Consider the following 72,089-nt stretch of genomic DNA (forward strand, 5'->3'; position numbering starts at 1 on the left):
GCCAGGTCATCTAATGCAGCACTCCATCACTCTCCTTCTTGGTCAAATAGCCCTTACACAGCCTGGAGGTGTGTTGGGTCATTGTCCTGTTGAAAAACAAATGATAGTCCCACTAAGCGCAAACCAAATGGGATGGCGTATTGCTGCAGAATGCTGTGGTAGCCATGCTGGTTAAGTGTGCCTTGAATTCTAAATAAATCACAGACAGTGTCACCAGCAAAGCACCCCCACACCATCACACCACCTCCTCCATGCTTCACGGTGGGAACCACACATGCGGAGATCATCCGTTCATCTACTCTGCGTCTCACAAAGACATTGCGGTTGGAACCAAAAATCTAAAATTTGGACTCATCAGACCTAAGGGCGGATTTCCAACAGTCTAATGTCCATTGCTCATGTTTCTTGGCCCAAGCAGTTATCTTCTTCTTATTGGTGTCATTTAGTAGATGTTTCTATGAAGGCCTGATTCACACAGTCTCCTCTGAACAGTTGATGTTGAGATGTGTCTGTTACTTTAACTCTGTGAAGCATTTATTTGGGCTGCAATTTCTGAGGCTGGTAACTCTAATGAACTTATCCTCTGCAGCAGAGGTAACTCTGGGTGTTCCATTCCTGTAGCGGTCCTCATGAGAGCCAGTTTCATCATAGCGTTTGATGGTTTTTGCGACTGCACTTGAAGAAACTTGCAAAGTTCTTGAAATGTTCCGTATTGACTGACCTTCATGTCTTAAAGTAATGATGGACTGTCATTACTCTTTGCCTATTTGAGCTGTTCTTGCCATAATATGGACTTGGTCTTTTACCAAATAGGGCTATCTTCTGTATACCACCCCTACCTTGTCACAACACAACTGATTGGCACAAACACATTAAGAAGGAAAGAAATTCCACTAATTAACTTTGAACAAGGCACACCTGTTCATGAAATGCATTCCAGGTGACTACCTCATGAAGCTTGTTGAGAGAATGCCAAGCGTGTGCAAAGCTGTCATCAAGGCAAAGGGTGGCTACTTTGAAGAATCTCAAATATAAAATATATTTTGATTTGTTTAACACTTTTTTGGTTACTACATGATTCCATATGTGTTATATGATAGTTTTGATGTCTTCACTATTATTCTACAATGTAGAAAATAGTAAAAATAAAGGAAAACCCTGGAATGAGTAGGCGTGTCCAAACTTTTGACTGGTACTGTATATATTTATTAATTATTAAATTATTAAAAATATTAAAAACATTCCACCCATGAGGCCAAAGAGGGCGCTTTTGTTCATTGACTGCAGGAAATGGCTACGTCCCAAAGTCCATGCCAAATGGTGTGACCGACACGTTCTGTCGCCAAAGAGCCAACATGGCTCAAAGTATTCCAGGTCCATTTTTGGTGAATAACACAACCATCTACAGGGTATCTGACTACCATGTTTTGTTTTTTTGTAGTACAGCCCATTTGAGAAGCGCCTTCCATTTGTGTCCATTTGGCTTACACAAACCTGTATGTATGATATAATGCTTGATGATGTCATCATTTATATCAACAGGGAAATGTACCCTGTCAGTAGTGAACTCAGACTCGCTGTCGGTCTCATCACTCCTAGGCCTACCAGTGTACACAGAAGGGGGGTCGCTCTCATTAGCGCTGCTGGGTCTCTGGCAGTCATCAGCTTTGTTTTCTGGGAGAGGAGGAGGAGGAGGAGGAGGAGGAGGAGGAGAAGGAGGGCAGGCACTCTCACTATACTCGAGGGGAGGAAGAGGAGGATATTCAAGGCCACTGTCATTGCAGTGAAGTCTCTGTCGGGACTGGGAGGCTGATAGTGCTAGCTGCTGCAGAAGTACTAGCTTCCACCTGCGATATTGTTTCAACTAATGGTGTGATTAAAAAAATGCACCCCCCTCCCCAACGTTACGAATATTTTCACATTACCCTCCCTTTCTACTGTAAAATAAATTGCACACCATCCCTCCTCATAGAATTAACTCAAAATAATGTTTACGACCACAAATAGCAATAACTGTAGTGACCCTGTGTTTATTATTGTGAATATCAACTTTTGTGGCACAGTTGATGCCACGCAGGGCTATGGGCCAGAATGTTTGGGGTTTGTCGACCACCACAGACGAGCTCACTCTCCCTGCCTGTTTCATTACACTACGATCAGAGCCGGCTGCAGACAATGATCAGCTAGGGGGAAATCAGATTTTCAACATTTTGATGCCATATTTATAATTATATAAAATATATGCAACGAATTTTCCACCAACAGGTTTCTGTGCCAATGCACCACACAACCAATAAACAAAGTATACCGACTCCGGGCACTTCAATATCCCTCCCTACTTTGAAGGTTTGGCATGACAATCTCAGAATGTCATTAAACTTGTTGGTGTTTTGTAACAGATGTCTCTTTCCATTCATCAAATGGTCGCTACACAGTTAGGATTGATTGATTTTATTTGTCATTTGAAAAATGACAACTAATATTGAGTTTCACCCACCCCCTTCATTAAAACATCCTTCTCTAACCTGTGTCCTCCCCTTCATCTACACTGATTGAAGTGGATTTAACAGGTGACATCAATAAGGGATCATAGCTTTCACCTGGATTCACCTGGTCAGTCTATGTCATGGTGTTATTAATGTTTTGTATACTCAGTGCATATTGAAGTAGTTTAGTGCACCCAACAATGTGTTAAATGATAAATATTAAGGCTATATTGAAGGATTAGGTTCTAGGTGTGCAAGGAATACCCACTTTGAAGGTTTTACTGTATAATTTCTTCAATATAACAAAATATCCTCATAATGGCCTCCCCTTGGTACTTCCCTTATACGCTACACTTTTCTTCGCGCTTGCTATACAGTCAACTCTAACCTGCCCTCTAGCCATAGTAATAATAGTGGTAGGTGGATTGTTTGTCCAGATCAGCAATAGGTTAACTAGCAATCATGCCACATTAAATCATTAAAATATGCACCAATTTTCAATATGAATCCACAAGAACATAGAGGAATAGCTGATAGGCAGCAGAGAGGCCAGGTGCGTCATTGCGCACGAACGCCAAGACAGTTAAGACATGAGACACTCAGGTCAAAAAGCTCTCCTATCGATCTTGTTTAGGCCATACAAATGTAATTTACTGTATAACAAATTCCTCTTTTCACATTTCTCAAAATAGTAATGAATAAAATATAATAGCGATTCATTTAATTCAAATGAATTGTTTATTTTTTGACTATTCTTTTTGACTAATTGAATGATGTGCTTCACCATTGTAATAGATGGGGTTCGGTTAAATCGGAGTGAATAGAATCATGGGAATCAAAAGGATCATTTGTGAATCGCAAACAGTAAAATTATTTTTCTTTGCTGTGGCCTTCCTTTCGAATTGTGTCAATGCAAAACACATTTGATTTGGATATTACATTTATGGGACATTACAACTCAATAGATGCTAGTAGTCAGCCTGAAGTTTTATCACAGGAGACAGTTTTATTACTGATCACTGTATTCTTTACCAAAAGGATGGCTTGATCTCTTTGAATTCACATAGAACACATCATTATGCTCTTTTTGTTTACAAAGCCCTGCTCCACAAACCTCCGGCTTACCTAACATCACTGTTAAGATTTAAATAGACAAGTTATCAAACCCGTTCACAGGGTTGGTTAACTCTAGAGAGTTAGGTAGATCAGCCTTTAATTTCCTTGCACCTTATGTGTGGAATGATCTACAATACACTTTAACATTAGAAGAATTGGTGCCTGTAGGGCATTTCAGATGGTTGTTAAGGGACTTTTTTACTGAAGAAAGTATCTGTTTTTTATGATTGTATTTTGATGTTTATTCTGGTGGGCTCATCTGGAACGGAGACCTTGGTCTCAGCATTGACTCCCTGTCAAAATAAAAGGTAAATAAAAGTAAACACTTCTAAATTGAAGATATATTGCCTATCGGCTCTATAAAATCTGTGTGCATGCTGAGACATTCATTTTCAACGTTTTCCCCCCAAAACCTTCCCAATTAAATGATGACTGCAAAGCAGGCCTACCTGGCAAAATGATATCAAATCAAATCAAATGTTATTGGTCATATACACATATTTAGCCAATGTTATTGCGGGTGTAACGAAATTATTGTGTTCCTAGCTCCAACAGTGCAGTAGTATCTAACAATTCACAACAATACACAAATCTAAAAGTAAAATAATTTAGAAATATATAAATATTAGGACGAGCAATGTCGGGGGTGGCATTGACTAAAATACAGTAGAATAGAATACAGTATATACATATGAGATGAGTAAAGCATTATGTAAACATTATTAAAGTGACTAGTGTTCCATTATTAAAGTGGCCAGCGATTCCGTCTATGTATATAGGGCAGCAGCCTCTAAAGTGAAGGGTTGAGTAACCGGGTGGTAGCCAGCTAGTGATGGCTATTGAACAATCTGATGGCCTTGAGATAGAAGCTGTTTTTCAGTCTCTCGGTCCCAGCTTTGATGGACCTGTACTGACCTCGCCTTCTGGATGATAGTTGGGTGAACAGGCCGTAGCTCGAGTGGTTGATGTCCTTGATGATCTTTTTTGGCCTTCCTGTGACATCAGGTGCTGTAGGTGTCTTGGAGGGCAGGCAGTGTGCCCCTGGTGATGTGTTGGGCAAACCGCACCACCCTCTGGAGAGCCCTGCAGTTGCGGGTGGTGCAGTTGCCGTACCAGGCGGTGATACAGCCCGACAGGATGCTCTTAATTGTGCATCTGTAAAAGTTTGTGAGGGTCTTAGGGGCCAAGCCAAATTTCTTCACCATCCTGAGGTTGAAGAGGCGCTGTTGCGCCTTCTTCACCACACTGTCTGTGTGGGTGGACCATTGCAGATTGTCAGTGATGTCTACGCCGAGGAACTTGAAGCTTTCCACCTTCTCCACTGCGGTCCCGTCGATGTGGATAATGGCGTGCTCCCTCTGCTGTTACCTCAAATCAAATCAAATTTTATTGGTCACATGCGCCGAATACAACAAGTGCAGACATTACAGTGAAATGCTTACTTACAGCCCTTAACCAACAGTGCGTTTATTTTAAACAAAAAAGTAAGAATAAAACAACAACAAAAAAAAAAAAAAAGTGTTGAGAAAAACAAAGAGCAGAAGTAAAATAAAGTGACAGTAGGGAGGCTATATATACAGGGGGGTAACGGTGCAGAGTCAATGTGCGGGGGCACCGGCTAGTTGAGGTAGTTGAGGTAATATGTACATGTGGGTAGAGTTAAAGTGACTATGCATAAATACTTAACAGAGTAGCAGCAGCGTAAAAAGGATGGGGTGGGGGGGCAGTGCAAATAGTCCGGGTAGCCATGATTAGCTGTTCAGGAGTCTTATGGCTTGTGGGTAGAAGCTGTTGAGAAGTCTTTTGGACCTAGACTTGGCACTCCGGTACCGCTTGCCGTGCGGTAGCAGAGAGAACAGTCTATGACTAGGGTGGCTGGAGTCTTTGACAATTTTGAGGGCCTTCCTCTGACACCGCCTGGTATAGAGGTCTTGGATGGCAGGGAGCTTTGCCCCAGTGATGTACTGGGCCGTACGCACTACCCTCTGTAGTGCCTTGCGGTCAGAGGCCAAGCAGTTGCCATACCAGGCGGTGATGCAACCAGTCAGGATGCTCTCGATGGTGCAGCTGTAGAATTTTTTGAGGATCTGAGGACCCATGCCAAATCTTTTTAGTCTCCTGAGGGGCAATAGGCTTTGTCGTGCCCTCTTCGCGACTGTCTTGGTGTGCTTGGACCATGATAGTTCGTTGGTGATGTGGACACCAAGGAACTTGAAGCTCTCAACCTGTTCCACTACAGCCCCGTCGATGAGAATGGGGGCGTGCTCAGTCCTCTTTTTTTTTCCTGTAGTCCACAATCATCTCCTTTGTCTTGGTCACGTTGAGGGAGAGGTTGTTGTCCTGGCACCACACGGCCAGATCTCTGACCTCCTCCCTATAGGCTGTCTCATCGTTGTCGGTGATCAGGCCTACCACTGTTGTGTCGTCGGCAAACTGTGAAGTCCACGATCAGCTCCTTCGTTTTGTTGACGTTGAGGGAGAGGTTATTTTCCAGGGCACCACTCCGCCAGGGCCCTCACCTCCTCCCTGTAGGCTGTCTGGTCATATTTGGTAATCAGGCCTACTACTGTTGTGCCGTCTGCAAACTTGATGATTGAGTTGGAGGTGTGCGTGGCCACGCAGTCATGGGTGAACAGGGAGTACAGGAGGGGGCTGAGCACACACCCTTGTGTTGAGGATCAGCGCAGTAGAGGTGTTGTTTCCTACCTTCACCACCTGGGGGCGGCCCATCAGGAAGTCCAGGACCCAGTTGCACAGAGCGGGGTTCAGACCCAGTGCCCCGAGCTTAATGATGAGCTTGGAGGGTACTATGGTGTTGAATGCTGAGCTATAGTCAATAAACAGCATTCTGACGTAGGAATTCCTCTTGTCCAGATGGGATAGGGCAGTGTGCAGTGCGATGGCGATTGCATCGTCTGTGGTTCTATTGGGGCGGTAAGCAAATTGAATTGGGTCTAGGGTGTCAGGTAAGGTGATATATCTCACTGGTCAACCCCAAAGCCTACACCTCCTTTGGCCGCCATTCCTTCCAGTTCTCTGCTGCCAATGACTGGAACGAACTGCAAAAATCTCTGAAGCTGGAGACTCTTATCTCCCTCACTAACTTTAAGCATCAGTTGTCAGAGCACCTTACCGATCACTGCACCTGTACACAGCCCATCTGAAATTAGCCCACCCAACTACCTCATCCCCATATTGTTATTTATTTTGCTCATTTGCACCCCAGTATCTCTATTTGCACATCATCTCTTGCACATCTATCATTCCAGTGTTAATACTAATTGTAATTATTTTGCACTATGGCCTATTTATTGCCTTACCTCCATAACTTGCTACATTTGCACACACTGTATATATATTTTCTGTTGTATTTTTGACTTTATGTTTTGTTTTACTCCATATGTAACTCTGTGTTGTTGTTGTTTTTATCGCACTGCTTTGCTTTATCTTGGCCAGGTCGCATTTGTAAATGAGAACTTGTTCTCAACTGGCTTACCTGGTTAAATAAAGGTTAAATAAAAAATAACTATAAATTAACTAGCCTCTTAAAGCACTTCATGATGACAGAAGTGAGTGCTACGGGGCGATAGTCATTGAGTTCAGTTACCTTTGCTTTCTTAGGTATAGGAACAATGGTGGACATCTTGAAGCCAGTGGGGACAGCAGACTGGGATAGGGAGAGATTGAATATGTCCGTAAACACTCCAGCCAGCTGGTCTGCGCATGCTCTGAGGACGCAGCTAGGGATGCCGTCGGGGCCGGCAGCCTTGCGTGGGTTAACACGCTTAAATGTCTTATTCACGTTGGCCACAGAGAACGAGAGCCCATAGTCCTTGGTAGCGGGCCGCGTCAGTGCCACTGTATTATCCTCAAAGCGAGCAAAGAAGGTGTTTAGCTTGTCTGGGAGCAAGACATCGGTGTCCGCAACGTGGCTGGTTTTCCCTTTGTAATCCGTGATTGTCTGTAGACCCTGCCACATACGACTCGTTTCTGAGCTGTTCATTTGCGACTCCACTTTGTCTCTGTACTAACATTTAGCCTATTTGATTGCCTTACGGAGGGAATAACTGCAGTTTGTATTCAACCATATTCCCAGTCACCTTGCCATGGTTAAATGCGATGGTTTGAACTTTCAGTTTTCCACGAATGCTGCCATCTATCCATGGTTTCTGGTTTGGGTAAGTTTTAATAGTCACCGTGGAAACAACATCCCCTATACACTTCCTGATGAACTCAGTCACCGTGTCCGTGTATACTTCAATGTTATTCTCAGAGGCTACCTGGAATATATCCCAGTCCGCGTCATCAAAACAATCTTGAAGCTTGGATTCCGATTGGTCAGACCAGCGTTGAATAGACCTTAGCACCGGTACTTCCTGTTTGAGTTTCTGCCTATAGGAACGGACCTGTTGTATAGTAAAAGTTAGCGCGCGGAAAAGCGTAGTGCATAAGGGAAGTACCAAAACACCTTGATATAGGGGAGATGCATGCAAGCAGATGAGGAAATGTTGCTAGGATGGAAGAAATTACAGTATATAGTAGAAAAATGCAAAAGAGCGAATGTTAACCAGGGAAAGAAACATACTACCCTCCCCTGTGCCCAATAAAAAACCACACAACCCCCCCAAAGCAAAAAAAAAAAACGTTTTTCAACCCTCCTCTATTTTGGACCACACTCTCCATCCGAGTCCTACCTAATTCACCTAACTTTTTAAAACTTGATAGCCAATTAAGTGAGGAGGCCGGGGCGGGCTTCCACCTGCCGTTGAGAAATAGGCCAATTAGATGCATGAAAACGAGATTGTCTGTCTGACTCACCTACAACCCATGTAGATTGGACAACACAAACACTTAGCTTGCTACATGTGGAAATTAAAAAGGTTTATGAAGGACGTTTTGGAGGGTTACTGTCAAAATGGTATATATTCTTTTAGAGATAGGTGTGAAATGATGGGCATGGGCCAGCAGAGCTGGTGGGCCTCTCGCTCTGTGCCTCTCTTGTTTAAGAGTACTTTGTATCACACTACATTCTGTCTCTCTGCAGCAGCTGCAGGTCAATGTTCTTTTGATTCAATTTGCTTTGAACTTGACCTTGTAGTGTTTGTTCTGAGAGTGTGTTTGGTTGACTACAGTCTGGCCTCTCGTACATTTCCCCCAATAACAGCTAATCCATCTGCTTTCCCGTTAAAGCCTGCACGCATTTAGAGATCTGAGGCACCACTTTCCACCTCTTCAGATTAAAGTGGAACCGAGGAGAGAAGAGAGGGAGGCAGAGAGACTAACCCGAGGGAGCTCTCCATGGTAATGATGCTGGTCGTGAGGGTTTGGAGGTTTGGGGAGGTGGGTGAGAGAGGTTTACTGAAAGAGAACCCTCTGAGGAGTGAAGGAGAATGAACGGTAGGGTTGGGGGTTCTGAGAAGGTCTCCCATGGGAAGAGTAGTAGTCTGCTCTGGGGACAGTAGTCTGCTCTGGGGACAGCCTGTCCACTTTAAGTCCACTTGTTGACTGATTGTTGCTTTGAAAAAGTACTGCAAAAATGTCTTAAATGTTTGTGTATGCGTGCGTGTGTGTGTGCGAAGGCCTAAGTGTTTGTATGTGTGTGTACCTGCACATGTGTGTGTATTGGGGGGTGATAGCTAGCTACAATGATCACTCTAAATATTTCAAAGGACCACAAGTGAAAACAAAGGAAAGAAGGGATATGGGAATCTAGAGCACTACTCCTGGAAGAGCTAGAGAGAGGCCTATCTCCCCAAAACAACAGAAATAAAACCGTTTGATCTCCACCACTCTCCTCTTTCAACAGTTTCCTGCCTTTTTCCCTCCCTTTGTTTATCACTCATGCTGGGGCTGGGGAGCGTCGCAGCCAGGCAGCAGCTAGTACCACATGGAGGTAAACAGACTAGAGTAAACATATTTATTCAGCAAACCCGCAGAATGGTAGATATCTTCCAACAGGAGACCCATTCCAACAAACAACACTTTGTTTGTAGCTGTTTTCTCTCACACCTTCCCACTGTAATTAGCATCATCACAGCAGAAAACTGCTCCTTACAGCTGCTCATTTAAAACTTTTCTTAATCATCATTCAAATCAGACCAGACTACATTATGTTGTTACAATAGGGATCTAAAACCAAAGTCGCTCTGGATAAAATCGCCACTAAATGACTGACGTAGGTTTAAATGTACATTTATAAAGGGGAGAGTCTATATTTATTTATCTTATTATGTCAATGGGCCCCCATAATAGCTGGAAGGGCACCTCAATAGAGTCATTTGGACGCAGGGCATGAGAGAGCTGAATTGAAATCTACCTCTATCCAACAGAAGGCTGTTTTATTCCAATAATACTAGGGCATGGATGTTAACCAGATTGACTCAGTCTTTGAATATAATCCACACCCATCTGCCCATGGCTCCGTATTAATCGTCCCTGGGCTGGCGCAATGGAACAGTCCCACAAATGCAAACCTGCCCATCTGGGCACTTTTTTTATTATATATTTTTTAATTTAGCAGACACTCTTATCCAGAGCAACTTACAGGATCAATTAGGGTTAAGTGCCTTGCTCAAGGGCACATCGACAGATTTTTCACCTAGTCAGCTCAGGGATTAGAACCAGCGACCTTTCGGTTACTGGCACAACACTCTTAACCACTAAGCTACCTGCCGCCACACTTGCAAGTGTTTGAAAAAACTAAATATTACTCTATTAGAACCCAGGTCTGCTGCTTAGTGAGTGTGTTGGTACCACTCTCATAATAGCCAAGTCTTTAATTGTGACGAGGCCTTAATGGGCCTAGATAGCAGACACACTGGTGTTGCTCTGTCCCAGTGTCACGTTGTCCATTCTCTGTTCTCGCCTTACCAGTAACCACGCTGAAGTCCTCTCTCTCTCACATACTCACACACCCACACACCTGGCCACATGAACAGGCCGCATGAACAGTCCGACTCATTAGCATTTATTTATCTTTGAATAACCATCCCTCCTCTCTCTCACTGCGCTCTCTCTCTCTCTCTCTCTCTCTCTCTCTCTCTCTCTCTCTCTCTCTCTCTCAACTCTATCTCTCTTCTCTATATCTATTTTTCTCTTCCCCTGTCTCTGCCTCCTCTTTCTCCCCTCTCTTTCTCCTATATCTCCCCTTCTCTCTCCCTCTCCCTCTCCCTCCCCCTGCCCCCTCCCCTCCCTTTTCTGAAGTGATTTTTCATTCCGAGTGGTTGGTGTGTTGTTTTAATTGCTCACAGCAGTAGAGGTCTGCCTCCCAAATGGCACCCTACTATACAGTGCGTTACTTTTGACCAGGGCACATAGGGCTCTGTTCAAAAGTAGTGCAATACAGTGGGGGGAAAAAGTTATTTAGTCAGCCACTAATTGTGCAAGTTCTCCCACTTAAAAAGATGAGAGAGGCCTGTAATTGTCATCATAGGTACACGTCAACTATGACAGACAAATTGAGAAAAAAAATCCAGAAAATCACATTGTAGGATTTTTAATGAATTTATTTGCAAATTATGGTGGGAAATAAGTATTTGGTCACCTACAAACAAGCAAGATTTCTGGCTCTCACAGACCTGTAACTTCTTCTTTAAGATGCTCCTCTGCCCTCCACTCATTACCTGTATTAATGGCACCTGTTTGAACTTGTTATCAGTATAAAAGACACCTGTCCACAAACTCAAACAGTCACACTCCAAACTCCACTATGGCCAAGACCAAAGAGCTGTCAAAGGACACCAGAAACAAAATTGTAGACCTGCACCAGGCTGGGAAGACTGAATCTGCAATAGTTAAGCAGCTTGGTTTGAAGAAATCAACTGTGGGAGCAATTATTAGGAAATGGAAGACATATAAGACCACTGATAATCTCCCTCGATCTGGGGCTCCACGCAAGATCTCACCCCGTGGGGTCAAAATGATCACAAGAACGGTGAGCAAAAATCCCAGAACCACACGGGGGGACCTAGTGAATGACCTGCAGAGAGCTGGGACCAAAGTAACAAAGCCTACCATCAGTAACACACTACGCCGCCAGGGACTCAAATCCTGCAGTGCCAGATGTGTCCCCCTGCTTAAGCCAGTACATGTCCAGGGACGTCTGAAGTTTGCTAGAGTGCATTTGGATGATCCAGAAGAGGATTGGGAGAATGTCATATGGTCAGATGAAACCAAAATATAACTTTTTACTAAAAACTCAACTCGTCGTGTTTGGAGGACAAAGAACACCATACCTACTGTGAAGCATGGGGGTGGAAACATCATGCTTTGGGGCTGTTTTTCTGCAAAGGGACCAGGACGACTGATCCGTGTAAAGGAAAGAATGAATGGGGCCATGTATCGTGAGATTTTGAGTGAAAACCTCCTTCCATCAGCAAGGGCATTGAAGATGAAACGTGGCTGGGTCTTTCAGCATGACAATGATCCCAAACACACCGCCCGGGCAACGAAGGGGTGGCTTCGTAAGAAGCATTTCAAGGTCCTGGAGTGGCCTAGCCAGTCTCCAGTTCTCAACCCCATAGAAAATCTTTGGAGGGAGTTGAACGTCCGTGTTGCCCAGCGACAGCCCCAAAACATCACTGCTCTAGAGGAGATCTGCATAGAGGAATGGGCCAAAATACCAGCAACAGTGTGTGAAACCTTGTGAAGACTTACAGAAAACGTTTGACCTGTGTCATTGCCAACAAAGGGTATATAACAAAGTATTGAGAAACCTTTGTTATAGACCAAATACTTATTTTCCACCATAATTTGCAAATCAATTCATAAAACATCCTACAATGTGATTTTCTGGAGAAAAAAATTCTCATTTTGTCTGTCATAGTTGACGTGTACCTATGATGAAAATTACAGGCCTCTCTCATCTTTTTAAGTGGGAGAACTTGCACAATTGTTGGCTGACTAAATACTTTTTTTCCCCACTGTATATATATAGGGAATAGGGTGCCATTTTGAACACAGCACTAGAGGTTATCAGTTCCCTGGCAGGGAGAGGCTGCATAAAAAACCAACATCACAGGGGCCACTTAGGGGACAGGGCACTTGTTTGTTTGGGAATGGGGGGGAGGGGTGAGGGAGAGGGGAAGAGGGGTGAGGGAGAGGGGAAGAGGGGTGAGGGAGAGGGGAAGAGGGGTGAGGGAGAGGGGAAGAGGTGTGATGGAGATAAGAGGTGTTGGTCGCTATGTGTTTAGGTGAATATGGTGACATGTGGGGTGATGAAAGGCAATAGGTAATAGGTTGTTGTTCACGTAGATAGGGTTTGTTCCCCGGTAAGCCTGAGGCCCCTGGCTTTAATGGTACTCATTTACATCACGTCACTCTCTGACACATCCAGGGGATGCACACGTGCTCGTACACACACACGCATACACACACACACATAAATGTAACCGGTGTGAAATGACTAGCTAGTTAGCGGTGCACGCTAGTAGTGTTTCAATTGGTGGCGTCACTCGATCTGAGACTTTGAAGTAGTTGTTTCCCTTGCTCTGCATTGACTGTGGCTTTTATGGAGCAATAGGAACCCTTGTGGCTCAGTTGGTAGAGCATGGTGCTTGCAATGCCAGGGTTGTGGGTGCGATTTCCACGGGGGACCAGTACAAAGATGTATGCACACACTACTGTAAGTTGCTCTGGATACGAGTGTCTGCTAAATGACTAAAATGTAAATGTAACGATACTTTGTGGGAGGCAGTTGTTTATGTGTTCAGAGAGTCCCTGGTTCGAACCCAGGTTGGGGCAAGGAGAAGGAAGGAAGCAACACTGTGTTACATTGATGCTGTTGACCCGGATCACTCAGTTAGGCTCTACCCGTTTGCTGCGGAGAAAGAGGAGGTCAAAGGGGCTGAGTGTAACCGGTGTGAAATGGCTAGCTAGTTAGCGGTGTGTGCAAGTAGTGTTTCAATTGGTGACAAGACTTGCTCAGTATTTTGTTCCCTTGCTCTGAAAGGGCCATGGCTAATGATGCTTTGTGGGAGGCAGTTGTTGATGTGTTCAGCGGGTCCCTGGTTCAAGTCAAGGTTGGGGCGAGGAGAGGGATGGAAGCAAGACTGTTACACAAACACGCACACACACACCCACATATAGAAACAGTAATGTCCAATATGTTAAAAGATGATCTTGCTGATAGGTGTTTTTGCACTCTGTGAAGGTCTTAGACATGTTTTTTTTGCGTTTTCACATGTTGAGCTTAAATTTCACATGTGAAACCATATTTTCACGTGTCTTACATTTAGAGTTCACATGTTAACACCATCTTTTCCCATGTGAGGAGAATAACATGTTTTCACCTCACATTTGAATTGCAGTTTCACATGTGAAAAACAATCACATGACAAATCTATTTTGCAGTTTCACATGTAAGAAAATTCCATGTGAAAATCTAACTCTCACGTGGAATTGCATTTTCACATATGAAAATCATTCACGTGAAATTTTCACTTTTAATTGTGAGAAATTGTGGAATTGCAAGTTCACATGTGGGGGTGAAATAGTGTTATTCTCCTCACAATCTTCCACAAATTATGTAATGCCATCTGTATAAAATTTACTTAGCCTACCAGAACATAATAAAAATAATTATTTCTAATTTCTGAGCCTTCCACCCCATTATGTAGTCCTCCATGGTGTTGCATTGATATGCATGTTACTTAGTGCTACCACTCGGGAGATTGTTACTGCTGCAGGCGCTTCTCTTCTTCGTACGTTGGTCAGTGACCGTTGGAAGAAGCTCAATGAAAAGAACCGAGAAGTTAGCTCTCTGTGTCTCCTTATTTAATATCCTGTTTTTTTTTTCTCCCATTAAATAAATGTAGCCAAGCTAAGTAGCTAGCTAGCTCACTTTTGAATGCAAGTCATTGAGCATTACAAAAAAAATTACAAACCAGGGCTCATATTGAGTGTATGTACATGTGTACATATGAATCACACTAATTATATGTATTTTAGATGGTTATTTTTTATGAAATGTTTATCTAATGGTTCCATGCTAATGGCTAACCAATAGCTATGTTTGTGATGATAATAATAATAACAATAGTAATAATAATAATATATTTATTTTATATAGCAGTTTTCAAACAAAAACAAATTCAGGGAGCTAGGCGATAGCTAGCCTTTCATTTTTTCCTAGCTAGATATTTTTAGCTTCTGTTTTGTTAGCTGTCCATTGTTTTTTGTTACATTTAATACACAGGCCTAAAATGGATCCTAATGTATTTGAAAAGTGTGAATGTGTTTGCTATTGGATTGAATGTAAACAGATACTTTTCTACAAAGAGATGATGTTGAATTAGGGCTGTCAGAGTAATAAATCAGTTAAATCAAGTTAACTTTGTGTAATTTTAGTGCACCAAATTTTTATATTCTGATTAATCGCATGGTCTGAAGGCATTAAAAATACACTGAAAACATCCTAAACACATAATCTATGGAGCTACACTGAACAAAAATATGAACGCAACATGCAACAATTTCAAAGATTTTACTGAGTTACAATTCATATAAGGAAATCAGTCAATTTAAATAAATAAATTAGGCCCTAATCTATGGATTTCACATGATTGGGAAAACAGATATGCATCTGTTGGTCACATATACCTTAAAAAAAAAAAATTAGGGGCGTGGATCAGAAAACCAGTCAGTATCTGGTGTGACCATCATTTGCCTCATGCAGTGCGACACATTTCCTTCGCATAGAGTTGATCAGGCTGTTGATTGTGGCCTGTGGAATGTTGTCCCACTCCTCTTCAATTGCTCTGCAAAGTTGCTGGATATTGGCGGGAAATGGAACACGCTGTCGTACACGTCGATCCAGAGCATCCAAAACATGCTCAATGGGTGAATCTTCTGGTGAGTATGCAGGCCATGGAAGAACTGGGACAGCTTGCAGGAATTGTGTACAGATCCTTGCGACATGGGGCCATGCATTATCATGCTGAAACATGAGATGATGGCTGCGGATGAATGATACGACAATGGGCCTCAGGATCTTGTCACGGTATCTCTGTGCATTCAAATTGCCATCGATAAAATGCAATTGTGTTCGTTGTCCGTAGCTTATGCCTGCCCATACCATAACCCCACTGCCACCATGGGGAACTCTGTTCACAACGTTGACATCAGCAAACTGCTCGCCAACACGACGCCATACATGCCTGCCATCTGCCCGGTACAGCTGAAACTGGGATTCATCCGTGAAAAGCACACTTCTCCAGCGTTTGCCCACTGGAGTCGGTTACGACCCCGAACTGCAGTCAGGACAAGACCCTGGTGAGGACGACGAGCATGCAGATGAGTTCCCCTGAGACGGTTTCTGACAGTTTGTGCAGAAATTCTTTGGTTGTGCAAACCCAGTTTCATCAGCTGTCTGGGTGGCAGGCTTCAGACGATCCCGCAGGTGAAGAAGCCGAATGTGAAGGTTTTGGGCTGGCGTGGTTACATGTGATCTGCAGTTTTGAGGCCGGTTAGACATACTGCCAAATTATCTAAACCGACATTGGAGGCAGCTTATGGTAGAGAAACAACAGCTCTGGTGGACATTCCTTCAGTCAGCATGGTAATTGCACACTCCCTCAAAACTTGAGACATCTGTGGCATTGTGTTTTATGACAAAACTGCTCATTTTAGAGTGGCCTTTTATTGTCCCCAGCACAAGGTGCACCTGTGTAATGATCAGCTTCTTGATTTGTCCCACCTGTCAGGGGGATGGATTATCTTGGCAAATGCAAAATGCTCACTAACAGGGATGTAAACAAATTTGTTCCCAACATTTTTGAGAAATAAGCTTTTTGTGCTTATGGAAAATTTCTGGGATCTTTTATTTCAGCTCATGAAACATGGGATCAACACTTACGTTACGTTTTATGTTTTTGTTCAGTGTAAACACAGCAATGCGATGTCGCAATAAATTGACATTGAGGTTAAAGAAAGTGTGCTTTATCAATTTATCAGATTTTTCTAAACGTTACTTTGGACAATGTTCTTGTGAGGTTTCTTCTACAAAAATCTTAAATTACAGCTCAATTTGAGCAAATTCAGAATTTGCGATTCACTGTGATTAATCACAGCAAATCCTGCGATTAACTCGATTACATATTTTTACATTTGACAGCCCTATTTTGAATTGAACAGTCAATTGTTGGAGATTGAGATAAATTGATAATAAATATAAATTGGAAGAGAAACCCAGTGTTGGCCCTCTTGGTCTAATGGTCAAATCATTGGCTTCTCCTGTGGTGAGAGCTGGGCACTAATCCTGCTGATTATAAAGCATACATGAAACTGCTTGCCGTGTATGCGCCATCCCGTTTCTGTTGGTTTTGTCCAGATGTGATAATGACACGCAGGTTACAATATCAAAACCAGCTGTGAACCAACTATATTAATTTGTGGGCATGTCGAAACACTTGAAACATTCATGGACATTTACCTCTGTCTGTAGCGTCCGAAGAGTTTGGGCTATTACAAGACTCGTCTGAAGGTCCCCTGGTACCAGTAAAAAAAAAAAATGGAAATACCAAAAACATAAAGGGTTAAATACATGTCAAAATGTGAAAATCTATGTGAAACTTCACACGTGTCCGAAAACCACAACAACAACAAATGTGTACGTGACATTATTTATATGTGATTTTTTTCAAATGTGTGTTCATAAATCTATTGTTTTCACGTGATTTTTTAAAATGTTTGTGTGTGTGTGCATGTGTGCATACGCATGTTTTGTGTTTAAGATTGTGTTGATAAGTGATTTTGAGGTGTCAGTCATTCTGTGGTGGAGCTGTCCCATTTTAGCAGTTACAGGGAATGAAGATGCTTATTCTCTCTCTCTCTCTCTCTCTATCTCTCTCTCTCTCTCTCTCTCTCTCTCTCTCTCTCTCTCTCTCTCTGTCTCTCCTCTCTCTCCCTTTCTCTCTCTCTCCCTTTCTCCCTCTCTCTCTGCCTCTCCCTCTCGCTCGCTCGCTCCCTCCATCTCTCTCTCTCTCTCTCTCTGCTTTGCCTTTACTCTGTCGCCTGAAGGCACAGTACACTGCACTGCAAATGATCAATAAACCAACACACTCAAACTTTCAATCCCAGGTAAATATCATCCCCCTCCCACCCCTCCTGTGTACATTTGGCGAAGGCTGCTTACATTGTGAGTGGAGCTGTGATCATTGCATAGCCATCAGAGGGGGGAATGAGTGAGGCAGTGACATGGTCTGGAAGTGTAATGAGAGGGTATGGATTTTTCCTCCATGGCGGTATGTAGGGGCTGGCTCTAAGCCCTGGTTCCTGTCCTCGTCTGTTGCTGATCATGTGTGACATGATTTAAGCCCTAAGCTCGCGGCAGCAGGCAGACTCCACAAGTAAAACCAAAGATTTAAAAAATAATGTTTGACCTTTTTTGTGCCTCTGCTGAGCTGTCTGTCTTAACTCAAAACCACTCAACCAAAACGTTCCTGTATCTCTTTTTCTCTCTTTTCCTCTCCCCTTCACTCTCTGTCACTCATCTGTACTTTTTTCCACTGAAAAGCAATTATTTATCTTTGGCAAGGATAGCTGGAAGGGTGTTTTTTTTAAGGAGGGTGGTGATTCTGTCAAGCTGTGGTTATGATCACCAAATCACAGCTAGAATATGTGGTCAGAAAACATAACTGCACAAATGTACTTCACTATAATATGAAGAAATGGTCTACCAAATGTATGCAGGGTTGGGGAGGAATATCATTGAATATCCTGGTGGTCATTGTCCCAGCCAGATACATTTACATCATTTAGCAGACACTCTTATCCAGAGCAATTTACAGTTAGTGAGTGCATACATTATTATTATTTGTATATATTTTTTCATACTGGCCCCCCGTGGGAATCAAACACACAACCCTGGCGTTGCAAACGCCATGCTCTACCAACTGAGCTACACAGAGAGAACAGAGAGAACAGTGGCATTATTGTTACAGTTATTGTCACAGTCAGTCAGTCAGTGGTTGTGGCTGTGGTTGAGTCATCATTCAGGGACTGCAGTACAGGTAGCAAAGCAGCAACCAACCCCAGGAATCACATGATGGATGGCTTACTCACTCTGTCCAAGTATGACTCTGTAATTAACCTCTATGGCCTCCTCTTCCTTTAGCTCTAATCACTACCGGGGAAAACCCCTCGTTAGGCCTCACCTGACCCCCTACCTACCACTCCACCCTTCCACCCCAATCCTTCCCTTCTTCAACCTACACACAAATAGAGAGAGGGAGGAGAGAGACAGTTTTGAAGGTCACTATTCACCCTGTCTCCTCTGACGGTTCTGCTTGTCTTTTCATGATTCCTTTCCTTTCATCTTTCTCTTCATTATTTATTACTCTCTTTTGTCAGCCCTCATTTGACGCCCTCTGCCTCTTGACTCCTTACACTCTTTCTTTAGACTTCTCTTTCTTCACCTTCTCTATTGGCTCATCTCCTTTGTCACTCCTCTCCATTTCCCCACTCATCCCTCTTTCCCTATTCTCTCTTTAACTTCTTCCACAGTTCTTTTTTTTCACAAACTTGTGGCCTCATTATTTAAACTTGTGGCCTCATTATTTAAACTTGTGGCCTCATTATTTACCTCTATACATCCAACTTTAAATTCCAAGGCACCACAAACGCTGTCTACTGAACTCCTAGGGAACCACCCCACCCCACTGAGTGATGCCCCAGAACGAGCAGATCAAACGCCTCTCTCCCTAACTCCCTTTTTTCCATTTCTCTCTTTTTTTCTCCACCCATCCCTCTATTTCGGTTGTCCTCTTTCATGTTAGGGAATAGTGGCTTAAGTGGCTCTATCGGTTTCTGACGGGCCTCTCAATGAAGCCTGTGTGAGTCGACTGAGAGGGGAAATAAATTGGTTGGTTCTGGGGGATGTGGCCCTGGTTGCGACCAATGCTGTGAACTCTTTGATCTGCACCGTTGCAGGATGAGACAGCTAGACAGCTAGACAACCACACACACACACACACATAGATACACACAAACACACACACACACACACACACAAAGCGGAGGGGTCATGGGTGGGGAGGGAGATTGAACTGGTCGGATGAGTCACACTATTTTCATTCTTGGACCAAGCCTGTTTTGTTACAGTATATTCTGGTTATTGCCTATTTTGACATGTGGATTGAGCGAGTGCCCTGAATTTTTTGTTTTCACATTGGAGGGAAGATCATGAAGGAGAAGATATGTGAAGCTACACCGCCATCGTGCGGCGACTATGCATTATGGCACCACAGGTTTGACAGGCTTTAATTGAGAGGGGTGTGGGTCTGGTTCATCCTCCTGATACTGAAGCAGATGTCAATTGACTGTCTACTACCAACTACAACTCAACCATGGGGCAATCATGGAGCTGTTTATCCTTTTATGTATCATCTTCTCTGCTCTTTCCTTTTTTTAATCACCAGACCACCTCAATCATAACAGGGATGTCCTTCTGATTCGGTGCCTTTAACAAAGTGTAACTTGGTAAAACAACTAAACGTTTGATTTCATCTCATTTTAACATTCTGTCATAAAGAGCACATTTTCAACTTAATAAAACGTTTTCCCATCTCAAGAGGTTAAATAAATGAAAAATTACTATAGTAAGTGCCTATTAATTGCCAAATAAAGTAACAGGGTTGACCGTGACAGGGTTGACAATTTCATCTTAAATCAGCCATAAATCCCCTTGTGAGAGGGGAAATGGAACCTTGTTGTGTGCAACAGGAAGTGGCAATTGAATGCAAGCTTCACCCACATTTTTTTATTGCTGCAACATTTCTAGGCTGTCTATCTATGGGTAACAGCTCGACCAGCTCAGTTTTCCACCACAAAACACCAAAATGGCCAAAAAGAGTAAAACCAGCTCACCTGGTTTTACACTATGATTTGACGATCAGATGTTCAATGTTTCTTTAGAGAGAAAAAAAATGTAGGGACTAGTTTCACCATATTAAATGAAAGTTCAGTTTACATAACAAGGTTAATCATAGAATGAGGGACAGTAGTAAATGAATTACTAATCACATTAAATGAATAATAATCTTCAGAAATGACTTTGTCAAAGCAACAAAATAATTAGGGCTTTACAATGATGGTGAAACTTGCATACATTTTTGGATTAAGTGGGTTGAAATCTTCCTAGAAGTGACACAGGGTTGATGGAGGGACATGTCTAAATACAGAATTTTGGCACTTTAGCAAGCATTTATTCATATATAAAAAACGGATTTATTGAATGTTCCATGTGGTCTATATTAAAGGGCACTCCATTTAATATAACAGGCTTTTAAAATGCAATATTGGTGCACGAATTCTACTTAAAATATCAAAGGGATGCAAAAGGCACACATTTCGTGGAAAGAACCAACAGCTACATAATATGGTCATAGCTATGATAAATGCCATAAACAGTCATATAATTGTTGGTGTCAGCTTATGACAACTGACTGTATACTTTTATGACCTCTTCTCTACCAGCAGGATCTTACAGTTACAGTAGCTTATCTTATCTGTACATTATCTTCCTGTCTGGTTTTGCGCCCCCTTGGGCTCGTGCGATGGAGGAGATCTTCGTGGGCTATACTCAGCCTTGTCTCAGGGTAGTAAGTTGGTGGTCTGTTGATATCCCTCTAGTGGTGTGGGGGCTGTGCTTTGGCAAAGTGGGTGGGGTTGTATCCTGCCTGGTTGGCCCTGTCCGGGGGAATCCTCGGAAGGGGCCACAGTGTCCCCCGACCCCCCCGTCCCCCGTCCCCGTCTCAGCTTCCAGTATCTATGCTGCAATAGTCTGTTGTGTCGTGCTGGGGGGTTAGGGTCAGTCTGTTATATCTGGTGTAATTCTCCTGTCTTATTTGGTGTCCTGTGTGAATTTAAGTATGCTCCTTCTAATTCTCACTCTCTCTCTCTCCCTCTTTCCCTCCCTTCCCGGAGGACCTGAGCCCTAGGACCATGCCTCAGGACTACCTTGCCTGATGACTCATGACTGTCCCCAGTCCACCTGGTCATGTTGCTGCTCCAGTTTCAACTGTTCTGCCTGCGGCTATGGAACCCTGACCTGTTCACTGGATGTGCTACCTTGTCCCAGACCTGCTGTTTTCACCTGGCCACATGAACAGGCCGCATGAACAGTCCGACTCATTAGCATTTATTTATCTTTGAATAACCATCCCTCCTCTCTCTCACTGCGCTCTCTCTCTCTCTCTCTCTCTCTCTCTCTCTCTCTCTCTCTCTCTCTCTCTCTCTCTCGCTACTGCACCTGCTGTCTTGACCTCTGAATGCTTGGCTATGAAAAGCCAACTGACATTTACTCCTGAGGTGGTGACCTATTGCACCCTCTACAACCACTGTAATTATTATTTGACCCTGCTGGTCATCTATGAACGTTTGAACATCTTGAAGAACAATCTGTCCTTAATGGCCATGTACTCTTATAATCTCCACCCGGCACAGCCAGAAGAGGACTGGACACCCCTCAGAGCCTGGTTCTTCGCTAGGTTTCTTCCTAGGTTTCTGCCTTTCTAGGGAGTATTTCCTACTCACCGTGTTTCTCCATCTGCATTGCTTGCTGTTTGGGGTTTTAGGCTGGGTTTCTGTATAGCACTTTGTGACATCTACTGATGTAAAAAGGCCTTTATAAATACATTTTATTTTATTTAAAGGGTGTGCCCTGTCAAAGACCTCCACCATGCCCTCTGTGGATGTGCCCTTATTGGAAGTCAGTGGCTATATTCCAATTCTCTACCCTTCTCCCTAACTGGGTGAAGCCAGGGTAGAGAATCTGAAAGCAGCCAGTGTCTTGAATAATGGAAGAAGATGTCTGATGCCAATGATAAAGAAAACCAAGTTCCTCAAATTATCTATTTATTCACAGTGAGCGATTAGCTGTGTTAAAACGATTAAAGAAGTGGTGGCAATACTTTTAGGGCATGTCATTATGTCATTGTTTTTATCATAACATATTAATGTATTTTACAATTACGAATTGCCTGTTCAATAAACTCAACCATTATTGTGTTGTTGATGCCTTGGCCCTGATGTTGGTTTGCAGGTCAACGGAGCTGTTTTATCGTGCATATTTTTGGCAGATCTACTAAATTGTTCCTGTCAAACAAGCGGGCCTACAGTATAGCCCACAAAAATTAAACCGTTTATATTCCTAATCTGCAAACAACATACCTCCCTCTCTCTATTCTCTATCACGAATCCAGCGAAAAGCACTTGTTTATTACAGAGCAAAAGCTGCTTATGCCAGGAGTTCGGGTAGCGACCTGGGCAAAACCGGTGTTTGATTGGACGCTGGTGTATCAGAAAGTGTCAAACATCCAATGACAAGCGGATTCTTGTTGCCTTTGACCGTCCTATCCTACCTACCTGTCACTGCGCTGATCCACAGAAATGTGGCTTCACCAGCAGAAAAGTGAGTAAAGTTTACTTTTGCAGATTTTGCACATTAAAAATAGACTATTATTCACAAGAAATGACTCGCAGACTATGAAGTGAGAACTTTATTGGTGAGGGTAAGCACATAGCTGCCTAGAAGTTAGCTGCCTACTCTCCCCTTCTCCAGGACAAGGTGCCTCTGTTCTCGACCTCACTCTCTCCCGGACCTGACAGTTTGAATAACTCGGTCAGAATGACATTTGTTGCTGGCAGTAAAATGGACTGGCTGTACCCAAGATGTCACAGGGAGTTCCTAGCTCAAACTCTCTGTCGTTTGGGATTGTTCGTGATCTGTATGGTAAGTTAATTATTTTGTTGAATAAAATTATATAATGTATCCAGCAGGTGGCAAATTATTAACGCGTTGGAATGCAGTTTTGTTGCAATAATTAACAAATTAGCTATATAAGATCAGTTAAATTATATAGGGCAACCCTCACCAAATTGGCCTAGTCACATATGTATTTAATTGGCCTACGTGAAATGTGTCTATTTTATAATAAACAATATTGACGGATGTTTTGGACGGGGAAGTGGGGTCACTTTAATATGGAGTGAAACGCTAATCATTCCATCTCATGCCATGCCGCTTGCAATGAAGCAGAGATAGAGGCTGCAGAGACAGAGAGCGGATTATAAATTGGCCACTGTCTGTTCCAACTAACCATTCAGCTGTGGCAGTGCAATAATACGAGGATAGAGGACAGAGAGAGTCACCAAGCTGTATCCCATACACAGCATTCCAGCATTCTGAGAGGACAGTTATAGGGATAATACCTGGCTTTGTTCACTGACCAATGAATGACCACCAGGGTCGGGACTCCTTTCCATCAGGGTGCTGACTCCTTTCACAACATGTCCTGAAGTGACCTCAACTCAGAGACGTGATGTAGGCATATAGTGGGAAGATGTCCCTATAAACACTGATGCAGGTTCAGATATTTGTTCAGCTCACTAATGGTTAAGGTTAGGATTTGTGGTAGGGTACTGTATCTAATACTATATCTGTGATTAAGGGCAACATGTTTCTCCCTTGGGGAAACAGGTATTCTGAGTAAATAAAGGTTAAATAAAAATATATGTAAAAGCATTACTTTGTTATGGCATCATCATTACTACCATCTCAAGGTGCACTGTAAAACATTTCCTGTAATTTTTAAAGGAAATTACAGGCAGCACAGTAGCCAGAAGGTTACTGTAAATTTATAGTATTTTACTGACAGCACAGAAGCCAGTAAATTACTGTAGATTTACAGGACTTTTACTGTAACACAAATGTACAGCCTATTACTGGAACATCTGACTACAGTAACATGCTGTATTTCTAGAATTTATAGTGCAATCCTGGAAGCAGAGTGGTTAGTAAACTGTTGCAGATTTACAGTGCAGGTAGTGCCAACGACGGGCAGTATTTCTGTTACATGTATTTGATATAGGTATTTCAATACTTCCAATACCTATTTTGTAATTTGTATTTAACTGGCTGAACTACATTTTGGTCATTTAGCAGACGCTCTTGTCCAGAGCGACTTCCAGTCAGTGCATTCATCTAAGGTTGATTTAAAAAAAACACATATCACAGTCATAGCAAGTAAAACATTTCTATATCCTTTACTGGGAATGTTGTTTTAGTTAAGGATACATTGGTCTTCAAAATATCCTGTATTTGTAACAAGATACCTTTTGGATGTATCTTTGCCCATCTCTGGCTAATGCAAAGTACATTACTGTAATATTCACAGTAACTTGCCACCAGCTTCCTGTAAGTTACTGTAAAATGCAGAGCAATGACATAGTACAAAACTGTGAAATTAGCATACTATACTGTAAGAAAATAAATGCTACTGTAATCATGTTGGTATTTTACGGTAATTACATGGGATTAGTACAAGCATGTTGGCTGCTAGGTATTTGTATATTACAGTATATTTATGAATATTTTATGTTTAATAACTTCTAGAGGCCTAAACAAAGGCTTCCAAACTGGCTGTGATTACAGGGCAAAACAAATCAAAAGGACACTGCTAAATATTCAACAATTAGCGGTTTACGACACACTGTCATTCTGATCTGTACCCTATATACTGTACTTTAAATCAGTTCAATTGGTACAGCATTCTCACTAACGGGTGCAACAAAAATAGCCACTTAAAATATGTTAATGAGCCAATGCACCATAATTCACAGTATGCTGCTGTAATTCTAAAGCAGGGTAGCGGAACAGTACGGTACTGTAATTTAGAATTACATTAGCTAACTGTGAAAGTTTTGCTGTACATTTACAGCAATTTGTTACCGTGAGGGTGACACCTATGATTGTATTAAAGTGACTTGTGTTGCTGTTCTTCTTTCCGTCCTCTTCTCCAGGGAATGGTGTTGACCATGTCCATGTATCCCATGCTGAGAGCCCTCGGTGTCCAGCTCCATTCTGCCTTCATGGGGAGCTACGTACCTGGACACCACTCTGTCCTCCTCATCAACTGCCCCAACGAACAGGCAGCCAAGGACATAGGCAGGTAAGCTACAGGACAGCCAGCCTGGTCTCATAGACTAGACATAATATAGTAACTGTAAAACCAGTGTACTCAAATTAGTATGATATGTTATGTTTGGTATGGTTACATAAGCCTAAATAACGTTATCAAGCTAGCTAACGTTAGCCACCTAGCTAGAATTCGTAACACATCCTACATTTTGCAAATTCGTTACATATTGTACGTTTTCTAATTCGTAACATATAATACGAATTGTAATTTGTAACATATCATACGAAATGGGTGATGGATAACCACAAATTAATGCATACCATACGAAACCTAAGTTATCATACTAAACTGAGTTTCTCAGATTTACATACAGAATAATACAAAATGCTCTGAGACCAGGTTGGGACAGCAAACCATTATTACACTGTAACAACACAATACTACACTGCGGTGTTGTAGTACTCGAGACCGGTCTCGGTATAGAGGCCAGAGATTTTACCTGGTGAGGTCACTTGGTCAGGAAAAACTCCTGGCCCTATTAATATCACCCATGTGATATGTCTAACCGCTAACTAGAATATATGCTAGGTAATTAGTATTTCAACAATGCGTCAGCTCGCTCCCATATGTAGATGACTCACAAAAAAATAGAATAAAGAATAAATGAATAAATAAATGCTTATTTAGAGCATTCCGGAATACTGAGTGATGTTACATTCACTTCAGACATAAGCTCTTATTATTTCTTTCTCTTTCAGGATTTATAGGAAATAAGTGAGTAAGATGTGAAAGCCATAAGCCAGTGGAGTACTACTGTGAGTGCAGCTTCCTCTCTCCCTGTGTCTGTGGTGCATGTAAATGAGCTGTTCTCTGTTTACTGTGTGCCTGCCTGGAGAGAACACTGAGTAGCTTTCAAACAAGCCAAAATGTAAATGTCCATCCTCCCTCCTGTCTTCACAGGTTAGAGCAGTCAAATCAAGTAAAAAAATCAAATGTTATTGGTCACATGCTTCGTAAATAACAGGTATAGACTAACAGTGAAATGCTTACTTACAAGTGCTTCTAACAATGCAGAGAGAAAAAAAGGGAAATAATAGAAAAATAATAACACAAGGAATAAATACACAATGAGTAACGATAACTTGGCTATATACACGGGTACCAGTACCGAGTCGATTTACAGGGGTATGAGGTAATTGAGGTAGATACAGTGGGGAGAACAAGTATTTGATACACTGCCGATTTTGCAGGTTTTCCTACTTACAAAGCATGTAGAGGTCTGTCATTTTTATCATAGGTACACTTCAACTGTGAGAGACGGAATCTAAAACAAAAATACAGAAAATCACATTGTATGATTTTTAAGTAATTAATTTGCATTTTATTGCATGACATAAGTATTTGATCACCTACCAACCAGTAAGAATTCCGTCTCTCACAGACCTGTTAGTTTTTCTTTAAGAAGCCCTCCTGTTCTCCACTCATTACCTGTATTAACTTCACCTGTTTGAACTCGTTACCTGTATAAAAGACACCTGTCCACACACTCAATCAAACAGACTCCAACCTCTCCACAATGGCCAAGACCAAAGAGCTGTGTAAGGACATCAGGGATAAAATTGTAGACCTGCACAAGGCTGGGATGGGCTACAGGACAATAGGCAAGCAGCTTGGTAAGAAGGCAACAACTGTTGGCGCAATTATTAGAAAATGGAAGAAGTTTAAGATGACGGTCAATCAGCCTCGGTCTGGGGCTCCATGCAAGATCTCACCTCGTGGGGCATCAATGATCATGAGGAAGGTTAGGGATCAGCCCAGAACTACACGACAGGACCTGGTCAATGACCTGAAGAGAGCTGGGACCACAGTCTCAAAGAAAACCATTAGTAACACACTACGCCATCATGGATTAAAATCCTGCAGTGCAAGCAAGGTCCCCCTGCTCAAGCCAGCGCATGTCCAGGCCCGTCTGAAGTTTGCCAATGACCATCTGGATGATCCAGAGGAGGAATGGGAGAAGGTCATGTGGTCTGATGAGACAAAAATATAGCTTTTTGGTCTAAACTCCACTCGCCGTGTTTGGAGGAAGAAGAAGGATGAGTACAACCCCAAGAACACCATCCCAACCGTGAAGCATGGAAGTGGAAACATCATTCTTTGGGGATGCTTTTCTGCAAAGGGGACAGGACGACTGCACCATATTGAGGGGAGGATGGATGGGGCCATGTATCGCGAGATCTTGGCCAACAACCTCCTTCCCTCAGTAAGAGCATTGAAGATGGGTCGTGGCTGGGTCTTCCAGCATGAAAACGACCCGAAACACACAGCCAGGGCAACTAAGGAGTGGCTCCATAAGAAGCATCTCAAGGTCCTGGAGTGGCCTAGCCAGTCTCCAGACCTGAACCCAATAGAAAATCTTTGGAGGGAGCTGAAAGTCCGTATTGCCCAGCGACAGCCCCGAAACCTGAAGAATCTGGAGGTCTGTATGGAGGAGTGGGCCAAAATCCCTGCTACAGTGTGTGCAAACCTGGTCAAGACCTACAGGAAACGTATGATCTCTGTAATTGCAAACAAAGGTTTCTGTACCAAATATTAAGTTCAGCTTTTCTGATGTATCAAATACTTACGTCATGCAATAAAATGCAAATTACTTACTTTAATTTTCAGGATTTTTTTTTTTGATTCCATCTCTCACAGTTGAAGTGTACCTATGATACAAATTACAGACCTCTACATGCTTTGTAAGTAGGAAAACCTGCAAAATCTGCAGTATCAAATACTTGTTCTCCCCACTGTATGTACATACACTACCGGTCAAAAGTTTTAGAACACCTACTCATTCAATGTTTTTTCTTTATTTTTACTATTTTTACATTGTAGAATAATAGTGAAGACATCAAAACTATGAAATAACACATATGGAATCATGTAGTAACCCCAAAAGTGTTAAACAAATAAAAATATATTTTATATTTGAGATTCTTCAAATAGCCACCCTTCTACAATGTAGAAAATAGTAAAAATAAAGAAAAACCCTTGAATGATTAGGTGTTCTAAAACTTTTGACCGGTAGTGTAGAGGTAGGGATAAAGTGACTAGGCAACATCATACATACAGTGAGGGGAAAAAAGTATTTGATCCCCTGCTGATTTTGTACGTTTGCCCACTGACAAAGATATTTGATCAGTCTATAACTTTAATGGTAGGTTTATTTGAACAGTGAGAGACAGAATAAAAACAACAAAATCCAGAACAACGCATATCAAACATTTTATAAATTGATTTGCATTTTAATGAGGGAAATAAGTATTTGACCCCCTCTCAATCAGAAAGATTTCTGGCTCCCAGGTGTCTTTTATACAGGTAACGAGCTGAGATTAGGAGCACACTCTTAAAGGAAGTGCTCCTAATCTCAGCTTGTTACCTGTATAAAAGACACCTGTCCACAGAAGCAATCAATCAATCAGATTCCAAACTTTCCACCATGGCCAAGACCAAAGACCTCTCCAAGGATGTCAGGGACAAGATTGTAGACCTACACAAGGCTGGAATGGGCTACAAGACCATCACCAAGCAGCTTGGTGAGAAGGTGACAACAGTTGGTGCGATTATTCGCAAATAGAAGAAACACAAAAGACCTGTCAATCTCTCTCGGCCTGGGGCTCCATGCAAGATCTCACCTCGTGGAGTTGCAATGATCATGAGAACGGTGAGGAATCAGCCCAGAACTACACGGGAGGATCTTGTCAATGATCTCAAGGCAGCTGGGACCATAGTCACCAAGAAAACAATTGGTAACACACTACGCCGTGAAGGACTGAAATCCTGCAGCGCCCGCAAGGTTCCCCTGCTCAAGAAAGCACATATACAGGGCCGTCTGAAGTTTGCCAATGAACATCTGAATGATTCAGAGGAGAACTGGGTGAAAGTGTTGTGGTCAGATGAGACCAAAATCGAGCTCTTTGGCATCAACTCAACTCGCCGTGTTTGGAGGAGGAGTAATGCTGCCTATGACCCCAAGAACACCATCCCCACCGTCAAACGTGGAGGTGGAAACATTATGCTTTAGGGGTGTTTTTCTGCTAAGGGGACAGGACAACTTCACCGCATCAAAGGGACGATGGACGGGGCCATGTACTGTCAAATCTAGGGTGAGAACCTCCTTCCCTCAGCCAGGGCATTGAAAATGGGTCGTGGATGGGTATTCCAGCATGACAATGACCCAAAACACACAGCCAAGGCAACAAAGGAGTGGCTCAAGAAGAAGCACATTAAGGTCCTGGAGTGGCCTAGCCTGTCTCCAGACCTTAATCACATAGAAAATCTGTGTAGGGAGCTGAAGGTTCGAGTTGCCAAACGTCAGACTCGAAACCTTAATGACTTGGAGAAGATATGCAAAGAGGAGTGGAACAAAATCCCTCCTGAGATGTGTGCAAACCTGGTGGCCAACTACAAGAAACGTCTGACCTCTGTGATTGCCAACCAGGGTTTTGCCACCAAGTACTATGTCATGTTTTGCAGAGGGGTCAAATACTTATTTCCCTAATTAAAATGCAAATCAATTCATAACATTTTTGACATGCGTTTTTCTGGATTTTTTTGTTGTTAATCTGTCTCTCACTGTTCAAATAAACCTACCATTAAAATTATAGACTGATCATGTCTTCGTCAGTGGGCAAACGTACGAAATCAGCAGGGGATCAAATACCTTTTTCCCTCACTGTAATAAACAGTAGCAGCAGCGTATGTGATGAGTCAAAAGTGTTAGTGCAAAAAGGGTTTATGCAGATAGTCCGGGTAGCTATTTGGTGAACTATGTAACTAACTATTTAGCAGTCTTATGACTTGGGGGTAGAAGCTGTTCAGGGTCCTGTTGGTTCCAGACTTGGTGCAACAGTACTGCCTGCCGTGCGGTAGAGAGAATAGTTTATGACTTGGGTGGCTGGAGTCTTTGACCATTTTTAAGGCCTTCCTCTGACACCGCCTGGTATAGAGGTTCTGGATGGCAGGGAGCTTGGCCCCAGTGATGTACTGGGCCGTACGCACAACCCTTTGTAGCGCATTGCGGTCGGATGCCAAGCAGTTGCCATACCAAGTGCTGATGCAACCAGTCAAGATGCTCTCAATGGTGCATCTGTATAACTTTTTGAGAATCTGAGAGCCCATGCTGAACCTTTTCAGCCTCCTGAGGGGGATGAGGTGTTGTCGTGCCTTCTTCATGACTGTGTTGGTGTTTGTGGTCCATGATAATTCCATAGTGGATGCCGAGGAACTTGAAGCTCTCGACCTGCTCCACTACAGCCCTGTCGATGTGGATGGAGGTGTGCTCAGCCCTCCGTTTCCTGTAGTCCAAGATCAGCTCCTTTGTATTACTGACATTGAGGGAGAGGTTATTGTCCTGGCACCACACTGCCAGGTCACTGACCTCCGCCCTATAGGCTGTCTCTTTGTAGTCGGTGATCAGGCCAACCACTGTCTTGTCGTCAGCAAACGTAATGATGGAGTTTGGCGTGGCCACGCAGTCATGGGTGAACAGGGAGTACAGAATGGGACTAAACACACACACCTGACGGTCCCCGTGTTGAGGGTCAGTGTGGCGGATGAGTTGTTGCCTACCCTCACCACCTGGGGGTGGCCCGTCAGGAAGTCCAGGATCCAGTTGCAGAGGGAAGTGTTCAGTCCCAGGGTCCTGAGTTTAGTGATGAGCTTTGAGGGAACTATGGAGTTGAACGCTGAGCTATGGTCAATGAACAGCCTTCTCACATCGGTGTTCCGCTTGTCCAGGTGGGAGAGGGCAGTGTGGAGCAGACCTGGGATAACTATAGTTTTAAATATGCTTTGTGTAAAGTAACATTTATTTTGGCAGAACAAATAGTTACGTTGGAGGTGACTACAACTATTTAAATACAGGTCTGAAAAATGTAAATCTTTTTAAATTATTTAAATACAGATCTTAGAAAGTGACTACTTTTCAGAAACTATTGGATTTGCCGCCTTCAACTAATGGCAGAGCTGCATCTGAAATGGCATGTTTCACACACAATGTCCTATACTGTAATATTTCAATCTGTTGGACAGTAGTTCATCTTTTATCTAAACCAAATCAAGCTTTATTTATAGAGCATATTTCAGACATGGAATGCAACGCAATGTACTTTACAGGAAAATAAAGCTGAAATATTTACTACACAGCATACACTATACATACAACGGTATGTGGACACCCCTTTAAATTAGTCGATTTGGCTATTTCAGCCACACCCGTTGCTGACAGGTGTATGAAATCGAGCGCACAGTCATGCAATATCCATAGACAAACATTGGCAGTAGAATGGCCTTACTGAAGAGCTCAGTGACTTTCAACGTGGCACCGTCATAGGATGCCACCTTTCCAACAAGTCAGTTCATCAAATTTCTGCCCTTCTAGAGCTGCCCCGGTCAACTGTAAGTGCTGTTATTGTGAAGTGGAAACATTTAGGGGCAACAACGGCTTAGCCGCGAAGTGGTAGGCCACACAAGCTCACAGAACGGGACCGCCAAGTGCTGAAGAACTGTTAGTCGGGAGCTTCATGAAATGGGTTTCCATGGATGAGCAGCCGCACACAAGCCTAAGATCACCATGCGTAATGCCAAGCGTCAGCTGGACTCTGGAGCAGTGGAAACGCATTCTCTGGAGTGATGAATCACGCTTCACCATCTGGCAGTCCGACGGACTAATCTGGGTTTGGCAGATTTTCTTTTACGTTTTTATTTCACCTTTATTTAACCAGGTAAGCCAGTTGAGAACAAGTTCACATTTACAACTGCGACCTGGCCAAGATAAAGCAAAGCAGTGCGATAAAAAAACAACAACACAGAGTTACATATGGGGTAAACAAAACATAAAGTCAAAAATACAACAGAAAATATATATACAGTGTGTGCGAATGTAGTAAGTTATGGAGGTTAGGCAATAAATAGGCCATAGTGCAAAATAGTTACAATTTCGTATAACACTGGAATGATAGATGTGCAAAAGATGATGTGCAAAAAGAGATTCTGGGGTGCAAATTAGCAAAATAAATAACAATATGGGGATGAGGTAGTTGGGTGTGCTAATTTCAGAAAGGCTGTGTACAGGTGCGGTGATCGGTAAGCTGCTCTGACAACTGACGCTTAAAGTTAGTGAGGGAGATAAGAGTCTCCAGCTTCAGAGATTTTTGCAGTTTGTTCCAGTCATTGGCAGCAGAGAACTGGAAGGAATGGCGGCCAAAGGAGGTGTTGGCTTTGGGGATGACCAGTGAGACATACCTGCTGGAGCGCAGACTACGGGTGGGTGTTGCTATGGTGACCAGTGAGCTAAGATAAGACGGGGATTTGCCAAGCATTGATTTATAGATGACCTGGAGCCAGTGGGTTTGGCGTCAAATATGTTGTGAGGGCCAGCCAACAAGAGCGTACAGGTCACAATGGTGGGTAGTATATGGGGCTTTGGTGACAAAACGGATGGCAATGTGATAGACTACATCCAATTTGCTGAGTAGAGTGTTGGAGGCTATTTTGTAAATGACATCGCCGAAATCAAGGATCAGTAGGATAGTCAGTTTTACGAGGGCATGTTTGGCAGCATGAGTGAAGGAGGCTTTGTTGCGAAATAGGAAGCCGATTCTAGATCTAACTTTTGATTGGAGATGCTTAATGTGAGTCTGGAAGGAGAGTTTACAGTCTAACCAGACACCTATGTATTTGTAGTTGTCCACATACTCTAGGTCAGACCCGCCGAGAGTAGTGATTCTAGTTGGGTGGGCGGGTGCCAGCAGCGTTCGATTGAAGAGCATGCATTTAGTTTTACTAGTGTTTAAGAGCAGTTGGAGGCTACGGAAGGAGTGTTGTATGGCGTTGAAGCTCGTTTGGAGGTTTGTTAACACAGTGTCCAATGAAGGGCCAGATGTATACAAAATGGTGTCGTCCGCATAGAGGTGGATCCGAGCGTCACCAGCAGCAAGAGCGACATCATTGATATACACAGAGAATAGAGTCGGCCCGAGAATTGAACCCTGTGGCACCCCCATAGAGACGGCCAGAGGTCCAGACAACAGGCCCTCCGATGTGACACATTGAACTCTATCTGAGAAGTAGTTGGTGAACCAGGCGAGGCAGTCATTAGAGAAACCAAGGCTATTTAGTCTGCCAATAAGAATGCGATGGTTGACAGAGTCAAAAGCCTTGGCCACGTCGATGAAGACGGCTGCGCAGTACTGTCTTTTATCGATCGCATTTATAATATCGTTTAGGACCTTGAGCGTGGCTGAGGTGCACCCATGACCAGCTCGGAAACCGGATTGCATAGCGGAGAAGGTACGGTGGGATTCGAAATGGTCGGTGATCTGTTTGTTAACTTGGCTTTCAAAAACTTTCTAAAGGCAGGGCAGGATGGATATCGGTCTATAACAGTTTGGATCTAGAGTGTCACCCCCTTTGAAGAGGGGAATGACCGCGGCAGCTTTCCAATCTCTGGGGATCTCAGACATTACGAAAGAGATGTTGAACAGGCTAGTAATAGGGGTTGCGACAATTTCGGCTGCGAATTTTAGAAAGGGTCCAGATTGTCTAGCCCAGCTGATTTGTAGGGGTCCAGATTTTTCAGAACATCAGCTGTCTGAATTTGTGTGAAGGAGAAGCGGGGGGGGCATGGGCAAGTTGCAGCGGAGGTTGCAGAGCTGGTGGCCGGGTTAGTGGTAGTTAGGTGGAAAGCTTGGCCAGCCATAGCAAAATGATTGTTGAAATTCTCGATTATTGTAGATTTATCGGTGGTGACAGTGTTTCCTAGCCTCGGTGCAGTGGACAGTTGGGAGGAGGTGCTCTTATTTTCCATGGACTTGTCCAAAAACTTTTTGGAGTTAGTGCTACAGGATACACATTTCTGTTTGAAAGCCTTTGCTTTCCTAACTGATTGTGTATATTGGTTCCTGACTTCCCTAAAAAGTTGCATATCGCGGGGGCTGTTCGATGCTAATGCAGTACGCCACAGGATGTTTTTGTGCTGTTCAAGGGCAGTCAAGTCTGAGGAGAACCAGGGGCTATATCTGTTCTTAGTTCTGAATCTTTTGAATGGTGCATGCTTATTTAAGATTGAGAGGAAATCACTTTTAAAGAATAACCAGGCATCCTCTACTGACGGAATGAGGTCAATAACCATCCAGGATACCCGGGCCAGGTCAATTAGAAAGGCCTGCTCGCTAAAGTGTTTTAGGGAGCGTTAGACAGTGATGAGGGGTGGTCGTTTGATCGCGGACCCATTACGGACGCAGGCAATAAGGCAGTGATCGCTGAGATCCTGGTTGAAGACAGTGGAGGTGTATTTAGAGGGTACATTTGTCAGGATGATATCTATGAGGGTGCCCATGTTTACAGATTTAGGGTTGTACCTAGTAGGTTCGTTGATAATTTTTTTGAGATTGAGGGCATTTAGTTTAGATTGTAGGTTGGCCGGGGTGTTAAGCATATCCCAGTTTAGGTCACCAAGCAGTACGAACTCTGAGGATAGATGGGGGGCAATCAGTTCACATATGGTGTCCAGGGCACAGCTCGGGGCTGAGGGGTGTCTGTAGCAAGCGGCAACAGTGAGAGACTTATTTCTGGAAAGGTGGATTTTTAGAAGTAGAAGCTCAAACTGTTTGGGCACAGACCTGGATAGTACGATAGAGCTCTGCAGGCTATCTCTACAGTAGATTGCAACCCCACCCCCTTCGGCAGTTCTATCGAGACGGAAAATGTTCTAGTTGGGGATGGAAATTTCTGAATTTTTGGTGGCCTTCCTAAGCCAGGATTCAGACACTGCTAGAACATCAGGGTTGGTGGAGTGTGCTAACGCAGTGAATAACTCAAACTTATGGAGGAGGCTTCGGATATTAACGTGCAAGAAACCAAGGCTTTTACGATTTCAGAAGTCAACAAATGATAACGCCTGGGGAGTAGGAGTGATACTGGGGGCTACAGGGCCTGGGTTAACCTCTACATTACCAGAGGAACAGAGGAGGAGTAGAATAAGGATATGGCTAAAGGCTTTAAGTACTGGTCTTCTAGTGCGTTGGGTACAGAGAAAAAAAGGGGCAGGTTTCCGGGCGTTGTAGAATAGATTCAGGGCATTATGTACAGAAAAGAATATGGAAGGATATGAGTACAGTGGAGGTAAACCTAAGCGTTGGGTAACGATGAAGGAGATAGCATCACTGGAGGAACCGATTGAGTCGCTCTCTGCGTGTATGGGGGGTGGGACAAAGGAGCTATCTAAGGCAGGTTTAGCTGGGCTGGCGGGTCTACAGTGAAATAGTACAATAAGAAATAACCGAAACAGCAATAAGCAAGGCATATTGACATGGGAGAGAGGCATAAAGCAATCACAGGTGTAATTCGAGAAAGCTAAGACAACAGCTGGTAATGGCGACAAAGTTTGGGCTGAGGCTAAACATAAACAGGATGCTGTACCGTAAAAAAGGAACAGTCCAGCAGGCATCAGCTGTATAGCTGAGTTATCATTAGGTCCGGTGAACAGCAATAGGATAGTTCGGAGGTAGTTCGGGGGCTGCTATAGCACTAACGAGCAAGAGGCCACGGCTAGCGTGTGCTAGCGGGCCGGGGCTAGCAGATGGATCTTCGTGGTCGACGTCGTAACGGGAAGCCTGTTGTAACCACATCAGACCATTTCGTCGGCAGACCAGTCGTGTTGGATCGGCGGGGCTCCGTGTCAACACTAGGAGGTCCCGTCCGGTTGACAGAGAGGTAGATAGCCGGGAGATGGGCCTGGCTCAAGGCTAACTCAGGGCTGATTAGACAACCACAAAACGTCCATTTGGTTGCAGCTAGCTAGTAGCGATTAATCCGGTGTTAAAGGTTCAGGGTCGATAACGCGCTGTGCAGACAGTGCAGACTGGCCAAATAATAGTCCAGGCTAGAGCTGGCTGGCTGGTAGATAGTGCAGGCCACGGCCACGGACAATGGTGAAGACCGCTAATGGTGGCTAATAGCAAGTAGCTAGTTAGCTGGCTAGCGATGATCCAGTGTTAAGGTCCAGTGGTTCCGGCAGAAAATCCGATATGCTCTGGCTCGATAGCGCGATGTGCAGACTGGCCGACAATTGTCCAGGCTAGAGCTGGCTGGTAGGAAGTGCAGGCCACGGCCACGGACAATGGTGAAGACCGCTAACGGTGGCTAATAGCAAGTAGCTAGTTAGCTGGCTAGCTGGCTAGTTTCAGCCAGAGGTTCTGGATAAAAATGTATGAAGAAACAACAGAATCCGTTCCACATTGGGTGAGGCGGGTTGCAGGAAAGTATATTTAGTTAAAGGATGGAAAGTGAGATTGAGAAATATATACGAAAAATATTTTAAAAAACAAAAAACAGGCTATTTACATAAAGGACACTACAGAAAACACGACCGCACTGCTATGCCATCTTGGATTTTATGCCAGGAAACTGCTACCAGCACCAATGCATAGTGCCAACTGTAAAGTTTGCTTGAGGAGGAATAATGGGCTGGGGCTGTTTTTCATGGTTTGGGCAAGGCCCCTTAGTTCCAGTGAAGGGAAATCTTAACGCCACAGCATACAATGACATTCAACACGATTCTGTGCTTCCAACTTTGGGGCAACAGTTTGGGGAAGGCCCTTTCCTGTTTCATCATCACAATGCCCCCGTACACAAAGCGAGGTCCATACAGAAATGGTTTGTTGAGATCGGTGTGGAAGAATTTGACTGGCCTGCACAGATCCCTGAACTCAATCCCATCGAACACCTTTGGGATGAATTGGAACGCAGACTGCGAGCCAGGCCTAATCACCCAACATCAGTTCCCGACTTCACAAATGCTCTTGTGGCTGAATGGAAGCAAGTCCCTGCAGCAATGTTCAAACATCTAGTGGAAAGCCTTCCCAGAAGAGTGGAGGCTGTTATAGCAGCAAAGGGGGGGGACCAACTCCATTTTAATGCTAATAATTTTAGAATGAGATGTCCGAAGAGCAGGTGTCCACATACTTTTGGTCCTGTAGTGTACATACAGTGCATTCGGAAAGTATTCAGACCCTTTGACTTTTTCCACATTATGTTACGTTACAGCCTTATTGTAAAATTGATTCAACTGTTATATTTCCTCATCAAATGTATACACAATAACCCATAATGACAAAGCAATAAACAGGATTTTAGAAAAGTTTGCAAATTTATATTTAAAAAAAACGCTGGATATATCACAAGTATTCAGACCCATTGGCAGCGATTACATTGCTGCACAGCTATTTTCAGGTCTCTCCAGAGATGTTCGATCGGGTTCAAATCCGTGCTCTTGCTGGGCCACTCAAGGACATTCAGAGACTTGTCCCGAAACCACTCCTGCATTGTCTTGACTGTGTACTTAGTGTCATTGTCCTGTTGGAAGGTGAACCTTTGCCCCAGTCTAAGTTCCTGAGCTCTCTGGAGCAGGTTTTCATCAAGGATCTCTCTGTACTTTGCTCCGTTCATCTTTCCCTCAATCCTGACTAGTCTCCCAGTCCCTGCCGCTGAAAAACATCCCCACAGCATGTTGCTGCCACCACCATGCTTCACAGTAGGGATGGTGCCAGGTTTCCTCCAGACGTGACGCTTGGCATTCAGGCCAAAGAGTACAATCTTGGTTTCATCAGACCAGAGAATCTTGTTTCTCATGGTCTGAGAGTCCATTAGGTGCCTTTTGGCAAACTCCAAGCAGGCTGTCATGTGCTTTCTACTGAGGAGTGGCTTCTGTCTGGCCACTCTACCTTAAAGGCCTGATTGGGGGAGTGCTGCAGAGATGGTTGTCCTTCTGGAAGTTTCTCCCATCTCCACAGAAGGACTCTGGAGTTCTGTCAGAGTAGCCATCGGGTTCTTGGTCAACTCCCTGACCAAAGTCCTTCTCCCCCGGTTGCTCAGTTTGGCCTGGCGGCCAGCTCTAGGAAGAGTCTTGGTGGTTCCAAACTTCTTCCATTTAAGAATGATGGAGGCCACTGTGTTCTTGGGGACCTTCAATGCTGCAGACATTTTTTGGTATCCTTCCCCAGATCTGTGCCTCGACACAATCCTGTCTCGAAGCTCTACGGACAATTCTTTCGACCTCATGGCTTGGTTTTTGCTCTGACATGCACTGTCAACTGTGGGACCTTGTATAGACAGATGTGTGCCTTTCCAAATCATGTCCAATCAATTGAATTTACCACAGGTAGACTCCAATCAAGTTGTAGAAACATCTCAAGGATGATCAATGGAAAACAGGAAGCACCTGAGCTAAATTGCGAGTCTCATAGCAAAGGGTCTGAATACTTATGTAAATAAGGTATTTCTGTTTTTTATATTTAATACATTTGCAAAAAATTCTAAAAACCTGTTTTCACTTTCTCATTATGGGGTATTGTGTGTTGATCGATGAGGAACATGTTTTATTTAATCAATTTTTGAATAAAGCTGTAACGTAACTAAATGTTGAAAGAGAGAAGGGGTCTGAATACTTTCCGAATGCACCGTAAGAAAAGAAAAAAAGAATGACAGAAACTGAACAACTAAAAGCACCCAAAGTAAATGCAGAGCTAAAAAGATGTCTTTTAAAATATATTTTCATACATGTATGTCCAGAGTTTCGGCCCCCCTCCGGTTATCTGGCAGGCTATTCCAGAGGCTAGAGGCATAATAACTTTAGGATAGTTAAAAGGCCAGTGCCAAAGGACCTAGGGACCTACTGGGTACATAACTTAAAAAGCATGTCTGACATGTATTGGGGTGCACAATTGTAGATTGATTTAAAAACCAATAGAATAATCTTAAAATTAGTTCTAAAACTCACAGGCAGGCAGTGCAGAGATCTTAAAACCAGTGTAATGTGTGCTCTTTGTCTGGTCTTGGTCAGTACCCGTGCTGCAGCATTCTGTAAGTTTTGCAGTTGACCAATGGCTTTCTTGGGTAGACCAGACAGGAGAGCATTACAGTAGTCAAGCCTGCTTGTAATAAAAGCATGGATGAGTCTCTCTGTATCAGCCTGAGAGAGAAACATCCGCACCTTGGCAATGTTCCTCAGCTGGTAAAAAGCTATTTTGTTCACATTCCAAAATCTTCTAAATTTAGTTCAGAATCTAAAATAACACCTAGGTTTTTTACCTGGTATTTTATTTGTATTGCCCGTGAATCAAAATGTGCGGCTAGATTCTCTCTCTGTGCTTTGGTTCAAACAATAAGTACCTCGTTCTTGTCTTAATTTAGCTGGAAGAAGTTGTGAGCCATCCAAGTATTTAAATCGCCAATACAGTCTAATAATTTATCCGTGGAGCTACAATCCTCTGGTGACACAGAAATGTAAAGTTGTGTATCGTCAGTGTAGCAGTGAAAATCAATGCTGTGCTTTCATAATAACGCTGCCAAAATGAGCCCATCTGGCATTTCTAATTGCCTTGTTATATATGCTAAGTTGCTCTCTCAGAATATCACAATGGACCTGCAACTTTTACTTTCTCCTCTTCCGCTCTGCCTTTCTGCAATTTCTCTTTAATTGATTAGTTTCCTCACTCAAGCAAGGGGCTCTCCACTTAGATGTGGCCTTTTTCAACTTTACTGGAGCTATGGCATCAATGGTTGCCCTTAATTTGCTATTAAAGTTATCAACTAAATCATCACAAGAGGAAGGCAGAATACATGGTGGAGTTTTTTCATACACAATAACATCTGTAGCAATTTCAGAGGTAAGATAGTGTTTCTTAATAATGCGTTCAGTATTACCCTGTGCTATGGGCCACAAGGTAGTAAAAAATACACAGTGGTGATCAGATAAAGTAACATCAACAATAGAGGATATGTCAATAGAAAGCCCCTTGGTAGTAACCAGGTCCAGAGTATGGCCGCGATTATGGGTGGGCCCAGTAACATGTTGGATAAAGTCAATAGAGCAAAAAATAATCATAAATTCAATGGTCTTGGATTCAGTCTCTTTGTCAACATGAGTATTAAAATCACCCAACACAATGATTTTTATCATAGTTCTCAAGGACAATAGACAATAGTTCAGATAAATCAGTAAAGACACAGTGATTTGGTGGCCTACACAGGGTTATGACCAGCACTGTTGGCTGACATTTAAACAGTATAGCATGACGCTCAAAAGACCCAAAGTCGCCAAACAAAATGTCCTTGCAGCTGAGAACATTAGTAAAAATAGAGGCTGTCCCCCCAGCCTTTTTCCCTTTTCTGATAGAGTATGAAAAGCTGTAGTCCAGGGGGGAGGCTTTAATAAGAGCGGCACTACAGTCTGATGACAGCCATGTTTCAGTGAGAAACATGCAATCAACTTTGCGCTCAGTAATGAGGTCATTCATGAGAAAGGTTTTACTTGTGATTGCCCAAACATTTAAAAGTGCCATATTCATTGAGTGTGGGCCACTCTGCCCCTGGGGCATCTGCCTCGAGGTAACCAATGGAATAACAACCAAAATATTATTGTTACAACCGTGTTTTCTGACAGTCTCCAATCTATCAAAATGGGAGATAACAGTTTGTATAAACTCACTAGAAGGCAGAGTTAAAGGAACATACCAGGTTACTCACAATAACCATAGTGCCATTTCTATTGGAGTTGAAATGCTTTCCAAGTCCTCTGTTGCTTATTCTGACAGGGAGAACTGGAACACTACCAGACCCTGTCTGTCAGTCTCTAAAACAGTTTGTGATGTTGCTGTGTTAGGTTCTGAACAAACAGAGTAAAAACTCAAACGGACGACTAGGAAAAGCTCAAACAAGTTTATTCAACCCACTGGGTGCTTCAGCTGCAAACACAAGGTATGATTACACAAGCACATATATTTCGAACCTCCTACTAGGCGGGGTCAACTCCATACATATCTAGACAGCCAATACATCTCTGTTGCTAGTCAGGAACTTAATTGTTTCCTCTCACCGGTGTAGTCATGGCCCTGCCTGATGCTAGAACCTTTGTGGCCATGGAACTGTATGCGGGTGAGATAGGACTGTAGTAGGAAGGTCATTGGGGTGGCCCCACTCCCAAAGGATTCTTCTAACTTCATCTGTTGACTTGACCTTGAGCCGAATTCCTCGCTCCTTCCTAGTTCCGCAGCTGGCCTGCCTTATCAGGAACTGAAACTAGACCTCCTGTAACGATCCCGGCAGTCTGAGTCGGGTCCTGTCTGGTGACTAGTTTTTCCTGTTCGTGATCTCCAGTTTCCCGAGGGTTCGGGAACGCTCCGGGAGCTCTCTTGTTTTCCGCACCTGCATCCCATCAGCAATCTGCACACCTGGTCCTGATCATCACCCTTCTTAGGCTCTGGCCAAACATCCAGTTCCTGCCGGATCGTTAGCCATGAACAGTAGGTTTATCAGAGTATCAGTCCTAGAGCTTCTAGCGTTAGTTTTGTTGTTTTGTACCTTGTTGGTTTATTGTTGACTTACCTCCGTTTTTGTTCCATCTCCAGTCACTCGTCCGGAACCCTCACCCTACCTCTGCCTGATGGTCGGCGGCTGCCGAGCCATCATTGGACCAACAACTGCACCCTCAACAACTCATCCACGCCGCCCGCTCTGTTCCCTGGATTGTCCTGCACCTTTGTTGAATCTGTAATAAACCCTCACCTTCGTTCAACTCTCCTTGTCCTGGTCTGCTTCTGGGTTCTGTCTGAGGGAACCGTGACACCTCCTTAGAAACATTGATATTCAACAATAACATATTTGAACAGAATATGAACTTTCTGCACTTCCCCCTTGTTTCACTCAGTAACTTTCCATACACCAAGTTCCTATCCACCCTTTATTGATCCCATGTCACGACTTCCGCCAAGGCAGCCTCCCCTCCTTGTTCGGGCAGGTTTTGGCGTTCGTCGTCACCAGCTTACTAGCTACTGCCGATCCCATTCTCATCACTCCACTTGTCATGTCTTGTCTTGTCAATCACACACACCTGGTGCTCATTCCCCTAATTAGTATGTGTATAAGTGTTCCCTCTGTTCCCCTTGTCTTTGTGAGTGATTGGTTCATTGTGAGAGCGAGTAGCTCGGTTGAGCTACTCTTCTTGTTGTTATTGCCAAGGTGGAATATTTCCCTTGTGATAGTTTTGTTTTGACGCTGGGTGCATTTCATTTATGTAAACGGAATAAACTCTGGACTTCGGTGTTTTACCTCCTGCGCCTGACTCCTTCATTCACACCTCGTCACACCCCATCATATACAGTACCAGTCAAGAGTTTGGACACACCTACTCATTCAAGAGTTTTTCTTAATTTTTTACTATTTTCTACATTGTAGAATAATAGTGAATACATCAAAACTATGAAATAACACATATGGAATCATGTAGTAACCAAAAAAGTGTTAAACATATCAAAATATGTTTTATATTTGAGATTCTTCAAAAAGCCACCCTTTCCCTTAATGACAGCTTTGCACACTATTGGCATTCTCTCAACCAGCTTCACCTGGAATGCTTTTCCAACAGTATTGAAGGAGTTCCAACATATGCTGAGAACTTGTTGGCTGCTTTTCCTTAATTATGCCGTCCAACTCATCCCAAACCATCTCAATTTGGTTGAGGTTGGAGAATTGTGGAGGCCAGGTCTTCTGATGTAGCACTCCATCACTCTCCTTCTTGGTAAAATTGCCCTTACACAGCCTGGAGGTGTGTTGGGTCATTGTCCTGTTGAAAAACAAATGATAGTCCCGCTAAGCCCAAACCAAATGGGATGGCGTATCGCTGCAGAATGCTGTGGTAGCCATGCTGGTTAAGTGTGCCTTGAATTCTAAATAAATCACAGACAGTGTCACCAGCAAAGCACCCCCACACCATAACACCTCCTCCTCCATGCTTTACGGTGGGAACTACACATGCGGAGATCATCCGCTCATCCACACAAAGTCTCACAAAGACATGGCGGTTGGAACCAAAAACCTAAAATTTTGACTCCAGACCAAAGGACAAATTTCCACCGGTCTAATGTCCATTGCTCATGTTTCTTGGCCCAAGCAGGTCTCTTCTTATTATTGGTGTCCTTTAGTAGTGGTTTATTTGCAGCAATTCGACCATCCAAGGCCTGATTCACACAGTCCCCTCTGAACAGTTGATGTTGAGATGTGTCTGTGACTTGAACTCTGTGAAGCATTTATTTGGGTTTCAATTTCCAAAGCTGGTAACTCTAATGAACTTATCCTCTGCAGCAGAGGTAACTCTGGGTCTTCCATTCCTGTGGTGGTCCACATGAGAGCCAGTTTCATCATAGCGCTTGATGGTTTTTGCGACTGCACTTGAAGAAACTTTCAAAGTTCTTGAAATGTTCCGTATTGACTGACCTTCATGTCTTAAAGTATTGATGGACTGTCGTTTCTCTTTGCTTATTTAAGCTGTTCTTGCCATAATATGGACTTGGTCTTTTACCAAATAGGGCTATCTTCTGTATACCCCCCTTCCTTGTCACAACACAACTGATTGGCTCAAACGCATTAAGAAGGAAAGAAATTCCATAAATTAACTTTTAAAAAGGCACACCTGTTAATGAAATGCATTCCAGGTGACTACCTCATGAAGCTGGTTGAGAGAATGCCAAGAGTGTGCAAAGCTGTCATTAAGGCAAGGTGTGGCTACTTTGAAGAATCTAAAATCTAAAATATAGTTTGATTTGTTTGACACTGTTTTGGTTACTACATGATTCCATATGTGTTATTTCATAGTTTTGATGTCTTCACTATTATTCTACAATGTAGAACATAGTACAAATAAAGAAAAACCCTTGAATGAGTAGGTGTGTCCAAACTTTTGACTGGTAGTGTACATTCCTTAGACATGTAAAGTAATCAATAAGTTATATTATGGTAACATGAATAAGTATATTTCAAGCTAGAATACAACAGCTGGAAATAATCCTGGAACCCCTGCGTGTAGGGTGAATCATGTCTCTTTTAAAAAAGTGCTGGTTGCTCCCACAGCAAATCAAAGTTGTCACAAAAAGAGATATTCCTGTCATTGCAAAGTTTCTTCAGGTACTCGTTCAGGGCAAAGAGTCGGCTGAAATGTTCCAAACCCCTTCGGTAGCACAGGAGGGGGCCAGAGATAATTATTATCTTCCCTGTGCTAGCGAGCATGTTTAAAACATTTTTGTAGTCCTCCCTCAGTTCCTCAGATTGTCTAAAACAAAGGTTGTTAAAACCTAAGTGAGTGGCGATGGTGTCAATGTTGGAGTAGTTGGCCAGAACCGTGGGCAGGAGGGAGATGATGTCATGGACACGGACTCCTGGGTGACAGTGGACCTTGGTCGGTCCACAGATCGTAGGCAGGCCAAAATCTCTCACCATCAAGCTGCCCAACATGATGGTGGTCGTGATGGAATCTGATGGGGAAGCAACCTGCTGAACTGCAGTGGCCGTGGCCATGGCCGTGGCCGTGGGGGAGGGTGCCACTGGGCGACCGCCGGCTATTGGTATGCATCCAGGATCCGTGCTGACTCCCGGGGCTGGTAGGTCCGTCTCAAGCAGGGCAAAGCTGTTTGATAACTGGATCGGATCTTCTTGGACAGATGAAGGGTGGCCAGACTGCCTCCCCGATCTCTTACGCCTTGTGAGTGTCCAGTCTCCCATGGCCACGGAGTTGAGCTCAACATCTGTTCGTTGGATTGGGACAGATCAATGCCAACCAACTCATCGACAGCTTTGCTATAGGAGGCATTTAAAACTGAGATTCGGTTTGCCTGGGTTACAGCAAGGTCGGTGTACTTAGAAAGCAGATTATCCTTTTCTCGCAGCCGAGCTAACAGCCGGAGGATTTCTTCCCTAAGCTGCTTGATGGTGGTGCATTTAGGGCAGACAAATCCCTGTCCATTATCCAGTTCCACCTTATCTTCATCTTGTGATTGTGTGGAAAACATCTCAATCCTGATGCATTTTAGCCCAGTCGTGGATAAAAACACCTGTAGGCTTGCACTGCCAGCGTTAAGATTTATATCTGAAAGCCCTCCAAACCATGTGCTAATTATAATATATTTAGACTAATTTAACTGTTCTAGTTTTTGGTTCTTAATCAGATATTTGGCAGCCATCAAATACATATTTGTTTTGTTTTCAAATGACTTACATATATTCAAATACCTTCAAATGTTATATTTTTTTCTGAGAGGTATTCAAAATACTTTCAAATATTATTTGTTTTTCTGAGACCTGTATTTGAATATCATAGGAAATAGTAGGCAATAGTTGCCTTTAGTTGATCTTTCCATATTCGAATACCTCGAGTATTTGAAAAGTTGATATACATTTTAAAAAAACAAAATACAACTATTTTGCCCAGTTCTGGTGTGGAGTGCAATAGAGATTGCATCATCTGTGGATCTGTTGGTGAGGTATGCGAATTGGAGTGGGTCCAGGGTGTCTGGGATGATGGTGTTGATGTGAGCCATGACCAGCCTTTCAAAGCATTTCATGGATGCAGATGTGAGTGCTATGAGGTGATAGTCATTTAGTGAGGTTACCTTGGCATTCTTGGGATGTTGCTGTGCGGATGTCCATGGCTTCTGGTTGAGATATGTATGTACGGTCACTGTGGGGACGACATCATCGATGCACTTATTAATGTGTTCGATGACTGATGTGGTAAACTCCTCAATGTTATCGGATGAATCCCAGAACATATTCCAGTCTGTGCTAGAGAAACAGTACTTCCTGTTAGAGCACGAGGGAGAACTTTGTATACGTTTCTGTGTGTGGAGTAAAGATGATCTAGAGTTTTATCGCCTCTAGTTGCACAGGTGACATGCTGGTAAACAAAATTAGGCAAGACAGATTTCAGTTTCCCAGTAGTATTGAGGAAATGTTCTCAATTATTTTCAAAATGAGGATATTGAGGAAATGTTCTCAGTTCCCTCAGGCCAAAAAACGTGTGTCTTTATCAATGCACATTCTCAATTATATGCTTACATGTTCATGTATTGGATAGCAACATAATAACCCAGTTATTCTCTGAATTGGTGTATAGCTGGTGACATAAGTTTTTCCAATTACTTAGTGGATTAGTTAGAGCATGGTGCTGGGTCTGGTAACACCAGGGTTGTGAGTTTGCTTCCCATATCCTAACTAGGCTAAGTATGTAGGTCAAGTTAGCTTAAAAAAAAAAACACACATCCGCAAAATAACCATAAATCCATAAGTGTTTAATTGCTGTCTCTCTCCCACAGAGCCCTTATGGAGAGGAGGATGGCAGCATGCATCAATATTCTGCCCAGGACCTACACCATGTAAGTCCTGTCTGTCTGGCTAGCTGGCATGCATGCACGCACTTCCTGTGTGTGGAGACCCATTGCTAAGGAAATCACTATTGTGGTTACTTGCCTGACTGTAAATGACTCACGTGATGTGAGGAGGAGAGTGAGAAAGTTTCAATCTAAAGTTTGTAAGCCTGTAAATGCATTGGCCATGAATAAGAAAGTGTGTTCCGTTCTCATATAGGCTTGTCAGTGTTTCACCAGCTACTCAGTGAGGTGCTACTGAATTTACACCTTCAGGAAACTGCTACTAATATAGTTACTTATAAGTTGAATGCACAATGTCATTGAGTCACCAAAAGCAGGTCAGAGTCAGAAAAGGACAGTTGGTGCGAAAACACATTAGCACAATGACTGGAAGTCTTTGGGTATCTCCTTTAACCTCTACGGGATCGGTGTCCCTTGTACAGGATGGTTGTTGCTCGATATGCGATATGTGACTAGAATGGTGTTGTAAACAACAGCCAACTTTCCGGGACACAGACATGTCTTATATGGGCAGAAAGCTTAAATTCTTGTTAAGCTAACTGCAGTGTCCAATTTACAGTAGCTATTACAGCTAAAAAATACCATGCTATTGTTTGAGGATAGTGCACAACAACAAAACACTTTTCTCACAGCAACTAGTTTGGTACATTCACCTCTGAAGGTAAATAATGTACTTACATTCAGTAATCTTGCTCTGATTGGTCATCCTGAGGGTCCCAGAGATAGAATGTAGTGTAGTTTTGTTTGAAAAATCTATTTTTATATTCAAATGTAGGAACTGGGTTCTACAGTTTGACCTCTGACTCTACACCCACCCCGCCTGGCCATCTGGATGTGTGAAGGTTAGTGTCTTTTCTGTAGGGAAGCTAATGATCCATCATTTATGACATTCCTGGGAGTGTGCTAACTTAAATGTTGTATTACCATAGCATTTTTGTATGTTCTCTATAGTTATGTACTTAAAAACCAATTCGGCACATTTGGGAAAACTCCTGGCAGACTTTATATAAAATATTGTGTAGTGATGTCGGCAGGTAGCTTAGTGGGTAAGAGCGTTGTGCCAGTAACCGAAAGGTCGCTGGTTCTAATCCCCGAGTCGACTAGGTGAAAAATCTGTCGATGTGCCCTTAAGCAAGGCACTTAACCCTAATTGCTCATGTAAGTCGCTCTGGATAAGAGCGTCTGCTAAATGACTAAAAATGTAAAAATGTCATTCTTCCCTGGATCAGTCTGAAACTTTGCGCACACACTACTGCCATCTGGTGGACAACATCTACATTACATCTATAAATCCTACATCACTGTCTGGCCTTTCTCTTGCATTTCAAACATAATGCAAAAAAATTAATAATAAAAATAACATGTTTTTTTGTTTGTATTATCTTTTACCAGATCTAATGTGTTATATTCTCCTACATTAATTTCACATTTCCACAAACTTCAAAGTGTTTCCTTTCAAATGATAAGAATATGCATATCCTTGCTTCAGGTCCTGAGCTACAGGCAGTTAGATTTGGGTATGTCATTTTAGGCGGAAATTGAAAAAAAGGGTCCGATCCTTAAGTTAACTCAGCATTCAACTGATTGATAGGTAACTATTTAAGTAGCAGGTCGTTGCTGTTCTATTTCCTGAAAGTGTAAATTCAGCAGTACCTCGTTGAGTAGCTGGTTAAACATTGACAAGCCTCTATGAGAACAGAACATTCATTCTTATGCATGGCCTAAGATAAGAGTAAGATAGATGGAGTAAGATACAGCAACAGCCACCAGGCCAGAAACAGGTGCCAAACCCTCACATTAGCAGGCCTTTGTGTGACTTGTGTCACTGTAGAGAAACTGTGGATATTGGGCAGCTGTCAATCAAAGTGGCTGTGTCTGTTACTGAAAGGCCTGCATGACTTGAGACTAACTTTTTGTGCAACCATGAGTGAGAGTGTCATTCCAGTTTATCTAATGTGTTGTGTTATGAAATTACATATTATCTATGACTATGGGCAAAGACGGTGTCTTGTGAAAGACACACGTATGGACTTGTGTCAATTGAGAACAGTTGACTAAATCAGTCAGTGGTTCTCAATTCTCTCCCCAGGGACTCCCAGCTGTTCCAGAAGTAGCTTACTTCATTCAACTTGTCAATGAACACAATAATATCAAGTATGGAATTTTAACAATATAATATAGCTGACAGAATAAGAAAGCATGTATGTTTCTTCAAAAGGATCTAAAAATAACCTTTCAGATTGAGAAAGGTTCTTTATAGAACCATTATCCATAAAGGTTCTATAAAGAACCATAAAAAAGGGTTCTATATAGCCCCACAAAACGTAACCATAGTGGAACCCATTCTTGGTGCTATATAGAACCTTTTTGCACGGTTCTTTATAGAACCTTAGGAAAGGGTTCTTAATAGCACCAAAAAGGGTTACCCTATGGTTACAGGCAGGGCATAAAATTAACTTTTTAGTCCACCAGCCACTCTGGCAGGAAGATAAAAAAATCTACCAGCCTCTCAGAATTTTTACCAGCCAAAATATTGAGCCATGTTTGTGCCTGTGAGATTGAGTCTGACTTGTAGAAACGTTGTCTTCTCTTCCCTAGCAGTTGAAACTCAAACATAGAAAAAAAAAAACTAGTATGTGAACAAAAAAATTTAAATAGCCAAGAAACACAAGGACAAAGTCTCACTTCGGTAGAGTTTCTCTTGAAGTAAATTAGACCAACTTGAATGAATCTTTCACTCAGCTCTTCACGTGCACACAGCCCCCAGCCAGGCAGTGTTGCAGCGCGAGATGGAATAGGCTATCTATGATTTGTAGTTCTTTGGCATTGTGCGATTAATATACCAGCTATGATACAAAACAGTGGAAATACTTTGAAAACAGCTAGTGCAGCATTTATTTTACTATTTGTGATAATACTTCACAATTTTTATTCACAAATGCGAGTGAAATGCTCACAATGGTGAGCCCTGACCACCCGCCAACGTGGCTGGGGAAATTAACATCATAGAGGCGCTGTATAGTCATTCCGATGTCTGGATTGGCCGTGCAGCATTTACGGTGATATGTCCTCTGCAGAAGTCAGGTAATGCATACTTCTTCCGCTTCTCCAAGCAGCACAGAGCTGTTGTGAAGGAAGTTGTCAAGGAAGTGAGTTTGTATTTATACAGGAACTCCTGCCCTCACCTACCGTCAACCAATCATGTCAATGTGGAGCTATACAGAGCACGCTCAATTTGGCCTCTTGGTGTCTCCGAAGGCTCTGTATTTGCATCACACAATCCATATGGTGCCTCCAACCACATTTTCGGATCAATTATGAATTGGCTCTTACCTGCCAATGCCAAAATCTACCTGCATTTAGCAGGTGGTGGGTGTTAATTTTAGGCCCCTATCTGAACCCCTATCTGGTGCTGTTAAGAACCATTATATTTTAGTGTGTATCACACTACATAGAAGTATACTGTTTACTGTGTGTGTACAGTGTGTGTACAGCACAGTTTCCTACTGCATGTCCCAAAGCTTTTTTATTTTTGTCCCATAGGTATTACTGGAAAGGGGAGATTCAAGATGCAACGGAAATTCTGATGGTAAGGTTATTTGGCAGAGCTTTTAAGTGTCTGTCCAGTCATTCAGACTTACGCTGTGAGTTGAAACCAACTTTCCAGAGTGATAACAGGGACTTTTCTGCATTGTAGTTTGTGAAGACGAGGACCTCGAAGATCCAGAGGGTCACAGACTTTGTCAAGTAAGTTACATTTGGTTCCTTTTGAAATCATCCCAAGCAGTTACATGTCAGGTAAAGCCAAAGCATTTCTGGGTCCAGGGCGTAAGTACTTCAGGTCTCAGGAAGGCAGTAGGTATGCTAGTTTAGCCACCTGCTATAAAATGTCTGTGTTGTTCCTTCCCTCCACCCCAGGTCTGTCCATCCCTATGAGACTCCAGAGGTGCTGAGTTTTCCAGTTGAGGACGGGAGCCTGCCATATATGAAGTGGATGGACGAGGCCGTTCCTGACGACTGACGAATCAGGGAGCATATCCCCAATGGTCTGTGATCTTATTGGATGTGAATCTCCAACCGGTTGATTAACAGGAGAGTTAGGCCACAGGGTTGGCTGGGAACCAGGAAACTTTGGATTGGATCGAGGGGTTCAAAGTTTAAACTCTTGCTTTTGAACTCTCAATCCACAGATGATAACTGTTTAGCTTCCACCAGAGGGGTATACTACAAAGCAGGATCAATGAGTTAGCCAGCAGAAATAACCACATTTATGGTTCATTAAGAAAGCTAAACTTACATATGTGTTTTTCGTTGTTGAGTCAACTAAATAATGTCAATTTCAAGCTTATCGTTCAAAAAAATTAAACGTTATGTCAGAATATTTAGCTTGCTAACTCATTGATCCTCCTTTGGAGTATACCCCTATATTGAGATTAAGTCAGACTCAGTTGTTAGACTCTTGTTGAGCTCTTGTTGTTAGAGCTATGTGTTATACAGGTCTGTGTTTTGCCATGATAATGCTGTGTTTGACATGTCCTCTGTAATGTTTGTTGTCAGTTTGTCAGACCTGAAAGAGTTGGTAGCTCCAGATCTGAAGATAATGGCCTCGAAACAGCATTAGGCTTGAAATAACAATGTTGTTATGTGTCGATTCAAGGTATTATAGTTTACTACATAAGATTATATTTATTTCTAAGTTATTTCTATTGCATTGTCTTCTTAAAACATCAGATGAATGATTAAATCACATTCGTCTTTTCTTATCTAGTTACCGTAAAGCTGACCCAGCACCCCTGTTTATCATTTCACTGTGAAGTGAAAGTTGATTGTACTGCATTTTGGGTATGGATTCTTGAGCTCAGTTTGAAATTGTTGTTCTAAGGAAAGCTTTTTGTAAAATATTATCGGTCAAAAATACTTTCCTTCTTCCTTGAGGTGATACATTATACTTTGTGCCAGTTCGGGCTCTATTCAATCTGTAGCGCTGAAGCGTTACAGATTGCGCATGTGCTGGAATTTTTTTATGTTTGTGCTTTTCTAATAACTCATTTCTGTGTTCTGTTCGTGTGCTTTTCTAATAACCGTTTTCTGTGTTCATGCAAGTGACTGACTGAACGAATCCTCATTATCAGTAGCTGCAATTTGGCAGTATGCCCAGACCTTTGTTTTGAGAACGAAAGATATATCAGTTTCAAGGTCACAGCTTAGAGAGAAGAAGCCTCGTGAGGTATTGGTCTGTCACATATTATGAACCAGTATTGGTTGGTCACCTGAAAGAAACATGAATTCATTATGCTAAATCATGCAAATATAACTTGTCTGTGTATAGCCGTATATAAGACAACTGCTGGGACTGCCCCAGCAGAGCTCCTGACTGACATGTGTACTATGGTGCATTGAGTTGGTTGGAACCGCTCCAGCGCGCTGATAATAAAGGAGCACTATCATTCTGTGTATACTGTACCGTGTTGTGTTTATGAATCTTTAGCCAGTGATCCCTGGCTGTTAGATCCAGAGAGGAAGCTGTTTGTCCACATTAAACCCGTTCCCCTGGGTACACAGAGCACAGAGAAGAAAGGTCCACCTGTTCAGGTGAAAGCTGATGGTGGTATATACATAAAATACATTGCATACTGTAGATTACTGAGCTCTGGTTTATAGACACACACACACACACACACACACACACACATACTCACAGTTACATTCACACCTCGGCACCCTGCATCCTCTGAGGGTCGTCTCTCTTTCTCGCTCACACACACACACACACACACACACACACACACACACACACACACACACACACACAGGTGAACATAGTATACCTGAGGGACTAACTGAAAATTTTTCTGTAATAAATGATAGACAAGATGTCAAACAGCTACAGTCTGAGTGAAGTGATTTATCATGGTACAATTTTCAGAGCCAGTTTAGTTTGCTTCCTCATAGTCTTAAATAGAAGAATGCTGGTTAAACCATTGATGCAGCATAGTTTCACTTATCTCGCTGAAGTTAGAATGGGGGTTAGTCCCCCATCGGCAAAACGGTTTCCAGCATCAGAACCTCACAAAGGAAATGCAGACATGGTTAAGGAAGGTTTTGTTCCCGTGGATTTACCCATAATCCACCTTACCCCCAAGGTCAGCGGAAAGGGCAGTAGCGAGTAGCCAATCCCTTATACAGTGCACTACTTTTGACCAGGGCCCATAGGGCTCTGGTCAAAAGTAGTGCACTAATACTATATAGGAAATAGGGTGCCATTTGGGACTCAAACTTTTCCTTTTCACCGTTGGATTGATGAATGACCTGATTAATGCACAGCTATGCTTTATATGTCACCACTATTTTTTTGATATCACTATCAGCCTCATGAATAGTGGATTGAGTTCCTATGAGACTAAATCACATAATATTATGTCAGCGTAATGTAGTGACATGTTGCTGACTGATCATGCCCACTGGAGGTTATCAGTGAGTGGACTGCATACTGATGACCATTTACATTGATTAAGACCTTTATATTGAGTGGGATCAAATATTATGTGTTCACCACTATTGTATGGTGATGGATAGACAGGCCTACTTTCCATTTTGGCAAGCTACATTCAATATAGGATCTCTTCATTCGGTTACTAGCAACTATACTTTATTATAATTTACTTGAAATTATAAGATACTTGCACTTGCCCTGTCATGCTCAAATCCTGGAGTTATCTTTAACACCCAGTTGTCAATGATAAAACCATATGACATATGGCTCAATGTTATTTGTCTTCGTGTGTGATAAAATTATCTTCTATGAGCAAAACTAGAGAACTCAGTAATTAAGATCTAGAAGAATGCTACAACCCGCCACCTTTAGCTGAGTACGTTAATAAAAATAGGATAAAATGAACCGACAGAGAGGGGAATCACAGGAGGCCCGACGACCTTTAGTATTTATCTGAAGCTGTCTCCAACTCTCTATGTTGTTATCAAAATGACAGTCAGAAACGTTACAGTGTTTTTAGTAGAATAAGCTATTACTCAACTACTGGAGACTAGTGAATGTCAATCACATGACAACGAACAACAGGGTACATACAGTATCTCTTCAGCTTTACAGAGAAAACTGTCAATGTCTGGAGCGGCTGTCAACATCATTACCCACACAGATGCTTCCTTCCTTCCTAACTTAGTTTCCAGAGAGGAAGGAAAGCACTCAGGGATTTCAACATGCCAAAGGTGACTTTAAAACAGTTACAGAGTTTAATGGCTGTGATAGAAGAAAACTGAGGATGGATCAATAACATTGTAATTACTCCACAATACTAACCTAATTGACAGAGTGAAAAGAAGGAAGCCTGTGCACAGAGTGCGAATTACACTGTGACAATCTGGTGGCTTTCTATTGGATGCACACACTTGCGTGTGCCTGATTTTTTTTTATGGGCCTAATAATTAAGACGTAATTTAATGGTAAAAATGAATTACCATTTAATGGGGCATGAACACAAAAAGTAATGATTCTTCCATCTGGTTGTCAAACAAATCACTTAAAAACGTAGGCTACCTGTGCATGTTCGTCCACTCCAAAATAATCCAAACAGTGCAAATCAAATCGAATTTTATTTGTCACACGCGCCGAATACAACCTTACCGTGAAACGCTTACAAGCCCTTAACTAACAATGCAGTTTTAAGAAAATAGAGTTAAGAAAATATTTACTAAATAAACTAAAGTAAAAAATTAATAAAATAATAATAATAAAAAGTAAAACAATAAAATAACAATAATGAGGCTATATACAAGGGGTACCGGTATCGAGTCAAGGTGCGGGGGGTACAGGTTAGTCGAGGTAAGTTGTACATGTTGGTAGGGGTAAAGTGACTACCTATAGATAATAAACAGCATAGATAATAAACAACATGTTGGTAAGGGGGGGTTGGGGGGGTGGGTGTCAATGCAAATAGTCCATGTGGCCATTTGATTAATTGTTCAGCCGTCTTGTGGCTTGTGGGTAGAAGCTGTTAAGGAGCCTATTGGACCTAGACTTGGCGCGCCGTGCGGTAGCAGAGAGAACAGTCTATGACTTGGGTGACTGGAGTCTTTGACAATTTTTGGGGCCTTCCTCTGACACCACCTAGTATATAGGTCCTGAATGGCAGAAAGCTTGGCCCCAGTGATGTACTGGGCCGTACGCACTACACTCTGTAGCGCCTTATGGTCGGATGCCGAGCAGTTGCTATACCAGACGGTGATGCAACCGGTCAGGATGCTCTCGATGGTGCAGCTGTAGAACTTTTTGAGGATCTGGGGACCCATGCCAAATCTTTTCAGTCTCCTGAGGGGGAAAAGGCGTTGTCGTGCCCTCTTCACGACTTTCTTGGTGTGCTTGGACCATGATAGTTTGTTGGTGATGTGGACACCAAGGAACATGGCAGATGTGTTGTTGCCTACCCTTACCACCTAGGGGCAGCCTGTCAGGAAGTCCAGTTGCAGAGGGAGGTGTTTAGTCCCAGGGTCCTTAGCTTAGTGATGAGCTTTGTTGGCACTATGGTGTTGAACGCTGAGCTGTAGTCAATGAACAGCATAAAAGGTATTTAGCCCGCCTGGTAGGCTCACGTCACTGGGCAGCTCGTGGCAGGGTTTCCCTTTGTAGTCCGTAATAGTTTGCAAGCCCTGCCGCATCAGAGCCGGTGTAGTAGGATTCAATCTTAGTCCTGTATTGACGATTTGCCTGTTTGATGGTTCGTCTGAGATTTCTTATACGTGCCCGGATTAGTGTCCAGCTCCTTGAAAGCGGAAGCTCTAGCCTTTAGCTCAGTGCAGATGTTGCCTGTAATCCATGGCTTCTGGTTGGGATATGTATGTACGGTCACTGAGGGGACGTTGTCGTCAATACTTTATTGATGAAGCCAGTGACTGAGGTGGTATACTCCTCAAAGCCATTGGATAAATCCCGGAACATATTCCAGTCTGTGCTAGCAAAACAGTCCTGTAGCTTAGCATCTGCGTTATCTGACCACATCCGTATTGAGCGAGTCACTGGTACTTCCTGCTCTAGTTTTTTCTTGTAAGCAGGAATCAGGAGGATATAATTATGGTCAGATTTGCCAAATGGAGGGTGAGGGAGAGCTTTGTACGCGTCTCTGTGTGTGGAGTAAAGGTGGTCTAGAGCTTTTTATCTTCTGGTTGCACATGTGACATGCTGGTTGAAATTAAAACAGATTTAAGTTTGCATGCGTAAAAGTCCCCGGCCACTAGGAGCGCCGCTTCTGGATGAGCATTTTCTTGTTTGCTTATGGATTGTTGAGTGCGGTCTTAGTGCCAGCGTCGGTTTGTGGAGGGAAATAGATGGCTACAAAAAATATAGATGGTAGATAGTGTGGTCTACAGTTTATCATGAGCTACTCTACCTCAGGTGAGCAATACCTCAAGACTACCTTAATATTAGACATCGCGCACCAGCTGTTAGTGACAAATAGACACACACCCCCACCCCTCGTCTTACCGGACGTAGCTGTTCTGTCCTGCCAATGCATGGAAAACCCAGCCAACTGTATATTATCCGTGTCGTCGTTCAGCCACGACTCGGTGAAACATAAGCTATTACAGTTCTTAATGTCCCGTTGATAGGATAGTCTCGACAGGAGCTCATGCATTTTTTTTAAGTGATTGCAAATTGCCCAATAGAACGGATGGTAGAGGCGGGTTACTCACTCGCCGACTAATTCTCACAAGTCACCCTGATCTCCGCCCTCTTTATTTCCTTATTTTCTTCATGCGAATGATGGGGATTTGGGCCTTGTCTGGGAGCAACATTATATCCTTTGCGTCAGACTCATTAAAGGAAAAATCTTTGTCCAGTTTGAGGTGAGTAATTGCTGTTCTGATATCCAGAAGCTATTTTTGGTCATAAGAGACGGTAGCATCAACATTATGTACAAAATAAGTTACAAACAATGAGAAAAAACACACAAAATAGCACAACTGGTTAGGAGCCCGTAAAAAAGCAACCATCCATTCTTCAAATCTGTACATACACTCGCACAATTTGATGAATGGAAATAGACATCTGTTTACAGCGATTGCCGTCGATTAGGCCTACATTTAAAATTTTTTAAAGTTTGCCGTCACGGCGATAAATGTAACACTCCCTATTCTTTCAATGCATTTTTCTGAAAAAGGTGGGTAAACTGAGTTTAGTTGAGTTTACCCTCCACTAGGCCTACACCACTGCCAGTAGCGTACCCTCTCAGCCAAGGCAATTTTACACCCATGAAAACACGCAGAACAGGTAGCCTGCATTCAATATAATACATGAGTTGAATCAAAACATGTTTACACCCTAGTTCATGAGTTGTCCATAATTCAATGAATACTTGGAGTCTTCACAGATCGTGTGACATAAAACACTACCGTTCTTTCCTTACATTAATGACATTTATGACAGTGTTATTTATAATTATTAAGCATTTAACAATTGAATTAGAACATTGAACTTAAACCCTGTACGATTCCTGGATCTTGGAGATCTCGGAAAATGCGTAACTTACATTTTTACATTTTGAGTCATTTAGCAGACGCTCTTATCCAGAGCGACTTACAGTTAGTGAGTGCATACATTTTCATACTATTCCAATGTAACATTTCATTATGTTTCGTCATGAAAACAGTTCTCAGGGGCACAGAAATCCAAAATAATGTAGGTCTGTGCCATTGCAAAATGGAATGCTTCTAACAGAAAGTGTCAACTATAGGCCTACTGTCATTAATGTTGGATGGATTGGATGTGCATTAATGTCAAGCTGTAGGCTAGTTGTCTGATGATATTGGCGACCATCATCAGCTGATCCAGGAAAGAAAACAAATATTGATAGAAAATAATAATCTTAAATAAATGGTATACTTCTTCTGGCCACGGACGGCACAGAGAACACCAATACCCACACGCACATGAAAAACAAAGCAATGAGCGCTTTAAACAGCTGACTGACAAAAACAAACAATGATAAATCAAAGGATAAATCTAATGCATTGGAATAAAGGATATTTTTTATCAAGGACGCATTGCAAACAAATGGCAAAAACGAGCAAGTACAAAGGAAAATGTATGAGTTTAAAGGAGCTCAGCTGAGGCCAAATTCATCACTACTGAGCAGTGTAGGCTGGTGGGAGGAGCTACAGTGGCTTGCGAAAGTATTCACCCTCCCCTTGTATTTTTCCTATTTTGTTGCTTACAACCTGGAATTAAAATGGATTTTTTGGGGGGTTGTATCATTTGATTTACACAACATGCCTTTTTTTTTGTGAAACAAACAAGAAATAAGACAAAAAACAGAACTTGAGCGTGCATAACTATTCAACCCCTCTAAGTCAATACTTTGTAGAGCCAACTTTTGAAGCAATTACAGCTGCAAGTCTCTTGGGGTATGTCTTTATAAGCTTGGCACATCTAGCCACTGGGATTTTTTCCCATTCTTCAAGGCAAAACTGCTTCAGCTCCTTCAAGTTGGATGGGTTCCACTGGTGTACAGCAATCTTTAAGTCATACCACAGATTCTCAATTGGATTGAGATCTGGGCTTTGACTAGCCCATTCCAAGACATTTAAATGTTTCCCCTTAAACCACTTGAGTGTTGCTTTAGCAGTATGCTTAGGGTCATTGTCCTGCTGGAAGGTGAACCTCCGTCCCAGTCTCAGATCTCTGGAAGACTGAAACAGGTTTCCCTCAAGAATTTCCCTGTATTTAGCGTCATTCATCATTCCTTCAATTCTGACCAGTTTCCCAGTCCCTGCCGATGAAAAACATCCCCACAGCATGATGCTGCCACCACCATGCTTCACTGTGGGGATGGTGTTCTCAGGGTGATGAGAGGTGTTGGGTTTGCGCCAGACATAGTATTTTCCTTGATGGCCAAAAAGCTCAATTTTAGTCTTACCTGACCAGAGTACCTTCTTCCATATGTTTGGGGAGTCTCCCACATGCCTTTTGGCGAACACCAAACGTGCTTGCTTATTTTTTTCTTTAAGCAATGGCTTTTTTCTGGCCACTCTTCCGTAAAGCCCAGCTCTGTGGAGTGTACGGCTTAAAGTGGTCCGATGGACAGATACTCCAATCTCTGCTGTAGAGCTTTGCAGCTCCTTCAGGGTTATCTTTGGTCTCTTTGTTGCCTCTCTGATTAATGCCCTCCTTGCCTGGTCCGTGAGTTTTGGTGGGCGGCCCTCTCTTGGCAGGTTTGTTGTAGTGCCATATTCTTTAAATTTTTTAAATAATGGATTTAATGGTGCTCTGTGGGATGTTCAAAGTTCCAGGGTGAGTAGGCCAAGACCAATAGAGAGTGATAGGAATAACATGTGCTTCAGTAAGGTTGTTTTTTCTGGCATTCATGGCCATAGTTGTCAATTGTACCACAGGAATGGAACGTAAATCACAGAGGATAAGTAGAGGCTCTTCAGAGGAGGAAGTGGAGGACCATCCTCCTCAGTGAATTTCATAAACATTTAAATTGTAAAACATTAAAAAAGTTATCAATTTTAGATTAAACTATACGAAATATAATCACATCACCAAATAACTGATTAAAACACAGTATTTTGCAAAGACGGTCTGTAGTAGCCTCAACAGCACTCAGTAGGGTAACACCATGGTGTAGCTGGAGGACAGCTAGCTTCCATCTTCCTCTGGGTACATTGACTTCAATACAAAACCTAGGAGGCTCATGGTTCTCACCCCCTTCCATAGACTTACACAGTAATTATGACAACTTCCGGAGGACGTCCTCCAGCCTATCAGAGCTCTTGCAGCATGAACTGACATGTTGTCCACCCAATCAAAGGATCAGATAATTAATATCGTACTGAAAGCATAAACTACAGCTAGCTAGCACTGCAGTGTATAAAATATGGTGAGTAGTTGACTCAAAGAGAGAGAAAGACAATAGTTTAACAGTTTTTAACAAATTAATTACTTCCAAAATGAAGGAGAAGCAAGTGAGAAATAGAGAGAGAGAGAGAGAGATTGTCATTTTTTTTCACTTTCAGTTTCACTTACTTAGCTATCAAATGCAACTAGCTAGTTTAGCCTACTGAAACACCCTGCTCAAACAGAGGGATGCTATGTTAGCTAGCTGGCTATGACTTTCCAATACAACACCGGAACTCTTCCAAGTCAAGGTAAGCTTTTTGGTATTACTAATTTATTGCCACTGTGGCCCTCCGGTGTAACTGCTTACTGACTGTACACTAACGTTACTGCATGATTGTAGCGGGTTTACTAACGTGTTAGTTCTATTAGCTATGCTGACTATGATGATACTTTAGCTAATATGGTGACAACAATGTAGGCTGTGTGTAGTGGCTTGGCTTGGAAAGTTTTTATTGCTTGGTCACATACAGCTGATGTGCTGTGCATTGAAGTCCACAAGCAAAGGGAAGAGGTGAGAGGAGGAATACAACGTGGCTGCTATGAAAGTGAACTGTGTTTACGTGTGATCAGGGGTGTATTCATTCTGCCGATTCATTTGAAAAACAATTCTTAAACGGAAGCAAACGGAACAAAACGGGGTTAAACATACCTGAATTTGTCCAATAGAAACTCTTGTTTGCAACTGTTGGACTAATGATTACATTCTATATCAGCTAGATGCAGGAAAGAGTGTGCAAGGCGGTATTGAACGTAACTGTCTGTCCATGTGTCACTGTCTGTCACCTCAAATTTGTCTCTTGACCTGTGTGCACCTACGTTGTAAACTTTCATTCATAGGCTAGGTTGTAGCAACCTCATGATGGGTATAGGGAAATTTTTTGTATCATGTAGTAGCCTAAACCTACATTGAACTGGGTTACATTGAACTGGGTGAATGGAATATGAATGAGAGTCATCCAATATGCTGTAATAGAAATAAGGCCATGCTCATGAAAAAAATAATTGTCCTCCCTCAACTTAAACGGCACTGTTGTGGTGGCAGCTGCAGATAATTATTTGGGTCTACGGGATTTCCTGCAGAACAGTTACAAGATGTTTTGAAAGATAGGTTCCGTCCTCCCAGGCTGCTGTCCTGGAGTAGGATCAGATAGGGCCAAAGTAGTGGAATATTGATGAGGTTTTAATGGGTGCAGGAAAGTATAATGAATTCATACTACAGAATAGTAGGCTGATACACTGCCAATACAGTAGGTGGTGGCATGCACCTGTAACATTTGTTTGCGGCCCGCCATAATACCAAAGCATGATTTTCAGCCCACTGTATTAGGGTAAAACTAGGCCCTCAAAATAAGGCCTTATGAATTATGTTTTGTATTGTGTTAAAGAATTACATTTTAATGATAACATGTTCGCTTAAGATCTCACTTGGTGAAGGCCACACAAGACTGAAAATGGATGAATGCAACAACCATGTCTCTGTCATGGGTGGTAAATCTACAATTCACTCGAAAGGCAAGGCACTCTGTGAAATATTACCCTAAGCAGTGTGTTCATTCAACACTGAAAAGTGTGGACCCGTATAGACTCTGGACCAGTGTTAAATTTAACACTCTCAGTGTTGATTTAACACTGGAGAATTTGCTGTGAAGGTATTAGTGAACACCATAACAGTTAGTGTAACATTACACTGAGTTAGTGTAACATTTTAATGCCACTGGTGTTGTAAAGTATCGATATTAAAAGGACAACACTTTGAAAAGTGTAAATTCAAAACTTGCTGGTCGTTCTCATATTAACACTCCAAAAGTGTGAAGTTTAACACCCACAGTGTTCAATTTACCTATCAGATTTCGCTGAGGAGGACACAGGCAAATTTTCCCCCTTGATGAAATTGGGGAGGGGACTGTGGATCTGTCTCCGTCCGTTCGTACGGGAAACTTGTGTGAATGATGCGTCTTGCAATAGAGATCCAGCATTTACAAAATTACACTGATTGGCTAGATGGTGGCGCTATAACAACAGATTGAAAATGCAAACTTTGAAAGGTCACGCCGCTCACCCTTTTTGACCTAAAGTCAGCAAATGTGGTACATAGGTCCCTCTCTTCACAATGAACAAATTTGCCTAGGGACCCATAGCGTCAACCATGATTGTTTTTCTGTCATTTTGAATTTTGTGAAAAACACTTAAAATGCTACTCTTCTGGCCCCGAATGACTGATCTGCACGATCTTGATATGTGGCATCTATGGACAAAGGTCTCTCAATGCAATATTGTCCAGAAAACTGCCTAAAACAATATGGCCACTATTGACCAATAAACATTCACATGGGCTTGATCTGGCACATAAATGCATATTTTATTTAATTTTACTAGGCAAGTCAGTTAAGAACAAATTCTTATTTACAATAACGGCCTACACCGGCCAAACCCGGGCGACGCTCTGCCAATTGTGCGCCGCCCAATCACAGCCGGTTGTGATACAGCCTGGAATTGAACCAGGGAGTCTGTAGTGATGCCTCAAGCACTGAGATGCAGTGACTTAGACCACTGTGCCACTTGAAAAGTATTCAGGTCCTTTGACTTTTTCCACATTTTGTTACGTTACAGCCTTATTCTAAAATGGATTAAATACATTTTCTCCTCATCAATCTACACACAATACCCCATAATGACAAAGTGAAAACAGGTTTGTAGAATATTTTGCAAATGTATTAAAAATAACAAACATAAATACTTTATTTACATAATTATTCAGATCCTTTGCTATGAGACTCGAAACTGAGCTCAGGTGCATCCTGTTTCCATTGATCATCTTTGAGATGTTTCTACACCTTGATTGGAGTCCACCTGTGGTAAATTCAATTGATTGGACATGATTTGGAAAGGCACACATTTGTCTATATAAGGTCCCACAGTTTACAGTGCATGTCAGAGCAAAAACCAAGCTATGAGGTCGAAGGAACTGTCCGTAGAGCTCTGAGACAGGATTGTGTCGAGGCACAGAATTGGGGAAGGGTACCAAAAAATGTCTGCAGTATTGAAGGTCCCCAAGAACACAGTGGCCTCCATCATTCTTAAATAGTAGAAGTTTGGAACCACCAAGACTCTTCCTAGAGCTGGCCGCCTGGCCAAACTGAGCAATCGGGAGAGAAGAGCCTTGGTCAGGGAGGTGACCAAGAACCTGATGGTCACTCTGACAGAGCTCCAGAGTTCCTCTGTGGAGATGGGAGGACCTTCCAGAAGGACAACCATGTCTGCAGAACTCCACTAATCAGGCTTTGGGACAAGTCTCTGAATGTCCTTGAGTGGCCCAGCCAGAGCCCGGACTTGAACCCGATTGAGCATCTCTGGAGAGACCTGAAAATAGCTGTGCAGCGACTTTCCACATCCAACCTTATAGAGCTTGAGAGGATCTGCAGAGAAGAATAGGAGAAACTCCCCAAATACAGATGTGCCAAGCTTGTGTCATACCCAAGAAGACTCTAGGCTGTAATCGCTTCCAAAGGTGCTTCAACAAAGTACTGAGTAAAGGCTCTGAATACTTATCTAAATGTGATATTTCCGTTTTTTTATTAATATTGTGTGTAGATTGATGAAAAAACTATTTAATAAATGTTTGGATAATGCTGCAACGTAACAAAATGTGGAAAAAGTCAAGATGTCTGAATACTTTCAGAATGCACTGTATATAAAGTGTAATATTGGGATGCAATCTCAAAACTGAATACATTTCAACTCTATTTCTGACATGGTACAGGTGTCTTCTTTTTTTAAAGCCCATAACCATGTGTGTTTCAAAGTAGATTTGTTTAAGACTACCAAGAAACACTCTGTGTGACCCTTATTTAGCCCACTGCAGTAAAAGGTTAATGACATCACACTTGCTCAGACCCACAGGTTCCCACCTTATCCACACTCAGTGTTGTTTCCTATGCTTGTAAGACTCTGCCCTATATGACTTCAGATTGTGTTATGTTGTTTCTTTCTGTAGCCAGATTTTTTTCTCCATATTTAAGTAATAAAGCATTTGATTCTTCCATTCTCTTAACATTGGAGTATCATTTGACTTCCAGTATTTAAGTAATAGCTTCTTCAATATAAGTGACACAAATAATATTGTCCTACCCATTGGGTCTCTCACCACACCCTCAAATGCCATGTCTTAAATATGCAGATAGCTGGATTAAAAGTAAATTTACACTGACAGCCAGATTTCTAACTCTGCCCATAACTTTTGGACTTTATAGCACTCCCAAAATGCATGAATTATTGAGTCATTGTTAGTTTTACACTGAAGACATGTACTTTGCCGTTGTGCTGTAGAATTTGTAAATTCTGTCTCTTGTATAATAAATTCTATACATTAGTTTATACTGGATTAAGAGTACATTTTCGTTAACAGTTTTTTAATTCCTTATGTTCCAACACTCCCTCCATCTTGTGCCCATATTCATTTTAAGTCTTGGTTCCAATAGTTTATATTCTTTTCTAAGAGATTGCCAGTTGGAAAGGATCTCTGCAAGGTTTTGTATATCTTACCTATCATATGAATATATTTTTCTGACTCAAATAGGATTCCCTCAACATTGCTCTGATGTCCAAAAGCTTTCAGGTCGAATTATTTTTATATAAAACTTTAATGTTGCATATATTTGAAAATGTCTACATTGATCAGTCCAAAATTGCTTTATAATTCTGTCATGGAAATATTTGTATTTCCTATTACCAAGTCATTTACGGTTTCTATGCCTTTAGTTTTGGGCCAATTTATTAGTGAATTCTGAAAAGCTATGCAAGGATTGTTCCTTAAGGCTGTGTTTTTAGGGAGTTATATTAGTTATTGTAGAATCCGTTTCATTTTCTTTCATACTGTTATGTAAGGGATAAACTCTGACGTTCTGTACATTACCTTGGAAATAATGGACGACCGAGTTAATTTTTTCAAGGTAATGTACAGAATGGAGGCATTTATCCCGCTTATACCACAGTTGCCTAAGAAAACAATATGAAACCACAAATTTACCGGTATAAATACTTTTTTGTTGTTGTTGATATTTTCCTTTTTATAAGCAAATTTATAATTTCTCATCTTTTGGTTTCTAGAGACGCGACCCAGTCGTTCGTTCGATTAGTTTGATATTTACGGAAGCGACCCAGTAGTTAATATTTCCAGTAGTTTTTCTTTATGTTCCGTTGCCATGCTCAGTGGCAACGTTCTTATCCCTTGCTTGCTGCTAGCTAGCCAACCAGCTACGGCTACACAGTCACGACATCTGCAGCCAGAATAACAGCAAAGTTTATTCCGTTGCGTTTGTTTACGCTGTTTATCCCACTTATACCACAGTTGCCAAAGAAAACAATATGAAGCGCACATTTACCGGCAGAAATAAAACATTTTAGTTGATATTTTCATTTAAGCAAATTTATACTTTCTCATCTTTTGGTTGATAGAGTCGTTCGTTCGATTAGTTCCATTGCCATGCTCGCTGGCAACATTCATATTCCTTGCTTGCTGTTAGCTAGCCAACTGTCTACGGCTAACACAGTCACGACCTCCGCCGCCAGAATAACAGCAAAGTAGCTGTTTTCTATTGACGTTCATTTGGATACATCCATAACAATGCCTGGCATAGCTATAAAAGATTGCCTTCTCGTCAGGACACATGTCAACACTGACTGTTAATTATGAGGAGATTGCATTGCATATCAAACACTAGGCTAGGACTAGCTAAATAGTTTGTTGCTAGCAAACCTGTCAATATGACAACATAATAAAAATATATCAGTTGCTGGAAACAGCTGGTCAAACTAGAAACGTGGGAGGATTTCACAGCATTAGCGGCGGAGGGGACCGGAGAAATTCATGTTCACCACTTAACACGTTAGGTCATCAGATGCTCCCCAAAAGATTATCTGCAAAAATAAATCAATGCTAGCTAGCTAGTTAGCTAAATTTTTTCCTCGTTGGACATACGTTTACAATGTATCCAATTTCAGTTTGTGTAGTTGTTGGTTTAGCTTTCTGCAACTTTGTAGCAAGTACGGTCTGCATGTGTAAGCACATATTGCATCATGATTGCAAGGTGTCCCGATATCTTTTCCAGCTGTTCCAATATCTTTTCCCGGGATCTGGTTTTAATGTCCGTTCTAGAATGCCCTTCTAGCCAATCAGAAACGAGTATTCAACAACACTGTGGTATAAAGTGTTCTTAACTATGAAGTCACACATGAAAGGATACAGGGGATGAGCATGCGTATCTTTAATATGCACCCATTGTTCCACATTTAACAATAAAATGCAACTGTGTTCATTGTCCGTAGCTTATGCTTGCCCATAGCATAACCCCACCGCCACCATGGGGCACTCTGTTCACAACGTTGACATCAGCAAACTGCTCGCCACACGACGCCATACACGCTGTCTGCCATCTGCCCGGTACAGTTGAAACCGGTATTCATCCGTGAAGAACACACTTTTCCAGTGTGCCAGTGGCCATCGAAGGTGAGCATTTGCTCACTGAAGTCGGTTATGACGCCGAACTGAAGTCAGGTCAAGACCCTGGTGAGGTCGACGAGCACGGAGATGAGCTTCCCTGAGACGGTTTCTGACAGTTTGTGCAGAAAGGTGGCTTATGGTAGAGAAATTAACATTAAATACTCTGGCAACAGCTCGGGTGGACATTCCTGCTGTCAGCATGCCAACTGCACGCTCCCTCAAAACTTGAGACATCTGTGGTATTGTGTTGTGTGGGGAAGGGTGGCCTTTTTTGTCCCCAGCAAAAGGTGAACGTGTGTAATGATCATGCTATTTAATCATCTTATTGACCCCCCTGCTGCTACTCACTGTTTATTATCTATGCATAGTCACTTTACCCCTACCTACATGTACAAATTACCTCGACTAACCTGTAACCCCGAACATTGACTCGGTACCGGTACTGTATAGCCTCGTTATTGTTATATTATTGTGTTACTTTTTATTTTATTGAAATTTTGTAGTTTATTTAGTAAATATTTTCTTAACTCTGTCTTGAACTGCATTGTTGGTTAAGGGCTTGTAAGTAAGCATTTCATGGTAAGGTCTACACCTGTTCTATTTGGCGCATGTGAAAAATAAAATTTGATTTGATTTGATATGCCACACCTATCAGGTGGATGGATTATCTTGGCAAAGGAGAAATGTTCACTAACAGGGATGTAAAGAAGAAATACGCTTTTTGTGCGTATGGAACATTTCTGGGATCTGTTATTTCAGCTCATGAAACATGGGACCAACACTTTACATGTTGTGTTTATATTTTTGTTCAGTTTATATTTTCCCCTTTGAATTGTCTTATCAGTGTCCATGTAGCCCGTTGGCATCGACTACTTCTATCATTACTTCATAGAGAAGAACAGTTACTTGGGGAAAGTAAAGTATAGAATTGTACTGAGGGTAAGGGAAAATAATATTGTTACAACTTACGATAAGCGAGTCTTTAGGTATCACTGTATGTAGCCTAAAGTGTCTAGTACACAGTGTGTTCATCGCTTTTTCCCACACCATCTTCTTCTCAGTGCAGGGGGTTCCATTCTGTCTGCGGAGATCTCCATTATGCATAATGTCTGTAAGCCTTCAAGTGGAAAGGTTTCTTGCAGCTTAATTAAGGCTTCATTGGTGCTTGTGAATTCCATCCTTTGCATTCCCTTCCATACCCACAGCACTGCCGGGAAGCGGAGTTGAGATTTGATCCCATTTTCCTCCAGTGACTGTCTGATTGACAGGTGTTCCTTGCATTTCAGACAGGTCTTGGATGGGTCTTGGATGAATTGAATGGTCTGGGCTTGGATTTTGATCTCCTTTCCACCTTGTGCCTTCAGAATGTTGACTTTGGTCTGATAGTTCCATATGCGTGGGTACTTAGCGTTCTTCTGTTTCATGCCTATCTTATGGCATCATTCCAGATCCTCTAGGGATATACCAATGTCAAGTTCCTCTGATATCAGTTTGACCACGTAACTGGAAAGGTCTACTTTTTCCTCGTCTTCTGGTAAGGACAATATTCTCATGTTGTTACGTCTCGTTTTCTTGGTCCAATTCATCTTCTAAAGTTTGTAACTTTGTCTCCAAAATACTCATTTTTTTGTCTTGTTCGTTCATGTGCCTCTACTGTCTTTTCAAGCAAATCTACTTTTTTTACAAAAGATTGTAGCAGTTTGTTGGTTTTTGTGTGCATTGACAGTATTTTAGCTATATTTTCCTGGATAGCATTTAACTCGTTTGCATTACTCTCGTTTGCATCTCCAAGTTGCCCTTTTGTCCTTTCCTTTTCCTTTGAAGGAGGCCATGGTCTGTTGAAATCGTGTCGCTGTGCTGTTTTACCTACTGATTCCTTCACTGTTGTACAAAACTGATCGCTCACACAATCCCAGTTGCTTGGGGATATGTTGATTTATTAGGTTTAGAGGCTTGATTTAAACTTTGTTGTCTGGTTTCTACATATAAATACAGTTTTGTCTGTAAAACACTGAGCTACTCACACCCCATTCATCCTATAGGTACACGCATGCGCCAATCTATTTCTAATATATTTTAAGACATTGTCTGGTAGATGTTCTCTAAGTCCCATTTTCCATCTGTTTTGACCAGAAATCCAAGTCTTTGCTTCTTCCTAATTTTTTGGATGGAAAATGGTTGAAAAATGGATTTATGGCTTAATTTCTCAAAAATATAGACTTATCTTTCATTTGACACCCAATTTGACATGCTCCTATGAACTTCACATGTTGGTGCTCATGGGTCCTTTTAGATGGAAATGCCCATCTGCTTCCCACTTGTTCCATTAGACTGGGCACTGTTTGAGGAGATTGCTTTTGTCTATGAGTTTATGATTTTAGAGAGAATGAGAGCCTTAGAACGCATCAGTTCATGTTTTAATATTTGTGATGACCTAATGATCAGAGGACAGACACACTGTGTCACATGATGTCTAGGTTTTGTTATTTTAGTAAAGCTTACTGAATCCTACCACCCACCACCACACTGTCCAGGTCATAACACAAAGACACAAACACAGAGCGAGAGAGAGAGAGATCTAGCTGGTAGAGAAGTCAGAGAGTCGGACTTCAGAACAGGCTCTGCCTAGTGCCCACGCTATGTGTGGGTGTCTTTATGAGGTGAAGAGCAAGCCGTGTAGTCTGCACATCTGCGAATAACACCCACTTTGATTATAGTCCTCTCATCCCCACTCTTCCTGCCTTCTCTCTCTCTCTGTTTTTATTTCCTTTATCTCTCATTTTGTATCTCACCCATTTCTTTCTTTTTTTTCTTTCTCTCTATCTCACTATTTGATTTCCTTTTCCTTTCTTTCATTTAGTTTTTCCAATTCTCAATTCAGTTTCATTTGTCTCCAGAAGCTAGCACATTACATTTTAAATACCACTCTCTTAGGGACATATCCCTCTCTAATGCTCTGCCAGTCTCTCTCTGTGTGTGTGTGAATAGTTCTCTGCTTACTCATGGGACTGTCTCTGTCTTACAGGCTCTGCCAGACTCTACACTCCACTAGAGATGTTCACCATGCAGTGGATGTTCCAATCATAGAATTAGAATGATTCATTCTAATTATATGTTTCCGATTCCTCATTTTTCATTTGAGGCAATCAGTAGCTGTTTTATTGGTATATGCCTCAGTTCATGTGTATGATATCCAAAGCAAATTGCACTACAAAATGAGCTACACAGACAGGCCTACCTTTCTACAAGCCTGTGTGACTGATGCCCTCCTGAGGCTGAACTGAATAGCCAGCGGTAGTGCTTTACAGCCAATCACCTCACTCTCTCTGGTCTGATGTGATGCCATTGATGTCTGACAGCAGACCTGACAGAGAGACATTCTGTGACTAACTCCCTCTCACCACGCCTCAACGCTTCGACAGCTCCCCTAGTAATGAATGGTGATAGTGGTTATGTCACCACCACCACAAGTGCATTTTTAGACAATTGACTGATTTAGGATCGTCAATCTGTGACTTGGCTGCCTGTGTGGAGTTCTTTTGACCTTGATATCTGTCAGAGGGTTGCTTTTTCTTCTGTTCGACAGCAGAACTGCTGTGGCTGAATGCTCAGTGGTAGAAGTGTGAAACACACACACACTGACACACACGCACACACACACAGTGTGCCTACCAGACGAGCTAAATTACTTCTATGCTCGCATCGAGGCAAGCAACACTGAAGCATGCATGAGAGCATCAGCTGTTCCGGACGACTGTGTAATCACGCTCTCCGTAGCTGATGTGAGTAAGACCTTTAAACAGGTCAACATTCACAAGGCCGCAGGGCCAGACGGATTATCAGGACGTGTACTCCGAACATGCGCTGACCAACTGGCAAGTGTCTTCACTGACATTTTCAACCTGTCCCTGACTGTCTGTAATACCAACATGTTTCAAGCAGAACACCATAGTCCCTCTGCCCAAGAACACTAAGGTAACCTGCCTAAATGACTACCGACCCATAGCACTCACGTCTGTAGCCATGAAGTGCTTTGAAAGGCTGGTCATGGCTCACATCAACACCATTGTCCCAGAAACCCTAGACCCACTCCAATTTGCATACCGCCCCAACAGATCCACAGATGATGCAATCTCTATTGCACTCCACACTGCCTTTTTCCACCTGGACAAAAGGAACACCTACGTGAGAATGCTATTCATTGACTACAGTTCAGCATTCAACACCATAGTGCCCTCAAAGCTCATCACTAAGGTAAGGATTCTGGGACTAAACACCTCCCTCTGCAACTGGATCTTGGACTTCCTGACGGGCCGACCCCAGGTGGTAAGGGTAGGTAACAACACATCTGCCACGCTGATCCTCAACACCGGGGCCCCTCAGGGGTGTGTGCTCAGTCCCCTCCAGTACTCCCTGCCAAGCACGACTCCAACATCATCATCAAGTTTGCCGACGACGCAACAGCGGTAGGCCTGATCACCAACAACGATGAGACACCTATAGGGAGGAGGTCAGAGACCTGGCCGTGTGGTGCCAGGATAACAACCTCTCCCTCAATGTGATCAAGTCAAAGGAGATGACTGTGGACTACAGGAAAAGGAGGACTGAGCATGCCCCCATTCTCATTGACGGGGCTGCAGTGGAGCAGGTTGAGAGCTTCAAGTTCCTTGGTGTCCACATCACCAACAAACTATCATGGTCCAAACACACCAAGACAGTCGTGAAGAGGGCACGACAAAGCCTATTCCCCCTCAGGAGACTGAAAAGATTTGGCATGGGTCCTCAGATCCTCAACAATTTCTACAGCTGCACCATCGAGAGCATCCTGACTGGTTGCATCACCGCCTGGTATAGCAACTGCTCAGCCTCCGACCGCAAGGCACTACAGAGGGATGTGAGTACGGCCCAGTACATCATTGGGGTCAAGCTTCCTGCCATCCAGGACCTCTGTACCAGGCGGTGTCAGAGGAAGGCCCTAAAAATTGCCAATGACTCCAGCCACCCTAGTCATAGACTGTTCTCTCTGCTACTGCATGGCAAGCGGTACCAGAGTGCCAAGTCTAGGTCCAAAAGTCTTCTTAACAGCTTCTACCCCAAAGCCATAAGACTCCTGAACATCTAATCAAATGGCTACCCGGACTATTTATCCCCGCCCACCCCTTTTTACGCTGCTGCTACTCTCTGTTTATTATGTATGCACAGTCACTTTACCTCTACCTACATGTACATATTACCTCAATTACCTAGACTAACCTGTGCCCCCGCACATTGACTCTGTACTGGTACCCCCTGTATATAGCCTCGTTACTGTTATTCTACTGCTACTCTTTAATTATTTATTATCTTTCTATTTTTCTTCTTTTTTTATTTTTACTTATCTATTTTTAACTTAACACTTATTTTTGTTAATACTGCATAGTTGGTTAAGGGCTTGTAAGTAAGCATTTCACTGTTAGGTCTACACATATTGTATTTGGCGCAAGTGACAAATAACATTTTATTTTATTTGGTAACTGGCTAGAGATCTAAGCTTTTTCTTTCTTGCTTTGTGGAGAGAAATCCCATAAACTTCAGATCACTGAGCTCATTATGTGCTGCTGCTGGACCATTACCCCCCAATGAATTTGTCCTAAAGGTAGCTAACCAACCAGGTTCAATGTTAGCTAGTTAACATTAGGCTATAACTAGCAAAGCAAATTAGAAACATGTAATATCTGAAAATGTAGCTAGCTAGACTATCTTACACGTATATATAGATGGGCGCTTCTCCCTCTCTGTCACAGATGCCATGGTTGCCCTTAGTTTGAAGATGTAATCCAGAGACGTGTTTTATACAACAGCCTTCTGTGTGTTGTCTTTTCGACTCCATCTGCATATTTGCAATCAAAACGCCCA

At 42.5% G+C, this 72,089-nt stretch overlaps 1 protein-coding gene across 1 annotated transcript; it reads left to right on the plus strand.

Moving 5' to 3' along the window:
* Window positions 1-22,954: 22,954 nt before the first annotated feature.
* LOC121541119 (protein CutA homolog) lies at window positions 22,955-52,236 on the plus strand. Its single transcript, XM_041850098.2, has 7 exons — window positions 22,955-23,010; window positions 23,161-23,331; window positions 25,401-25,549; window positions 46,708-46,767; window positions 50,326-50,371; window positions 50,480-50,529; window positions 50,701-52,236. The coding sequence occupies exons 2-7, from the start codon at window positions 23,227-23,229 to the stop codon at window positions 50,801-50,803; spliced, it is 513 nt and encodes a 170-aa protein (XP_041706032.1). The 5' UTR covers window positions 22,955-23,010; window positions 23,161-23,226; the 3' UTR covers window positions 50,804-52,236.
* The last annotated feature ends 19,853 nt before the right edge of the window (window positions 52,237-72,089 follow it).

This window comes from Coregonus clupeaformis, chromosome 27, assembly GCF_020615455.1.
Source record: "Coregonus clupeaformis isolate EN_2021a chromosome 27, ASM2061545v1, whole genome shotgun sequence".
NCBI lineage: Eukaryota > Metazoa > Chordata > Actinopteri > Salmoniformes > Salmonidae > Coregonus > Coregonus clupeaformis.

Coding starts and splice junctions, on each gene's coding strand:
- LOC121541119 (XM_041850098.2), top strand. CDS start 23,227: ATGACATTTGTTGCTGGCAGTAAAATGGACTGGCTGTACCCAAGATGT. Junction 23,332..25,400: donor GATTGTTCGTGATCTGTATG/GTAAGTTAATTA, acceptor CCTCTTCTCCAG/GGAATGGTGTTGACCATGTC. Junction 46,768..50,325: donor CTGCCCAGGACCTACACCAT/GTAAGTCCTGTC, acceptor TTTGTCCCATAG/GTATTACTGGAAAGGGGAGA.